Here is a 71,553-nt window from a genome sequence, read left to right on the forward strand (position 1 = left end):
TTAGATTGTCTGCAATTTTGAGCACTTTGAAAAACACTTAAACCCAGGATTTTTCAGCTATTTGCGTGAAACTGTATCATCTGTTTGATCTCTTTTTTCACATGACTTGTGTGTTGGTCCAATGGCTTCTCCCTTAAGCGAGTGCCTCACGACCGTAAGGTTGCCGGTTCAAGCCTCACTTCATGTAGACTCATTTAAGTTGAATTGCAAAAAACATGACTGTATCAATGAATACATGTGCAAACGGTAAAGATAACATGAAAAGCTTATTTGAGAGGTTATGTTTTTGCAATGTATGACATACTTCATTCTGAAAATAGCCGATCTACAATCTCACAACTTTTCAGATAGCAATGTTTTGTGAGCTTGTAGATCGGCTGCTTTCACTGGTTTCGGTTTCGAGGAGACATACAATTTCTCTATTGGTAAATGGTTTGTGAACGAGTGATCTTAGTGTTAGTGTTAGTGTGAAATCTTTTTTCACTGATTCTGGTCTGTTGGTCCAATGGCGTCTCGCTTCAGCATCAGCCTCTGGATAGCAGCGTCGCCGGTTCAAGCCTCACCTCTTGCTGGCTACTTTTCAATTGTATCGCACAAAACATGACTGTATCAATTAATGCATGTGCAACTGTTAAAGGTAACATGAAATGCTTCTTGGAGAGAGTATGTTTTTGCAATGTATGACAAACTTCATTGTGAAAATAGCCGATCTACAATCTCACAACTTTTCAGATAGCAACGTTTTGTGAGCTTGTAGATCGGCTACTTTCACTAGTTTTCGTTCCGAGGAGACACAAAAATGCCTTTATTGGTAAATGGTTTGTGAACCAGTGATCTGAGTAGTTCGGGACACAGAGGCTTGGTTCATAATGGACGGAAATAAATATCAACAGATACTACCAGGGAGGCCATATATCTAGCTCAATGAGATGAGATGCAACCTCGGAGTCCGTAGATCGCTGGTTCGATCCCTGTCCGCGACAATGTATTGAGGTGATCATGATTTGGCATTCTTGGGTTTACACATAGTGTTTCTTGAGGATAGGCTTAGGCGTTGTTTTACTGAGGTTAGGGTTAGTGAGGGTTTAAAATGCTCATTTGTTAATTACATGGTCTTCTTTCTCTCAAGTTCATTCTTCTATGTTTCTATGGCTTATTGTGCATATTACTTATCATTGCTTCTTTCTTTTTTCTTTCTGCATTCCCTGGCCCCGCTTATCGCTGCTTGCAGCTATATTTATTATTATTATTATTATATAATCATTATTATTATATTACTATTGAATCATGTAAAGTCTGTCCAAATACAGTTCGAACACAAACCAATGTCCGCGCAAGCAATTAGAGAAGAAGTAGCGATCTTCATTTGCACAATAATCTCCCATGCAACAATCTCACATCACAGTGCTTTTGGTATTCAAAGACTTTTTACATGGGGAGTGAGAAAACAAAACAGGGGGGGGGGGGGGTAAAGGAAGCAATCCATATACTTGAACGGAAAATGTATATTTGTGTCCTGTGCTTCACAATAAAAATATTTGAAACAAAAAAAAACTGGCAAAATCAATAAACAACACAACAACAGAAACACTTCAACCAGGTATCCTATACTATACCTGAGGCCAGAACAGTAGGCTCATCAAACTCAAACTAGCCTATAAAAAAAACTGTCATTCAACTGTTGGCCTTTACATCATCATTATCTTGCGGGAGGAATTGGAAATCAGTCGCCCAGAGGTGCACAGCAGTTAAAGTTACAAAGTTACAGGTAAAGGGTAAGAAAAATAAAAAGTAGCCTACTGTTGTGTACAGCAATATAAGGCAAAAAAACCAAAAAAAACCAAGAAGCATATATATATAACAATACAGAGCAACGGTAAACGGAGGTAAAAACAAACTAGAAAAAGTGCTCCTCGGAGCACAGGTCTCCGCCAGGTCAGGTAGGTTATTGTGGCCTCCTGGTGGCGCTATAATAAGGCAATGTGAAAATGGTGCCATTTCTTCTTAGGCCTTGCATGGCAATCGGACACTGCATTCATGATTTGAGGAATTTTGTTCCAAAAATGTGTTTAGCTAAATCAGACCTGCTGGTGGCGCTATAACAGGCCAATGTGAAAAGGGTGGCATTTCTTCCTCGGCCTAGTGGGAATGTGTGTGCAAAATTTCACAGAAATCGCACGTTGCGTTCATGATTTGAGGCATTTTGTTCAAACGGACCTATCCAGCAAACTTTGGAAGCCAATGTTGGCCAATTAGGATGGAATATGAAATATCGGACACTTCCATCTTGATCACATGACTATAGAGATACTGACTACTGATACAATAGTTTTCCAAAAGTCAGCCTCCTGGTGGCGCTCTAAAAGGCAGATGTGAAAAATGCATGGCAAAGGATTTTCCTTTACCTCTAGGGAGAATGCTTGCAAAGTTTCACGCAGATCCGTGCAGTTATAGTTAAAAGTGCAAATCGGCCTGTTATAGCGCCACCATGAGGCTGAGTTGAAATTTTTCAAGTGGCATTTCTTCCTCGGCCTAGTGGGAATGTGCGTGTGCAATTTTATGGAAATGGCAAGCTGCGTTCATGATTTGAGGCAGTTTGTTCAAAATGGACCAATCCTGCAAACTTTGGAAGCCAACCTTAGCCAATGAGGATGGAATATGGGAAATCGGACAGATCCGGGTTGATCACATGACTATAGAGATACTGTGTACCGATTTGCATGACGTTTGGTTAAGCTGTAGGAGTAATGGGAAAAAATGGGTTTTGCACAAATCGGCCTCCTGGTGGCGCTATGACAGGCCCATGTGAGAAACGTGGGGCAGAGGTTCTGAATTGGCATCCAGGGAGTGGGTGTGCACAGTTTCGTAGCGACTGGGCCAACGGTGCCGGAAATTAGCTGCTAACCGATGGACAGGACGGACACACGGACGGACGGACAGGGGGTAAAACATACTCTCTCGCCATGCCTTTCGGCCTGGCGGAGACAATAAAGTGTCCTCAGTGCTTCTTAAGTGTCTCACCGCATCTCGTCATAAAACAAATAAAATAATTATCAGTGCAATGCCAATCAAAAAAGTGTCCATTTGGTCAGTGGAAAAATGTGAAAATGTTCACAGCGAAAAACAGCACAAGTTACCCACCCTAGGAAAAAAATATTGTCATTCAACTGTTGGCCTACAAATAAATGTCTTTTACACAAAATTGTGCACCGAATGCCTTATCGCATCCCAATACTCTGTGAGTGTGCGGTCTCCGTGATTGTACTCCCGCTTCAGACGTGAGATTTTGATTTCCAGACGTCTCCATTTCCTCTTTGATGGTGGACGAGGCTCTCCCCGTTCTGCTGCAGCTGTTCTGACCTCCACCAGCCGCTGCTCATCTTTAAGGCATCGCAGAAAGATCCAGAGTGATGGATGGCGCCTCTGCAGAGCTGAGTTCCATCTTCCGTGGAATCCTGAAACAATAAAAAAATATATATAAATAACAAAACCCTTTTTACACACACACACACACACACACACACACACACACACACACACACACACACACACACACACACACACACACACACACACACACACTAAAGTTGAAAACTTTAGTTACTAGTTACTTTTTAAATGTTGATAATTATTATAAAACATACCACTTCAGCCCTACATATATTTCGGCCATTGGAAAATAGCCGATCTACAAGCTCACAATGCGTGGTGGTGATGCAACTTATTGTGGGCTTGTAGATCGGCTATTTTCAAAAGATTTTTATACAGTTGAATACATTCTGCATAATGAGTATTTTTACTTTTGGAACTTTAAGTACATTTTAATACCAATACTTTTACTCAAGTACATTTTTTATTCCTGACTATCACTTGTAACAGAGTATTTCTAACTTCTTACCTTCAACAAAGTTGTTACTCCTATTGTCCGACGTTCTGTCAAAGACATTCCATAACGGTGTAGGAAACTGCGCGCCCTCTCTGATGTAGTTGCGCTCCATGTACTGGATGAACTCGGCCGCAGCGGGGAAGCGCCGTGTCAGCCGTACTGTAGCTCTGTCAGTTGCCAGGATCCTGAAGTTTTGCCTCACCAAAGCCAATGGCAGGTATCCAATGGCCATGAATTTCTGTATTAATTTCTTTAAGCTCCTAGAGCGCCTGTATGCACCTGCTAGCCCCAGGTCCTGAATTCGCCTCCATAGGCTTTGGCAAAAATGAAAGTAGCAGCCTGATGACTGACTCAATTCTGTCTGTATTGCCAGGAGCAGAGAACTTTCAAAGTCTGTCACTACGCGCTGCGGTCTCCAGCGGTGTCCAGTTACGCGCCTGACTTTTCTTTTGACGTGCATCATGACCTCCCTGTACTGGCCAACCATTTTACCGGTCATCAAGCACATGACAAGTGGCACCACCCTACCGTGGTACTTGCCATGGATGGTTACGAATTGCTCGTAGGGCCTCGGGCAGCTTTTGAAAGTTCCATCCATGTACACATCTGCGCACCTTTGCAGCTTGGCAAAATTTCTGTCTGTGCCAAAAACCAGAATTCCCCAGACATTGTCTTGGTGAGACAGAAACTCAGTTCCATCCCATGTTCTAGCCCACTCATCTTCAACGCGAACCTCATCAACACTGTGTGGAATTGAAGGCAAAAGCGATGCACGCTTCCTGTTCAATTTGGAACGCACACTGTTAAATTCTGGGATGTTCTCGTCATCTGTTGCATCTCTGACGACCTCGTCGTATATCCTCTTAACAGGCTTGGTTGGGTCATTTTCAATCGCCTGAATCATCCTCTGTACAATGACAGTGCTTGAAACAACATCACCATAATCCCGGTGGTTGTGGTCTGGAACGGTTAAAATGATGATATTTGGATCGTCTTCATCCATGTTGAACACGGCGGTTTGGCTGAATACATTGCAGGTCTTCCTCCAACAGCGCCAGTATATTTTGGCACCTTATTTTTCTGGTAGCGGTATCCCTCATGTACCAGAATCTTGCCACCTCGTTTGCCTGGCTGTAGCCTTGCCATTACGCAGCAGGGTCACTTTATGCACGGCCCGGGAGTTCTGCAACTTGTAGGAACTGTCCAAAGTGCTGATCAGTTTTATACCCTCCTAAATGCAATTAGTATTATTGAACCAAGCCGGTTCAGAACCTTCCTTAGCAATCAGCACCCTTCCCGTTAATTGAAAACAACCTCGAAATCAGAACCTTAATATAAAGAGCTGATAAAATAAACTGAATGCAGGTGGTAATTGATCAGCACCTGAGCTGTTCAATAATACTAATTGCTAATTGCTAACTAATTTAGGAGGGTATAAATCACATTGAATGCTGGTGGCAGTTGATCAGCACTTTGGACAGTTCCAAAAATTTGCAGAACTCCCGTGCGTAAAGTGACGTTATCCACTCAGCTTAATGGCAAGTCTACAGCAGGGGAAACGAGGTGACAAGCTTCTGGTACATGAGGGATACCGCTACCAAAAAATTTGTGCAAAAATATACTGGCGCTGTTGGAGGAAGACCTGCAATGTATTCATGCAAACCGCCTTGTTCAACATGGATGAAGACGATCCAAATATCATAATTTTAACCGTACCAGACCACAATCACCAGGATGATGGTGATGTTATTTCAACCACTGCCATTGTACAGAGGATGATTCAGGCGATTGAAAATGACCCAACAAGAGGTGTGAAGAGGATATACGACGAGGTCGTCAGAGATGCTACAGAGGAGGAGCAGCACATCCCCGAATTCAACAGTGTGCGTTCCAAACTGCAAAGGAAGCGTGCTTCACTTTTGCCTCAAATCACACACAGTGTTGATAAACTTTGCATTGAACATGAGTGGGCTGAAACATGGTATGGGTGACTTTCTGTCTCACCAAGCAACATGAAAGACATTTATTTATATGTAGGCCAACAGTTGAATGACAATATTTTTTTCCTAGGGTGGGGTAACTTGTGCTGTTTTTCGCTGTGAACATTTTCACATTTTTCCACTGACCAAATGGACACTTTTTTTGATTGGCATTGCACTGATAATTATTTTATTTGTTTTATGACGAGATGCGGTGAGACACTTAAGAAGCACTGAGGACACTTTATTTGTTTTTACCTCCGTTTACCGTTGCTCTGTATTGTTATATATACTGTATGCTTCTTGGGTTTTTTAGTTTTTTTTGCCTTATTGCTGTACACAACAGTAGGCTACTTTTTCTTTTTCTTACCCTTTACCTGTAACTTTCTAACCTTAACTGCTGTGCCACCTCTGGGCGACTGATTTCCAATTCCTCCCGCAAGATAATGATGATGTAGGCCAACAGTTGAATGACAGTTTTTTTTATAGGCTAGTTTGAGTTTGATGAGCCTACTGTTCTGGCCTCAGTATAGCATACCTGGTTGATAGTAGAGGACCTGGCTAAGATATGTATGCACTTAATTTAGGAGAGAATATCTCAACTGTTCTTGGCTAATATGACCCCAGGGAACAACTTAGGAACTGTAATTCTCTATCCGGGACGAAATACCCGAAAATAACCACGCCCTTTTTAAAATGACCATAACCGGTGCACTACGTCCAACATGGCTCTATCTGCTAAACCGTTGGAGCTACAGATTTACTGACGTGCTCAAAATGTTCAGAATACTTATGTTTAGGGAAACATAGTAAAGTGTAATATTTCTAATTTGATATTTTCTGACAGAACAGCTACGCAAAAGAAACTGCCAACATATTACAGTCCAGGGCTATAGGAATAATTTTGTGTGAATCAGTCTAGATTAGAAGAAGCACCTAAAATGATGTAACCCAGGACATGCTCTAATGATTTAGCAAGGGTACCTGAGCCAGCAATGCTCTGGGTCATCATTGTGGCCAAATCCAATATGGCCAGCACCTGAAAAAGGTTTTGGCTAAAGCTTTTGAACCAGATGAGCTATATAATTGAGCAAACTTGATGTCTAAATCATGTTTTTTGACAATTAGAAACATGTTGGAATGCTTATCTTTATGACTGGGTGTGACTGGACCTCTATTTTGCCTATTTCAAAGAAATATTAGTTTTGCAAATTTGTTTCACTTACCTTAATCTTTGTCATTTTTGGCAAACTTGGTGTCTACTTTATGCTTTTTGAGCATTAGAAACACATGGGAATGCTCATATTTATGATTGAATCCATCTAGAGCACTCTGACTTGCTTATTACAAATATGGCCACTATACCATGTAGGAATGAGTTAAGATCAAACTGGAGAAAACAATGTAATTTTATCGAAACAACATAATATGACTATAGAATCCAAAGGATACAGCAACAGCCAGTACGCACATCAATGCTCAGCATAAAGTGAATTATCATAATAGTCAAATGTGTATGGAATTTGAACAATATGTTCAAATTAGAATCAGAAAAGTGAATTGCTAAACAACAAATCGTTGCTAGGAATGTGTCTTGGTGTTACTACAACAACAGAACAGCTCTGCAATAACTGATACATACTGCACACACACATACGCACGCACGCACGCACATACGTACACGTACATTTTATGCTGAGCATTGTTGAACATACTGTATTAGCTGTAGCTGTAGGCCTATCGTCATAGGAATTAGTTCTACTGTTAAATCATTCTTGTTTCAATAAAATTACATCGTAAGATACATTGGTTGTTTCATAACATAGTGGCCATATTTGTGATAATCAAATTAGTGTCCTCTAGATAGATTAAATCATAAATATAAGCATTAAAACATGTTTCTAATTGTCAAAAAACATGATTTAGACACCAAGTTTGCATTCATAGCTCAAAATATGGTTCAAATGTTATAGCCAAAAACGTTGTCAGGTGGCGGCCATATTGGATTTGGCCACTATGATGACCCTGAAGGTCGCTGGCTCGGGCGCCCTTGCTAAATCATTAGAGCATGCCCTGGGTTACATCTGGGACAAATGTGGTGCTCTTAGATTGATTTGTGCAAAAATATCCCTATGGCCCTGAACTGTAATACGTTTCTTTTAGCTGTTCTGTCAAATATCAAATTAGACATTTTACACTTAACTATGTTTCCCTAAACATAAGTATTCTGAACATTTGGAGCACCTCAGTAAATCTGTAGCTCCAACGGTTTAGCAGATAGAGCCATGTTGGAAGTAGTGCACCGGTTAAGGTCATTTTCGGGTATTTCGTCCCGGATAAAGAATTAGTCACAGTTCCTAAGTTGTTCGGGGTCATATTAGCCAAGAACAGTTGAGATATTCTCTCCTAAATTAAGTGCATACATATCTTAGCCAGGTCCTAGACTATGAAGTGTTTCTGTTGTTGTGTTGTTTATTGATTTTGCCAGTTTTTTTTGTTTCAAATATTTTTATTGTGAAGCACAGGATACAAATATACATTTTCCGTTCAAGTATATGGATTGCTTCCCCCCCCCCCCCCCCTGTTTTGTTTTCTCACTCCCCATGTAAAAAGTCTTTGAATACCAAAAGCACTGTGATGTGAGATTGTTGCATGGGAGATTATTGTGCAAATGAAGATCGCTACTTCTTTTCTAATTGCTTGCGTGGACATTGGTTTGTGTTCGAACTGTATTTGGACAGACTTTACATGATTCAATAGTAATATAATAATAATGATTATATAATAATATTAATAATAATAATAATAATGATAATAATAATAATAATAATAATAATAAGATATTATAATAATTAATAATAATAATAGCAATAATAACAATATCAACAATAATAAAATAATACAAAGTAAAAGCACCGAACATTTCAAATACTATAAAGTAAAAAATACCTCAGAATTGTACTTGTACTAGTATAGGCTACAGTACAGTACTTGAGTAAATGTACTTAGTTACTTTACACCACTGCACGTTCATCTATTGAGAGAACAGGCAATTTCTAGTGAAAATTACGTCACTGTCAAACTATGATGGAGCAATGTTGTCAGCTTGTAGATCGGCTCTTTTCGTTGCGCGACCCTGTCGTATGACAAAGTATAAATACTTCCAAGTGTTCAAAGTATTTTTGAGGCACACACGGACCCCAGACCTGCATAGCATACGTCATAACTTTGCGCGGTGGCGCATGCTTAAAAAGAAGAGATCTACAAGCTAATATCCTGTACACAGTGTTGATAGCTTGTAAATCTGTTCTTTTTGCGCATGACACAGACACCGCTCATAGACCGAAACAGGGAGAAGAGAGAGAGAGAAAAAAAAGGTTGGTTTGTGTTAATACATAATAATACAAATAATAATAATAATGATAATAATAATAATAATAAGAAGAAGAATTATAATAACTATTAATAATTATAATAATATCAATGATAACAATATCAACAATAATAAAATAATACAAATATATGCTAATAATAATAAAATAATATTAACAACAATAATACTTTATGGAGTATCTGCTGTAGGCTATTTGTTTCAATGAAGTTGACAGGCCTAGACTTGGCCTATAGATGTTTGGCTACCTTAAATACAGGTCATGATGTTTAAGCTTTATGATAATAATTGGAGAGAGTGCGTCCGCTGCCGTGCACCACTGGTGCTGCCGTGCGCGCGAGGCGCTCCATGTTCGGAATATTAGGATGTCGTAATTATGGGTTTTAAATGGCACGGTCGAAACATTAGGATGTCGGGATTATGGGTTTAATATAGTCGGGAAAATGGCATCTCGGACCTATGGGATGTCGGTAATATGGGTATTTTTCGAAATTATGGGAGGTCGAACTATGGAGAGGTCGGGATAATGACATGGCACCGTGCAGATGGCGTGGTGGTAACCCAAAATGTGAGAGTAGTGTGAATGGGGGGGGGTGGACGGTGCTGGGCAATGCTAAATGTTGTATGGCTGGTATATAGTAATTTTGTGTGGTCTGGTTGAAAAGTAAATTGTTGGTAGGTTCTGTGTTGTTTGTCTTCTCCATTAGGCGGGTGTGTAGCCTGGAGGGGTTGTGGAATCAAGGTGACCTGTTGAGTCTGAGCAACAGTTGGTGTGCATGAGGTGTGATTCCACTGACCAGAAGCAACAGAGCAGAGGCCCCTCCAGAGAGCAGGACCATCCTGTAGCCTTTTATTGTTTTTGTGAGCCATGAGGACATGGCTGTGTAAAAGTTGGGGTGGATGTAACCGGGTGTCATGTATTCCTACTGGTGTCTATGTGTGGGTGTGTCATTGACACCAACTGCTTGTGTCATTGATTGCAGGTGTTAAAAGCAGTGTGTTTTGGCACAAATGCCAGATTGAACATGGAGCGAGCAGAGTGGGATCCAATGTGACCTGCAAGAGATGGTTTTATGGTATGGGGTTATTTGTAAATTATGTAATGCTTTTATAGTTAAAATGTAGGTTTAATTGAGGCAGTATTCTGCAAAGGGGCGCTGCACTCTGCTCGCCCTGTGGTAAGTGATTTTAGGTATATTACGTGCACTTAATGTTAGCTTGCTGTTGAAAATATGTATTTATTTAATCTGGTAATGTTTTAAACCCACTGATTTATTAGAATATTGCTCCCTCCTTATATATGCCATATCTTGAGATTGCAGTAAACCCTCTTTGTAGTGCTGTCTGCTTTTGTTTGCTGTGTAATTTATGTGTTGAGTCAAAAATGGAAATGGTAACTTATTGAGGAAGGCCATAACTCATTTATTAATGTGGCCTAAATTGTTACTTGCTGTTTTAATGTAATGTGAATAAAATGTCAACTTAAACTTGGTGTCTTTCCTGAGCCTCCCTACCCAGTTCTTTAAAGCTCTGTTACGAACCTCTTCTAAAGTTAAAGCCTTAACTGGTGGTTGGTGCAATTCCAACTGCGTAGTCAGTAGTGTTGGGTGTATAGCAATCTGGGAACCCATCGTCAAATAAAAAGGAAAAACGGAGCCCTCTGCTGTTTTTTCACTTGTTCATTTCGATGGATCTGTTCTTGAGAGATTAGGTGTATAGTAACCTCAATTGTCCATTTGGTTACAAGTGTATGCTTCGATTCTTAATTCCAGGCTTATGAACTACCTAGAAGAAAATAACAGTTCAGTAGAACAGAATGGTTTTAGAAGACTAGAGCCTGTAATGATCATGTATTTTCCATTACTACAGTAGTTAACAACAGAATAATGCAAAACAAGTCATCCTTTGCCTGTTATTTTGACTGCCAAAAGGCTTTTGACTTTGTCAATCGCAATCTACTAGCTTATTCTGGAAGAGGGTATATATGGCAAGTTTTGGCATGTGTTACTGCTCAGGGTGGCTCAGGGTGGTTCCCAACGCCATCTGGTGTCAAACAAAGGGATGGTCTCTCCCCTACACTCTTTGCAATATTTAACAATCTGGCTAAGGAAATCAAACAACTTGGCTTGGGTTTACACTATGATGGCAGTAATAAATTAGATATCTTGATGTATGCAGATGACATAATTGTGGTAGCTGAAAATGATTTACAGAAAATGTTGATGTACAGAATTGGTGTAAAAAGTGGAAACTGATTTTAGAACCTAGGCAAAGCTATTGAGGGGGGGGGGGCCTGTGCGCGTGCGCCGATTTCTTTGGGGTTAGTTTTTTTTTGGGGGGATCTTTTGAGAACCTTTACAGTTATAGTAGCAAGTTCACACCATACATTTAGTACGTTATGCTAATGAAGCAAGGTGTTCCATAATGACTTGGCCCATGTTGCTGCAGTAACTGAATGCTCAATACTCTCTTCAGATTACTAGGCTACTTGTTGCCAACTGGATACCTTAGTCTAACACCAATGTTACCTGCTCTCTGACTACAGACGTGACATGACATCAAATCACTTTAACATCTTAGTTGTCATCTACTTTGGATCGATTGACTGACAGTCAGACAGCAGGGAATAGATTTAGAGCAGCAATGAAGCAGAGGTCGCACTAGGATTGTAAACTGCCTCCCAATATCCAGAATTATTACAGGACATCTGATAAAAATAACGATCCTTTTAATGCATTAATGACAAGGTGTGTGTTACGGTCTCCAAACGATACAAAACCAGTGGCTCAAATTGGAGACCCCAACATAAAGTTGGACCACAAACATTGGCAATCGTTTTTATTAACTTCCCACAACAAAAAGATACATATTGGGGAGCAAACATAATGAAAAATACTTTACCAAATAATGAATCAGGAAACCAAAAGGAGGCCTGGAGATGCCTGTCAAACTCAATAGAATGGAGGGGGGACCAGGCCGGTAGTTCTCTTTTCGTTTAGTTTTTAGTTCAGTATAACTTGATTTTGTTATGGAGGGGGGGAGCAGCTTCGGCGTCCCTATAGGGCCTATAGGGACGCCGAAGCTGCTCCCCCCTCCATGACTAACAAAATCAAGTTCTACTGAACTAAAAACTAAACGAAAAGAGAACTACCGGCCATCTCCAGGCCAAACTAAAGTAAACTAAATAACTCAAAGAAAAGGCTTTTTAGCCTTAATAAACAATTGTGTGGGTTCTGAGCTGTTGCTGGGTCTGTGTCCGAAGAGGAATTTAATCTGGCTGGCTTTTATAGTGGTTTGTCTGCCACAGAAAGCAATTGCAAAATTAAAAAGAATACAGAATGCTGCTGTACGTGTCCTCACCAGGACTAAGCACAGAAGTGGTAGAAACATCACTTCAGTTCTTTCTCACAGATACAGCGGAAGTGTTCGTCACATCCTACATCAATCCAGTATCCTTGCTTGTGACAGTACTTTACACAGTTATGCTTGTGCTGCGCTGCCGCTGTGTCACTGGCCCAGTACCTGCAAAGTAAACATCATAATATAATTAACCACATCCATTCAGTCTCTCACATACAGTGACGTTGATAGAATTACTAGAATAAAAAGACTAAATATAGCTGCAAGCAGCGATAATACGGGGCCAGTGATTGCAGAAAGAAAAAAGAAAGAAGCAATGATAAGTAATATGCACAATAAGCCGTAGAAACATAGAAGACCGAACTTGAGAGAAAGAAAACCATGCAATTAACATGAGCATTTTAAACCCTCACTAACCCTAACCTCAGTAAAACTATGCCTACCCCTAACCTCAACAAATACGCGTAAGCCTAAGAATGCCAAATTGTGATCACCTCAACACATCGTCGGGGACAGGGATTGAACCGGTGACCTCCGGACTCATAGGCTGCCTTTTTTCTCATTGAGCTAGAGATATGATAGCCCTGGTAATGTCTGTTGATATATATAAGTCTTTCCGTCCCTGATGGACCAAGCCTCTGTTTTGCTAACTACTCTAGATCACTGGTTCCCCAACCATCTACCGTGAAAGTAGTCGATCTACAAGCTAAAAAAAACGTTGCTATCTGAAAAGTTGTGAGATTGTCGATCGGCTATTTTCACAATGAAGTATGTCATACATTGAAAAAACATACTCTCAAATAAGCATTTCAGGTTATCTTTAACAATTGCACATGCATTCATTGACACAATCATGTTGTGTGAAATGCAACTGAAATGAAGTCTGCATCAAGCGAGGCTTGAACTGGCGACCCAGAGGTTGTAAGGCACACGCTCAAGCGAGAAGCCATTGGACCAACAGACCAACGGTGAAAAAGGAGGTCAGACAGACGATATTGTTTCACGCAAAGAGCTAAAAAATCCTGGGTTTAAGTGTTCTTCAAACTGCTCAAAATTGTGGAAAATCTAAGGGCGGAGCTTACTGGTCAAAGTGATACATGTGTTCCTCATGTGTCAAGGCACAAGTGTAAGCAAGTTTCATGGCTGTCGGCCAAACGAGGCATGACTTATGCCTGTTTAAAATTATCATTTAAAAAAATTTGCTATAGCGCCCCCCTTTGGCCAATTGGAGTAAGATTGGTTTAAGTGATATTTGGAATGACCCTCTACATTACTGCAGAATTTCAAACAAATGTGAGTCTGCATGTGTGTGTTAGGGGCAGATGAATAATTGTCATAAAACTGCAATAGTTAAAATCCATCTCCTCCTGGGATAATCTGCACGAAACTCTTTACACATGAACTTTGGACCTCTGCCGACAAAACGATTTTCCATAAGTGAAAGAATGAAGCTTTTAAGAGCCAATGACTGTTTTTCATATAATTCAAAATGATGGGAGATCTAAAGGTCAGAGGTCAAAAGTCAGAGTTGTTCAGCATGAGGAGACGCATATGTGTATCGAAGTTTCATGGCTGTAGGTCAAACAGGGCATGAGTTGTACCTGTTCAAAGTTGGCATTTTCAATTGAGTGCTATAGCGCCACCTTTTGACGAAAGATTGTGAGAATTATTTCTTGATAGTTTTTCATGACCATCTACCATATGGCCGAGTTTCGTAAAAAGCAACAGCACGGTTCAGCCAGAACTGCGAAAAGTCGCAGAAGACTCGGAAGAATAATGCCAACATTAAAACGGAGCCCAGCTCAGTGCCTGAGCTCTGGCCCCGTAAAAATAGAAAGACTTGTAAAATGTCTCACCCTGTTGTCAGTGGAGTTCCATCCACCCATGTCCATTCGCCCTCAGTGTTGTTCAGACCAATCCAAGATGCTCCATTTCCACTGGTCGACAGTGTTTTGATGAACTCCTGATGATTTGTTCATGATTAGAAGCATCATACATTTTCTCTAATACATTCAGGTTTTCATTATAATTACTGAATTACATCACATTCATAATTATATGGATGGACACACGCGCGCACGAGCACACACACACACACACACACACACACACACACACACACACACACACACACACACACACACACACACACACACACACACACACACACACACACACTAACCTGTTTTTCTTTACTGTTAATAATCACCAGATCTGCTCCTTCCTTCAGACAGTATTCTCTACTTTCCTCCCTAGCTGTCTCTTTAGTAGATCTCTGATAACAGCCGGATCCAAACCTCTGCCACCCACATTGACACGTGACACACGTCTTGACTAAACATCAAAAAGGAGGATTATTAGTGGATTTTCAATGCACTGATAATCAAATCTAACACATACTGTTATGATAATAGTAGTCAAATACAACACCGTAACTGACCTGAATAATATTGATATAATATTGTGGAGTAAGAAACAGGAGACGTAGGCAAGTCGAGGTAGTTTACTTAACTTCACCGTGAGCAGTACATACATTCATTCATTCACTGCGGTCAGCAATAATAACAACCATCTTAACTTGGAACCGGAAGGCTCTATATCCCTTAATCCCCGCTCTTAAAGGGACAAGCCCTCTTTGGTGAATGTCTCTCAATGTCTTTCGATGTTGGTCACCACAATATAATAATATAATAATGTCTATAGCCAAGAAGTCGGCTGTGCACTGCTACGCTTACATCCCAAAATATATTTGAATGTGAGGCAAAACCCTAGAGAATAAAGACTTCACCCCTATAACAGTTGATTTATTTCCTTTTACATAATGTTTCTATTACCAAAGACTTTTTACTACATATTATTAGTAGAGTCATCGAGTGATGTAATGGTGGGGCATTTTATTCATGTCTAGAGTTTCCTTTAAGAAAACTTAAGACAATTTAGGAAATTTTAAAAACTAAAAGAAACCATTTATTATGATTTCATTACAGTGGAGATACCACTATATCCCTAACAATTATTGGTTTTCTAACTGCTTATCTGCAAAGGACAAAAGTGGAGATGATAAACACAGTTGTAGCTACTGTTCATGATGAGGTCACATACTGTATCTGTGTGGGAAATGAGCTTTGTGAAGATGTTGTCATTATTATTTTCTTTTTTACATGCATCATTTGTTAACAACCCTTTCTCCATCATACATAGACAAGTCATAATACACCCCAAAACACTCTGCCGAGATTTGTGACATGGAATACTCACTGCCCAGAGCCAGGCCCAGACCTATGATTACGACCCCAGCAACACTCAACAGGATCAACAGGATCCACGGGAGAGCAGGACTTTTGAAACACCTTCTCACTGTTCCTGCAACAGAAAATACAGCTTCTATAGGTGCACAGCAACTGAGAGAGATACAACTCTGGCTACAGGGCTGAACACACAAGAACAATATCTATAATCATAACTAAGTCGCACACCCTAGGGGTGCAATGCTCACAGGACGGCCTTGCACGCCGTGCATGAACCTATTTGACCAGGAGCACGCGCAGGCACACGCATAGATTTAAAACTACTTTAAATTCACACCTCAACAAAGTTTTCAAAGGCTCCCGACTCACACCTGGCGAATTAACATAGGAATAAGCCCAGATGCATATCAATTGTCCATTGTGTGACCTGTAGTATAGGTGTTAAGCGACGTGCGCGTCACGTCATTAAAATACAGTACAACCACGTTCCAATTCAGCATTGCAACACTGATTAACAGTGATATTTAGAGGTAATAATTATGGTAACGGGTGTGATATGTTACAACGCTGGGGCTCTGACTATTCCCTGGAACGGCCTGGTTTATTATGTGAATGAACGCTCACACACAATATTTACATGAAGCCAGATGTTTTGCATAATGTCTCGCAATAGCAGCAGTCAATCGCTTTAGGTGGAAATGTCGGCTTAAGAGTTGCGTTGAGGATGGAGGCAATATTATGGCATCTTCTTTTGACACAAACGGTTCAAAACCAGTGCATTGCAGTCTCAGAATAGCGTTGTTTAGAGCAGAGGTGTGTATTCTGTGTAAACAATCAAGTCAAAGCAGCCGTCCATCTTTTAGGCTTTGTCAGGATGACAGGGTTTCTAGCTAAACATCACCGGTCCTCTGGTTGCTGGACCCTGGTTCTGTTAGTCCTCCCAGCCATGATCCATTCCATGGCATGTGCAATCTTATCCGTTTGTTGTAGTGTGTGATGTCAGCTATTTGATCTAAGCAGCACTGAACATTGTGAATGGTGATCTTATGCATACATACAGGTACTGTAGGTAACAGGATAGGTTGGCACCAAGGAAGAGTGGGCACCTCGGCGTTAAATTGGCTATTTTTTCCAAAATGTTAAACAAATAAAATATTTGGGAAAAAAGTATACATGATTAGAACATGCTTAAACATTTGACAATTAAGGTCTAATATTTCTACAATTGCTACAAAACCTGCATATCCAGTCATTTTGGGGCATAAACAAGAAGTTGAAGGATAAAATGAAGTCTGATAATGATGTACTGTGCATGTTCACATCATGTATACTTTACGTTTACCATTACATTTTTTAACATTTTGGACAAAATAGCCAATTTTACATCGAGGTCCCTAGTGCCCACCTATTCTGTGTCAAATGCATACATACACTGTACATACCTAACATACATACATATATGCATGCATGCAGACTACATGGTCTTTAAGATTTCACTCTAACGTTATAATAAACTCTCAGATGTATCATTCTTTGTTTTATGTTTGGGTGACAAAAACAGGATATCATTAATATGAGTGATGATAAACCATTCCTTTGTACTGCTCCTGGGTGTGGTCACTAAAGAATTGTGAGGAAGTTGGACTCTTCAATGAGCTTGCAAGTCCATTAATTGAGCATGACTTCAAAAAAGTTACTGAAGATGACATTAAAAAGGTTTGTGTTCGTTAGACTTACATGAGTATGATGATATGATAAGCACTTTACATTTTGTTTGTGCCAAGTATGGAAAGTATGCCTGAATCTACTACAAGTGATGACAAGAAGTGATCATCTACCTTGTGTAACCTGCCAAATGACAAAGACGTCACAGAACTTGTCTCGTTGTGAATAAATAGCAGCCCACTGCTTTGATAGCCAATCTACTAATTTTGCACGTTATAATGCTTATGCATATTGTTAAATGAATATGCATATGATTTAAAAAAGAAGCAGGTTTTTATTTTCATGTGTAGATGTGGAGATTTTCATTTGGCCACAAAACAATGTATAATGGTATAATTGTGCTGATAGATTTGCTGTGTTCAGATTTGGAAACTATTTAAGGTCACAGTAGTCACTCCCTCACCTGCCCCAAAAAACTAAAAGAAAACCCCACAATACTATACTGCATAATTTGTTATCATTATTCTTTAGAATAATGTAATATGTGTAATGTATGTAAAATGTGGTGGTGAAAAAGTGTCTGTTCTGTCTTATCCTAAAGATAGTGAGATAATAAATATATTATCCTATATTCATGGCTGTCCTACAGTATCTTATCTTAGACCTCCAATCTAATAAGAAATCCTTAATATTTTTGTTTAATTGTTTGTTTTTAAATCTGAATCAACTGTCTGTATTTATGGTTAGAATAGACACAAAATGCTTTTTCATTGTTAGATTTTTATTTTGATCACAGGTCTCCACCAGGTCAGGTAGGTTATTGTGGCCTCCTGGTGGCGCTATAATAGGCCATTGTGAAAAGGGTACATTTCTTCTGAGGCCTTTCACGGCAATCAGACACTGCATTCATGATTTGAGGCATTTTGTTCCAAAAAAGTTTTTGCTAAATTAGACCTGCTGGTGGCGCTATAACAGGCCAATGTGAAAAGGGTGGCATTGGGGGCACGGTGGCGCAGTCGGTAGCGCTGTCGCTTCACAGCTAGAATGTCCTGGGTTCGATTCCCGCCGGGGACGCTGTGGGCGCTGGGGGCGTGTCTTCTCCTCCGCGTCATCAGCGCCCATACCTAGTAGGTGGGGTTGGTGAAAGGGCCTACTCTGTGTGGAGTTTGCATGTTCTCCCCGTGTCTCCTAGGGTGACTCACCCTGCCCTCCTAATACGCGAGAGGGCCGTGTTTGTTCGATACATTTTTTTATTAAAAAAAAAAAAAAAGTATTGTATTTAATTTTTAAATTTTTCAAAAATATATATTAAAAATAAATGAAATAAGTTATCAAAAACACAGCCCCCTCGCGTATTAGGAGGGCAGGGTGAGTCACCAGAACCAAGGACGGGTGTTTTTGATTAATCTAACATGCTAAAAATGGAGTTTGAAGTTATAATGGGTTTGTATAGGAAGGGGGCGTGTCTGATAAAATGAATATCACATTTCTAAATAATGAATCAAGCAACTTAAAAACGTTCTGGGGGGCTCACAAAAAGCCTGAGTAGACGATAAAATGACCAAAAGTTTTTTTTAAAGTGAAATATCCCTTTAATACCCTCACAAAAACATGTAGTAATCCTGGTCGCTATACCGCCTCCCCCATGACAGCCTGATGGAGGGGAAGGGAACTGGTTGGAATAACGTGCCATTCGAATCGGGTGCCGATCGGATCCTGCCTTTGTGACACGTGCCGTTTTGATTTGAGGAAATAGGCCCCTCCCACGAATGTAACGGGCCAATCGTATTGTCACGTCACTCCTGATATCGCTTTTATTTCATTTTGAGAGCATTGACCCCCCCAAAAATCATGTTTTTGCATCAGTTACGTTTTGTGCATTTGTGGCGCCCCCTATGGATCAAAGTATAAATACTTTTGGGGATTCGTTGAGTAAACCATCCTCGACATGTGATTGAAATTTGGGATTGACCGGACGTTTCGTTCGTGATTTCTGGCATTTTTGGTAAAACGGGCCCCTCCCACTAACTTTGGAAGCCATTTACGGACGAACGGTAAGGACTATCAAAATGCCGTTTGGATATGTTTATCGCATGGGCCCAGAGATCATGTGTACCGATTTTTGACGTAGGAAATTTGGACAAAATATGTGGGAGGAGGAGCTAAAAGTGTGTTTTGGAGAAAATTCATTTTTATTTTACGACCTACGGTTCAAGAGTTATAGGCCAAAACGTAAAGTGGGCTGTTATAGCGCCACCATGAGGCCGACTGGTGTAATTCTTTTTTGGGCAGTGAAACCGCCCCTATATGTGAGGTTTGGATATTTGCACACCAAATCCTGCGCTGTGATTGGCCACAAATGTACCCCCCTAACCCTGCACCGTGATTGGCCAATCACAGTCTATTCAGGACTGTGATTGGCTAGGGAAACATGACACATGTGCATAGCCCTATAAATAGGACCATAACTTAAAAAAAACCATAAATTTGTTTTTTTAAAGTTATGGTTTCTTCCATCACTTCTTCCATCACTTCTTCCATCATGTGATGACCACTGTGACCACACCGCCCACTTCACACTGGGTGTGATTTTTTAATAATTTTGGACTAAATCATGAACCACCCCTCCAAGTCTTGAAACTCTAGCCCATACGGTTTCTGAGAAATAAATACTTGAATGGGAGTTTTTTCATTTTCCCATTAAAGTGGATGGGGAAATTTAATGCACTAATAAATCAATATCAATTAAACTATGTAACCAATCTCTTAGCAAAGTACAAGCAGTCTGGTCCCAGTGAAGCCGGTCAATTTGACATATGGCACGAAATTGGGAAAAATAAACTGTGGGAGAAATAGCGCGCAAGAAAAAAACGTTTTTCAGTTTATCTATAACAATAGTCTGGTTGCCCTGTTAGGGCAACCACACTAACTAGAAAAGTTTTGGGAATTTTATGTATTGCAGCACTATAGCACAACTAGAATATTCGCAATTCTGGGAAATTGCAAAGTGTGGTTGCGCCGACGCCAGTCGCGGGTCACAGCCGCCGGGACGTGAGGAATACGCCGGGAGGAATACAGTCGGAGGCCGCGCGACGTGCGATTCGATGGTGCCGATCGGATCCTGCGTTCGTGATACGTGCCGTTTTGATTTTAGGATATAAGCACCTTCCACTAAAGAAATAGGCCCCTCCCATAAATGTAACGGGACAATTATAATGTCACGTCACTCCTGAGATCTCTTGCATTTCATTTTGAGAGGATTGAGCATGAAACGGTTACATTTTGCGCATTTGTGGCGCCCCCTATAGATCAAAGTGGAAATACTTTTGGGGATTTGTTGAGTAAACCACTCTTGACATGTGATTCAAATTTGGGATTGACCGGACATTTCGTTCATGATTTATGGCACTTTTTGTAAAACAGGCCCCTCCCACTAACTTTGGAAGCCAATTACGGACGAACGGTAAGGACTATCAAATTGCAGCTTGGATATGTTTATCGCATGGGTTCAGAGATCATGTGTACCGATTTGTGGGAGGAGGAGCTAAAAGTGTGTTTTGAAGAAAATTCAAAATGGCGGAAATCTATCCAGACGCAAATGGACGTGGCCTATATGGGGAGTTGTGTCATGACCCAAGGAATCCATAGCCTGGTAAACCCCCCCTCCCTCCGGAAATCTCATTTGCATTTGGTTTCAGGAAGGAGGGTCTGGGATTCCTCACAGAGTAAAGCTGCCCGAACCGCTGCGCATACGAACCAATCAGCGGCTGCTAGGGGCGGGATCATCCAATCACCTGCCTAGTAGCTTGAAAAAATGAAACTCCGTCTGTCATCGATTCTCCGCCCGGAGTCTCAGATGCAAGTACGCTGTGAAACAAAATGTGTGTCGCAAGCTTCTTCCATTTGACGGAGTGAGGTTAAGGAATCCAGGGAATTTGTTTTAAATATTTTTATTCCACGACCTACGGTTCAAGAGTTATTGGCCAAAAGGTAAAGTGGGCTGTTATAGTGCCACCATGAGGCCGACTGGTGCAATTATTTTTGTAATACTTTCGCACTAAATTATGAACCTCCACTCCAAGTCTTGTAACTCTAGCCCTTACGGTTTCTGAGAAAAAAATACTTGAATAGGAGTTTTTTCATTTTCCCATTAAAATCGATGGGAAAATGTAATGCACTAATAAATCATTATCAATTAAACCATGCAACCAATCTCTTAGCAAAATGATAGCACGCGATTCCCGGTGAGACCGGTCAATTTGACATATGGCACGAGTGTGGGAAAAAAAACTGTGGGAGGAGTAGCGCACCAAAATAAAGTTTATCTAAAAAGAAATTTGAACCACACTAATAAAGTCGGAAGAGTACTATAGTCTGGTTGCCCTCCACACTAATTAAAGCTGCAAGCAGCGATGAACGGGCCCTCGCAGCTCTGTCCACGATACAAGTCTGTATGGCAAACAGCTGAAAAGTTAGGCTACATAGCTTAAGCAATTACAGCCTGTCCCTATTGGCTGTCTAAGTGTGCCTAGGAAGTTTTGTAGGTTTTTGATGCTGGGTACTGGAGTTATGGCTGTGTCATTTCAAAGAATAATCTTTGCAATTTCAATAGGGCTTCGCACTGATGCAGGTCTCTCTCAAGAGAGAGAGAGAGAGAGAGCAAACACAACGGAAATAGATGAATAGATGAGATAAAGCTGTAAATCTAAAACAAATATTAATTCATGCTCAGACACAGTACATCTAAACAAACAGGCACTCATACCTCCAGGCTAATTTCATAACACCTCAATGAGTCAAAAAAATGTTTTAAACAAGTGATCAATTACACTCATTTATCTGTCATAATTTCTCCCCACAGAGTTGATTATTGTTCCCCCATGGAACTGAGTATGTTCAAACCCCTCCGCCCCCCCTCGTGCATCCCTGGGTTGCCAAGACCGTTAGTATTCCCTGTGATGGAGTGACCGTGAGGGAGCCAAACAGGACAACTTCCAGCTTGCCTTCATTGTTGCATTGTTGCAGCTGTACAAAGGTGTGTGCCATGCAACACTTGATGTCCTCAAGGCAGGTCATGAGCCTGACTGCAGAGACAGGACTGGTTGTTGGTTTCAGGGAAGATAAAGCTGTAAATCTTACCATATCGTCTCAGGTATTTGTTTTGATTGTATTGGCATTGCGTGAGAGCATACACAACCTTCAACTACATGAATTCATGCTCAGACACAGTACTATTATTTTTGTAATAATTTCGCACTAAATTATGAACCACCCCTCCAAGTCTTGAAACTCTAGCCCTTACGGTTTCTGAGAAATAAATACTTGAATGGGAGTTTTTTCATTTTCCCATTAAAGTGGATGGGGAAATTTAATTCACTAATAAATCAGTATCAATTAAACTATGTAACCAATCTCTTAGCAAAGTACAAGCAGTCTGGTCCCGGTGAAGCCGGTCAATTTGACATATGGCACAAAATTGGGAAAAATAAACTGTGGGAGAAATAGCGTGTGAGAAAAAAGTTTATCTAGAAAGAATAAAGTCGGTAGAGTACTATAGTCTGGTTGCCCATTCGGGCAACCACACTAATTAGCCAGGGTAACGTGTTTCCCCTGTTTCTCCCTTTGCAAAAAATGCAAGGCTGCTGTTGCAGCTCCATGTGTCTGAGTTTGCTATACAGCAGAGGTGGGGACTTGGACTCGAGACTCGAGACTCGACTTGACTTGAAGTCCCGATTTTGATGACTTTAGACTTGCTTGACCAAATCAAAAATAGACTTGGACTTGCTTGGGACTTGAATGCCAAAGACTTGAGACTTGACTTGACTTGAACACTAAAGACTTGAGACTTGACTTGACTTGAGCCCTCTTGACTTGAAAATTCAAGTCTTTTCAAGTCACTTTCAAGTCACTTAAGCAAGCCAAAAATGTTTAAAAAGTGTGCATCAACTATAATGTTATTAGTCAGAAATCCCGGCCGTCAGTGACACCTAGTGTAGTGTTGCCAAAGCTGCTTATTTACCCTAACTTTTGGACAAACTTTGGCTTGTTTTTGGCTTGTTTTTGGAAGTCGGTTTGCTTGTTTCTCTCCCGATACTTCGCAACACTGGCCCACATGTTGCACGTTACCAAACAAACAACACACCGGCTTCACTCCTGCCGTCGCTGCTGGAACTGAAGCCAGGTGGAATAAAATGTCAACTCCAGCAGTTATAGCTTTCGGTTTTAAAGATTACAAGGTGGAAGACAAGACGAGAAAAGCAGTATGCAAGGCAAGACCTATACTTCACATTAACATTACGGCGTGCTAAGAGCAAACTACAGTATAACCAGTGGTGGAAAGTAACTAAGGACATTTACTCAAGTACTTTACTTAAGTACAATTTTGACTTATTTTTTACTTTACTGAAGTATTTGCAATTTTCAGTACTTTACTTCTACATTACAGTCATTTAGCAGACGCTTTTATCCAAAGCGACTTACAGTAAGTGCATTCAACATAGGTAGGGAACAAAACTACTAATCACCAGAAGTCCTAAGTGCATTTTCTGCAAAAACAAGCAACCAAGAGTATACCTAGCGCTAAGGTAAAAGTGCAATATATCAGCTACCTACTTCTACTCAACTACATACATATCAGAGGCAGATATTAGCCTACTTTTACTCCACTACAATTATTTGAAAACTTTAGGTACCAGTTACTTTGTAGATTTTGGTTATTAATACAAAACATACATTGACCACTTCAGCGCTATATACATTTCCTCTTCTACCCCGGATTTGAACGCGGTTTCCAGTGCAAGTGCTGAAATTTCACCATTGTGATAATAGAGCCTGCCTGCTTGATCAGAGGATACACTGAATTTGTGTCAGATCCTGTGTCTAGGTGAGACATGGCCTTTGACATTATCTAAATGTCTCAATAGAAGAGCAGGGAGACAAAATACAACCACCCTGATTGTATAAGTTATATTGTAGTAACATACTCTATCATACAGATTGTACAAAATTACATTATATTCATTAAAAAGGGCCCTTTTAAACCCTGTCCTCAAGGAGGAAATTAAAAGTACAGTATCTGCGTTCTGTTGGCCTGTTTTAAAACAAATGCAAATTGTGAAAAATGCTCATGATTTATGTAAATCTTTACATATCTTGAATTAACATTTTGACTTGTTTGGGACTTGAAACAAAAGGTTAGGACTTGTGTGGGACTTGAAACAAAAGGTTAGGACTTGTTTGGGACTTGAAACAAAAGGTTAGGACTTGTGTGGGACTCGAACCAAAATGCTAAGGACTTGTGTGGGACTCGAAACAAAAAGCTGAGAACTTGGACTTGACTTGGGACTTGGCTGTGTTGACTTGGACTTGACTCGGGACTTGAGAGCAAAGACTTGAGACTCGACTTGGACTTGCAACATAGGGACTTTGTCCCACCTCTGCTATACAGTAGCAGAAGTAGTTTAACTTCAGGGAGACAACTTCAGTCACGCTGCTAGACACTTGATACGCTCTTCTCACTGCAACACATATTCAACTCCTCTGTAATAAGGCAGTATATTTAAGCTGTGAAATAGGGCTGCAACTATTCATTATGTTCTTAGTGATTATTCTACCAATTACGTTTTCGATTAATCAAATTATTAATTATTGGGACTGTATTATATGTTGTTTGGGATTATGTTTTTCAGGTTTATGTTTTAACAACTTAACACAAAACATTTGTGATATTTTTCATAATCAACTAAATGTATTAGTCTGATTAACCATTTAACCCCTACTTTATACTTTGATGTTCAATGGTGCTGTGCAGAAATAGATAAGAATAGCTGATGTACATGTTGCAAACCATTGTTAACTATTTTGGCCACTTTTTTATCGATTATTTGATTTAAAATTGATATATATATATTTTTTAATTGATTAACTGTTGCACCCCTATTGAGAAATGCACTTTCTGACTCTCTCACCATGCTATTATGCTGGTGCTCAGTTGCTGAGATTACAACCTTCTCACCATTCTTGCATCCCCCACCCAGCGCCCACCTGTAGGCTCAGATTCTAGATTTCTCATGGGGATGTTAACGATCATCACTCCCTGCACTTTCATTGGCTATCATTAAGGTGTATGCTTGCAGAGAGTGTTAAAAGGGTATTTCACTTCTACTGCAGACTTGTGTGTGCACAAGACAGTTTTGAAGTTGCTAGAGTCAATATTTTGCCATTTGATCAGACACGCCCTCCTATATTAGCCCATTCAAGTAAAATATATTCATCGTTTACTAACTACTACTAACTAATCATATTCCATCAAGGGCTTTTGGAGGTGAATGAGACTGCATTCACTTTAGAGCACTGCAGAGGGGAAGTGTGTGTGTGTGTGTGTGTGTGTGTGTGTGTGTGTGTGTGTGTGTGTGTGTGTGTGTGTGTGTGTGTGTGTGTGTGTGTGTGTGTGTGTGTGTGTGTGTGTGTGTGTGTGTCTGTGTTCAGCTGATGCTCGTTGACGCTTGTTAATGTCAAGACAATTATGTTTCTGTCAAATAGGTCTATCTATTCTAAGATAGCATCAAAGCCAAACTTTTTTTTACTAGGCTACACTTGGTTGGTAAAGTCCAGATGATAACGATATGACTATGGCATTAGTGGCATTCATCTTTATGGATCAGTATTTATATTATATTTGTTATTAGCCTCTATATGTCCTCTGAAACAATGTGTGGATGGCAGTCCACACCACAACAATTCAGACAACTAAACTCCAACTACACAACTAAACTGAACTCCTACAAGTAAAACTCACCGCAAGGCTGGCTTCCTCCGGTGATGTCCATCATTTCCTCCTGCAAAAACATTTCACACATTCATGTCAGTTCATAACTTCTCGTTCCTCTCTTGATGTTCTGCCTTGGCTTGTCTTATCCAGAGAGTTGCAATAAGCAAGGTAATCACATACAAAAGTAAGACGCATGAACGCGGGAAGCAAACGCAGCCCTATTTATTTTTTTGTCTTTTTAAAATTGTTATGTTGTGTATTTACGGACTTGTAATCCGTGTTATTTCACCGTGATGGGGAGAGCGTAGAGAGAAAGTCACGTGACTGCCTCCGCCTCGTATTGAAGTTAATGGGGGGGATATGGTTCTCCTATGCACGGAGTTTCGGAGTTCCTAGTCATCTATGCACGGAATTGCCGTTTGTCAATCCGTGCTATTTCACCGTGTTTGGGGGGCGATCGGGTTGGTTTCATAGTAAGCTCCACTCTGAGATCTGTATAAGGATAAGGATAATTCCTTTTAACAGGTTGTTCATGAAAGTCCTTGCGGTCTTGTTTCCAATGAGAACCTGTGAGCAATTAGGGTCTTGCTCAGGGACAAATTTCATTTCATCGACACATATGCTGACCTGGCCTGGAATCGAACCTGGGGCAACCAGGGCCTCTGGCTCCCTAGGCGGGATCACTAACCACAATCGCAATGTAACCTCACTGTGGGGCGGTAGGCAGTTTGTCACAACTTCACTTTTCTAATGGAATCTCTGTACGTGAGGTTAGGATGAGAAAAGATGGAGAGAGAGAGAGAGAGAGAGGGGTGTTTAAAATATGGATAACAAGCCGCTTAACCCGTTAAAGCCGGTTAAAGCATCTGTGTCATTTTTGCTTTTAGCTATACTATACCTAAAAGCTATATAGCTAAAAAAGTTTTTTTTCTGAAAACTCTTAGGATTTAGAACAGTGGTTTAGAACAGTGGCTCTCAAAAATAGCAGATATGCTTTTACATTTTTGAGAAATCTTGAAAATAATTAACACAAATCTTCTCTTCTGGGGTCGGGGAAGGGGGGGGGGTGGGTGCCTGGCACAAAACATTTTCATGCGAGGGGTTCGTGGCCAAATAAATATATGTCATTATGGAGGTCCTTCGCACGAAAACGTTTGAGAACTACTTGTAGAATCCGCCTCAGGTCTTAATAGGTGATACTTTTCATGCATGATTGAGTCAGTTTTGCATTCTATTTGAATATTATTCCCAAGTGTACCCACTGTTAGCCATTTCCTCCCAAAAGTTGATAACTTTGTTGTATTTTGTTTTGTTTTAAGAGGGGAGGTGTTGTGATATAGGATATAAGGCTGGGGGCACGCAGGTAGTTCTAAATAAAGATGGTAGACTGATAACACACAGACCCGGTCTCTCTCATAATATTGCACTTACCTAAACAAAAAAATGGGAAGAAATGAAAATATAAATAAACGCATAGCTTGTAGATCTGCTATTTTTGATACTTTTGGTTATAGGTTACTGGACGTAACCCCGGTTTTATGATAATATGAGCGAGATGGCTCGCTATGGGAGAGCGCTCTCTGGCGTGATCACAGAAGCATTACCTTATAAACTCCAGACAATTATTTGGCTGGATTCTGACCGCCCTCTGACTGGAGGGCCCGCCCTCCATCCTATATAAGTCAGAGGCGAGTCATTTCCCGTAATTCAAGATAACATTTTCTTCTCGTTCGTAAACAAGAAGGGTGTCTTTCGAGACATCTCGCTCATATTATCATAAAACCGGGGTTACGTCCAGTAACCTATAGTTTTATTTCAAATATTCACTCGATGTCTCGCTATGGGAGATATAGTAAACTCCCTGATTGTTATCTCGAAGTCCAGAGTAACCAGCCTAGGGGCCTGATCCCCGTCTGGAGGCTACACTAAGGACCGTATGCGCCACAGGGGCTGCAGTTACGTCCAAACTGTAGAACCTGGCAAATGTCAAGGCCTAAGCCCAACATGCCACACTGCAGACATCCCAAATGGAGACCCCCCCGAAGAGGGCCCATGATGTCGCTATTTCCCTTGTAGAATGTGCCCTCAGTCCCACTGGGGCAGCATCCCACCACTGGAATAGGCTAACTGAATAGCCTCCACAATCCAGTGGGAAAGTGTCTGTTACGCAATGGGCTTGCCCACCATCCGTGGAGCCCATGACACAAATAGCTGATCTGACTTTCTCAAAGCCCTAGATCTGCCAATGCACATTTCCAAAGTCTGAACCGGACAAAGGCAATGTAACCTTTCATCCTCCTATGAGGCGAAAAGAGGCGGGTGAAACGCATCCAAGGTCACAAGGACACTTGGTACCAAGGGGTTCTTTGGCACACACCCAGGTCTGGGTCTGACAACCACCCTTGTAGCCCCTTCCTTGAACTGTGTACACTCCTCGTGTACTAACAGTGCATGAAGATTACTGAGCCCTACAGTAGTAACTGAAGCCACCAGTAACGCAGTCTTGATTGACAGTTGTTCTGTCAATTTGACTCAGAGGCTCGAAAAGTGACCGAGATAAGGAGTCCAACACCAAGCTCAAATCCCAGGATGACACCGGGGACTTTGACTCGGGAAGAGACGTCCGGTCCCTTCCATGAACCGACAAATCAGGCGGTGCTGACCCACCGTCTCGGCCTCAAGCAAATACGGCAGGCTGAGATAGCCACCAAGTAGACTTTTATCGTGGAAAAAGGCTCTGCCCTTATCCATCAAGTCCTGTAGAAAAGGACTTAATGGACATGGGCTTGGAACGGCACAGTGCGAGACTTCTCGCACCTTATCTCAAACCGTTCTGGGGTAACCCCTCAGTACTCAGATTCATCCCCTCATGGGCTGAGCCCAGAGAGACAGATGTTCTGGCCAGGGACAAAATATCTCGCCCCCTGCTAGCGTCAGCATGTTTCTGCGTAACGGAAGCAGCCACAAGCGGTCGTACAGGAGAGGTTCGACTGACACCCAGTGACCCCATTCTGGGGCCACCAGTATCACCATCAGCCCCTGGTCCCTCACTCTCACGAGTGTGGGATCTTACAGGGACAGCGGAGGAAAGCATAAAAAGAGTTCTGAGCCAGTCGTGCACTAGTGCATCTCGACCCAGAGGCACCGCACCCTCCACTGAGAAGAACAACGGACATTCTGTGTCTTCCAGTGAGGCAAAAAGATCCACCTGGGGGCGATCAAACGATCCCAAATCTGTCCTGGTATCTCCGGGTGCAGAGACCATTCGTCTGAGAGGAATCACAGATTCCTCCAGCGACACAGCGCTGTTACACATTCCTCTGTGACCAACACACGACAACAACTGCCTAATCGTATTAGCGATACGGCTGAGGCCATCAGACCTGACATTCTCATGCACATTTTGAAGGAGACCCTCCGGCCCGTGCAAAAATGTGCTAGGCAGGACAGAAAGGACTGATCCTTTTAGGTGGCGGGCTGGCTCTGAACGATAGCGAGTTCAGAGTCCTGCCTATGAAATTGGCTGTTTGTGCAGGCACCAACACGCAGTTGACCCTGAAAACCCGATTTCAGTAGGTGAGACACCACTCTCTGAGTATGCTGCCTTGCCGCCGATTCTTGAGTCGGCTTGTAGCAGCCCATCGTCTATGTAAGACGCTATGCGAGTGCCTTCTCTTCTCAGAGGGCCAATCGCAACCTGCGTGAATTCGACGAATACTCTGGGGCTGAGGACATCACGAACGGTAGCACCGTGTATTCGTAAATTCAACCTCAGAACCCGAACCGCAGAAATGTCTGTGTGGTGGGTAAAAAGAGCATGAAAATAGGCGTCTTTTAGGTCTATCGATGTGAACCAGTCTCTCTGACGCACCATGCGGAGGAGAGACGGATTTGATAACATCCTGAATTTGAACACCTTTAGATACTGATTGAGGGCTCTTAGGTCCAGTATCGGACGCAGCCCCCCCCCCTTCTTTTTTAACAGGAAATAGCGCGAATAGAGCCCGCTGTTCGCTTGGTCTCTGGGTATTTCTTGTACAGTTCGTTCTACTAACAGGAAGAATTGTCTTCCTGTAGAATGTCGCCCGCCTGTCCCCTGCTTATGAGAAGATTGCTTTCACTAGCATGGGGAGGTCTCGAGGCGAACTGTAGTATATATCCCCTGGATATAGAGTGCAGCACCCACTGTGGTGTGTCGCACCTTATCCATTCCAATATCATACAGTGGGGTTCCTACAACACTGGTTAAGCTCGGTCGTGGTGCCGTGGCGCTGTATAGTGGTTGAACAGAGTCGGCCGTGAGCCGTTCCCTTGGGGACAGGGCGTAATCGTCCTCTCCCCATGGCGAGTATTCGCCCGCTACCTTGAAGTGTCCGTGAGACCCCTGTGGTAGCGAGCTTGTGTCCCTTATGTTCTGGTTTTGTCCTGTTTCATTTCTTTTTGCCGTGCCCCTGAAAATCAGGTTGTAACGGTTTGAAATTTTATTGGAGAAAAAGGTAGAGAGGGTTCAATTTCTAATAACCACTCCGATGTCTTGCCAAAGGAGACATCTTGGTCATAGTATCAGCGAACCGGGGTTACAGTCGTAACCCATTGTTTACATTCACAACAACATTATCCACATAATGTATAGTGTGTAAAGTCATTCTCCTTTCCATCGGGCAGTGGAGCGTGTTCACCCCGCTCCGCCCGGTCACCAGAACTCTAGGACCACCAGAGAGAGAGGGGGAGGCGGTGTCCACCGTCTCCTCCTGACATAGTCCCAGCCATGTCCCTCTCCTTTCTTTATTTAGCTCTTGTAGAGTAGTTGCCCGAGGCCTGCCTCTGGCTGGCTAGGGTGCCCCTCCTGGCCTGTAAATTGCAAGCAGGAGCGCCTGCCGTTTAGGCGACGCGTGCTTCGCAATGGAGTTGGGCTCTCGTGTTAGAGCCGTGGCTTCTGACGTGAGGAGGTGTGTGGCAACCCCTTCTTCCACGGGTAGCGGGAAGAGTCTTCCACGGGTAGCGGGAAGAGTAGGGCTCAGCCCAGGACACGTCAACTGTTGTCCCAGTGCTGGTTGCCAACGGGAGTAGGCATTAAGCTGTTCTCCCATACTGGCTGCGGCTGTGGCCATAGGCTACGTCGCTGGTAACTCGAGGTCGAGTATGAGTCGTGGGGAGAGGCTCGTTTTACTGGCCAATCGCCTGCTCAATGACCTGGTTATAGGGGACATATTCTGTACCCTGGAGTCGTTGGGCCTCGTCCGTGCCCTCTTCCTAACTTGGTGTAGAAGGGACGCCTCGCGAGGTCTGGGGGGGTTCGTCCCCCTCCGCCCGGTGGACGTGGACTCCTCTATGGCCGGGTCAAACATTTTGGAAATGTATGGCCGTTTTCTGACGAACCTAGGTTCAGTCAGTCCGCATGCTATGCGGAACGGACCTTCCTCACACGGCCCTCGGGCTGCGTGGGTCGGTCCCAGGCAAATAACACATGAGTTGTGTCCGTCGTGACCCGACATTCTATTCCCGCAGACCCCGCACTCTTTCGAGGGACAGGGGTCCCTTCGTTGCTGGGCTGCAGCGGTCATTGTTCACAACACGCGTGGAGCCGTTTGTGGCAAGGTCTGTAAAACAGGGGAGTCGTGTAGAAAAACTTGCAAAGTTTTTTTATTGTCCCAGAGAAACAACACGATGTCGGTGTTAGCGTGTAGCTAACTGTAACCTGCCCAGCTGGTAGTTTATGATGCTAGCTGGTGGCTTGCAGAGCTGTCCCAAAGAAAAACACTAAGAGCGGAAGACGCTGGTGTGTTTGCTCGGTTTTAGCTTGTGGCTAAGAGGCCACATTAGAGAGAAAAACACGATGTGGGGCAGTGATGCTGTCGTGTTTTACTCGGTGATAGCACGCAGTGTGCAAAACGTGTTGCTAGTGGGAGCTCTAAGCTTACCGATGGCAACGTGCTAAGCAAGCTGGTAGCATATCATGCTAGTTGGTGGCGTGCAGGGCTGTCTCTGAAAGAACACAGTAGGAGTGGACGACGCTGGTGTGTTTGCCCGGTGTTTAGCTTGTGGCTAAAAACCACCTCGGAGAGAAAACACGATGTGAAGCAGGTTATGCTGTCGTGTTTACTCTGTGTCAGCACGCAGTGTGTAACGTGTTGCTAGTGGGAGCTTGTTAAGCTCACCGATGGCAACGCACTAAGCTAGCTGGTATCGTATTATGCTAGTTGGTGGCGTGCAGGGCTGTCCCAGAGAAAAAACACACTAAGAGTGTAAAACGCTGGTGTGTTTGTTCAGTGTTTTAGCTCTTGGCTAAGAATCACCTCGGAGAAAACCACGATGTAAAGCAGAGATGCTGTCGTGTTTGCTGTAGCCTGCCAAACGTGTTGTTAGTGGGAGTTTATTAAACTCACCGGTGACAACATGCTAAAAACTAGCTGGTATCCTATGATGCTAGTTGGTGGCGTGCAGAGCTGACCCGGAGAAAGCACACTAAGAGCGGACGACGCTGGTGTGTTTACTCTGTGTTAGCTCGTGGGTAAGAAGTCACCCTGGAGAAAAACACGATGTTAAGATGTCGTGTTTACTCTGTGTTAGCATGATAGACTGCAAGAAGTGTCGCTAGTGGGAGCTTGTTAAGCTCCCGGTGACGACGCGCTACGCTAGCTGGTAGTATATGATGCTAGTCGGTGGCGTCTCGCACTCTTTCTGCGGGACCGGGGCTCTGTTGGACCCGGCCCGGCTCCTCAGAGCTGCGGAGGCCATGTTCACGTTAAGCGTTTTAAGTTTGAAGAACGGAACAGGGAGGAGGGAAAACAAAACACAGGGGCCGAGCAGACTGTGCTGGCGTGTTTGTTTTTCTCCTAGCTAGCTCGGGGCTAACTGTGGCTAGCAGCCCGTGGGGCTGAGGAGAGCTTATTAGGCTCATCCCCTGGCTCACGGCTACTAGGCTGAGAAGTAGCAGACTATACTACACGTTAGCAATTTAATATAGAAAACTAGGGAACATGTTAAGTTCCTCTAGGAAGAACCGTGCGATATTGTCACAGGTTTTGTAAAGAAAGTCAACACCTACCGTCAGCAGCGTCTCGCGGTCCAAGATATCATCCTGTCCTGATGAGACTTTCGCCGTGCCAACTCCATAAGGTGGACTGAGAAGGTGCTTCCTCGATCGAACGAGAAGAAAAACTGAATTACGGGAAATGACTCTCCTCTGACTTATATAGGATGGAGGGCGGGCCATCCAGTCAGAGGGTGGTCAGAATTGTCTGGAGTTTATAAGGTAATGATTCTGTGATCACGCCAGAGGGCGCTCTCCCATAGCGAGACATCGAGTGAATATTTGAAATAAAACACAACAAAATAGGCCTGTGACAAACAGCCAAAAAGGGCTTTAGTTTTCGAGATACCCCTCCCGAAAGTAGGACCAAACACAACATAGTTTTTCCTCATCTCTAAGGCCTCCCATACATGAAATGGATTGTTGTATACAAATATTTTACTGCAAAAGTGGTGAAATTGATATATAAAGTTATACACCCCAAACTAAAAATAAAGCCTAGCCGTCTGGGGGTTGAGGCATTTAAACTCATGTAGATTCACAATGGAAGCTCTGATAGGTTTAAAACTTGGCATACTTGAAGCCAGGACTACATTCTAGAAAAGACCAAATGTCAATATCTGAATGTAAATAGGAGATACAGTCATTTGAACACATACTTACAATAGGCGGAAATGTAAATCTAAAGAAATGTTTTCTTTACTTTGTAGTGACTCTGACATAGCAGGACATATGATGTCTTGTTGGAAAGGTGTGGTTCTACTGAATCCAGCAATACCAATTGTGTAAAAGTAGTTTTAATACTCATGGAGCTATGCTACTAAACGTATATGGTGTCCCAAATGGGGAGAACATCAAACAGTCCTGATGAAATCTACAGTATCACACCGACGATATATTTTCAATTCACTTATCAAGGGTGGAAAAAACACATTCACTTAGTGAAGAAGTCCCTAAAATGTATGGAATGTCCCAAACTTGAGAAAATGTGAAATTGTTAAAATATTTATAAAATATATGCAACTTCAACAATGCAGAGAAAAATGCAGGCCTACAGTAGAACTATTAACAATTATTTAGCAAACCTGGCTGAGGGAAGCCAAGCTCCAACCAATTGATGCTCAAAGTTATCCTCATAATAGCAAGTAATTCAATTCTGTAGAGTTTATATCATTTAACATATTTGGTTACAGTCCAGTTATACTACTGTACTACTGCTCTATCTGTATCTTACTTTTCTTTTTACTTTTTCAAAGTAAAGAGGCAAGATCCATAATGTCAAAAAGCCCACAGCAGAAGACCTGAAGACGATGATGTTCATAAAAGCCTGTCTTTATATACAGATTAAAATAAAGGTAGTATATCTTATCATGTATTATGTAGATCAAACAATACCTGCACCATCTCATCAAGAAGACTGAGTAGGGTTCTTACAACATTGTTTAACATACAGTATGGAAAGATTGTTTCATGTGTGGGAAGGCCAGAACAAGACCAGAACATCTGACAGCCATTATGACTGGTACAGGTAAGAGTACCAGAGACAAGGTCCGTCATGCAGCATCATAAAGGTTGATGAAGTTGTATATCATCGGTTGCTCTCATACCCGGATCTCTTTGTGTATGATGCCAAATATCATAAAGCTGCCTTAAAACACATCTTTAAACGAATTATAGCAGCTGCCAGACGAAAAGAAAGTAAAATGATCAGAACACCAGACCAGTATCTTTGACAAAGTTTTTATTAAGCTCACTGAAGTCATTGACAAAACTGTTTTCTCTGAAGAAATGAAAGTGATGACACTAAACTTCTTGACTGAGAGTTATGATGACGTACTGAAGACACTGGTCCATTATTTTTCTCAATATACTGTATCTGCAGCTCTTGTAGTGTTTGCCTCTCAAAGAGATCTTGACATGGCTGTTGTGTTTCACAGTCTTCTAGTCTCTTCTATTTGTCATGGAGATGTGCAGCTTCTCTCATTGCATACTGCACCATGGGCACACCTTCAGAGCATACCACATAAGACTTTCCAGCTCGTTCTACAAATTGTAATGCTGTATGAGCTTTTCCTTCAGTTGCCAGGATCTTCATTTTGTGTGTTGGCACATCTCACCTTCTTCCTCAGACCTCAGTGTCTTCTGTATGTCATCATAACTAGTGTCATCACTTTAATTTCTTTAGAGAAAACATTTTTGTCAATGACTTCAGTGAGCTTAATAAAGGCTTTGTTATAGATCTGGTCTGCTGTTCTTTTTCTTTTATCATCTGGAAACTGCTATATTTCGTTTAGAGATGTAGTGTTTAAGGCAGGTTTTATGATATTTGGCATCATACTCAAAGAGATCTGCATACGAGAGCACCCGATGATGTACAACTTCATCAATCATTCTGATGCTACATGATGGAACTTGTCTCTGGTACTCTTACCTGTACCAGTCATAATTGTTGTCAGTTCTTGTCTTGTACTGGCCTTTCCACAAATGAAACAATCTTTTTGTATGTCAAACAATGTTGCATCAACCCTACTCAGTCTTCTTGATGAGACTGGTGCAGGTATGCTCTCACTATCAACATTTGCAACTGCTCATTATTGTTGGTCTTACTGGAGTAGTTTGCTCTATCATGATACATGATAAGATATACTACCTTTATTTTGAAGGAAAGTTTATCATCTGTATATGGAGACAGGGTTGTATGAACATCATCATCTCTCTGTTGAGCAACATTATTGAAGGCCTTCTGCTGTGGGCTTTTTTACATATGGATCTTGTTTCTTTCCTTTTTATAAATGTTTACCACAGATGATACAAAGATTGGATCCAATGTTTGTACATCACACTCCATTCCGGTAAAATTAAAAAAGATACACTTCAGAATTTGCACAGTATCTATGTTGTACGTACGCTACTGTCTATAGGCTCTATGTACAGTAACCATATTGTTGCCAGTGATACTAATTAAGGCTCTATTACATTCTTGTGAAACAGAGTCAGGGTGCTGCTATTGTCAATGTTCATGTGTCAATTACATGCTCTGTAACACTAAATGAAACTTTAAGCTAGGTCACTCTTCAGCTAGCTGATTAACTACTTGATTTGGCAAGGTCCTTCTCATCTTTTCACATTCCAAAATATTTGCAATGATTTACCTGTCAGTTTATGAAGAAGCCCATGTAGGCAAGATAGAGCAGGTGGAGCCCAATGCTTCCCCGCACCCGCTCCCCCCCCCCCCGCACCCCCCTCCCCCTTCCAACCCCCCAGGGCTCTTTTTTTTCACTCCCCCCAATGCCTTACAAGGAGGCAGGGCATCGTGCTTTTTGCAGTGCTTTTTGCCCATCCCATCCCATCTCCCCCCCCCCCAACTCACCTTCCCCTTTTTTCTTTTATGTATTCCACTGTTTGTCTGTCTATAATGTTCCCAATGTAATGATGTATTCAACTGTTTGTCTGTCTGTTTCCCAATGTAATGTTATGTAGTTGTATTCCACTGTATTCCTCTGTCTGATTTATTTTATGTTTCTTTGTGAGGACTGCGGATGAATACTAGCATCTTTGCTAATTCCGGTGTATTTACGTCTTGACGTTCATTAATATGCATTGTCCTGTCCAAATAAACAAATGAATGAATGAATGAATGTAGTATAACTTTACTGTAACCAAATATGTTAAATTGTATAAACTCTACTTAACTGAATGACTTGCTGTTATGGAGATACCTTTGAGCATCAAATAAATAAAACCAATTATGAGTCTACAGTGTGATACTGTAGATTATAGATCAGTTTCATATTTTCCCCATTTGGGACACCATATACGTTTAATGGCATAGCTCCATGAGTATTAAAGCTACTTTTACACAATTGGTATTGCTGAATTCGGTAGAACCACACCTTTCGAGCAATGGAGTACAGCTTGTAAACTGGCTCAATCCCAGACTGGGAATACACGCCTAAAACTCCTTCAATATAACTGGCTCATGAGAGTGTACATCACACCTGTGAAGCTTAATAAGTTTAATAACAATATCCCGGACCTATGCACCAGATGCGGTGAAGATAGAGGCACATTGTTCCACTGTTTATGGTCATGCCCAAGATTGATGGACTTTTGGAGGGAGATTGGGCAGGAAATACAAACGATACTTTCAATTAACATTGTACCAGAACCTAAGTTCTTTCTGCTAGGCCTCTACCCAGTTGGACAAACAATAAGGCGTAGTGATAGAATATTCATAGACATTTGTCTCTTACAAGCTAAAAGAGTAATTGCATTGACCTGGAAGAGGCCGGACAGACCAAGCATTGCACAGTGGTTCAGGGAATTGTCTTTATGCCTACCTCTAGAAAGAATCACATACATACTTAAGGACAAACAAGAGATGTTTCAGGAGGTGTGGGGTTGCTTTATTCAATACATGGAAAACAATAATCTGCCACATTTAATGGAAGAATCTGGAGAGGAATAGTGTTGATGCCTATGTATGTTTTTCTTTTGTCTTTGTTTTTTTTTGTTTTTTGTCATTTCAATAATTGTCTTGTATGATTTAATGTAAATGTCCATTTTTGTTTTCTGTTTTCTTTTTATTGTATTATAATGTTGTTGTATTGCGTGTAAAAGAAAAATAAATAAACATATTGTTGGAAAAAAAAAGAACCACACCTTTCCAATAAGACATATATCTTGCTATGACAATCCATGTCAGAGTCAAAGTAAAGAAAACATTTCTTTAGATTTACATTTCCGCCTATTGTAAGTATGTGTTCAAATGACTGTATCTCCTATTTACATTCAGATATACCCCTCCGGGAGGGGTATCCCAATTTTTTGGAGCCATTGTCACTAGCCTAAAATGTAACATGGAGAGAAGAGATTCTGGGAATTTGCCGCGTACGCGTAGACGAGACTAGAGTTATGTTGCCGGCATGTGAGATCGCCGGGCGGTGCGCGCGGTTATTGAGTGCGTATTGAACAGTCAAAACAAGTTTTATCATTAGCTTTCAAATGAGAGAGCACTTGTGAGTAAAGTTGGCATGTTGTTCAACCACGACTTAACAACAATGCACACGCATTTGAAGATGAAACATCAAACAAACACGGATGCTTCACCAAAGCTATCCACACTGGAGTGTCGCATCCAAATGAAACACGACGTTAATCATGAAGGTGGACACGTTAAAACGAATACCACTTAAATGGAATATCTCAATGAGGAGAATACAAGATTTCCACAAATGCCCAAAGCTGCCGTAACTAGACGCATCCCTAGACTGCGTCCCAACGGAGCTATCCCCTGCATATTACAGTGAGTAGCCTATATATATCCTGTGAGGGTCACCAGAGATTTCGACCCAGGACAACTCGCCCAACCGCGAATTCGAGTCAGTTCGACCCAAATTTACCGGGTCGAATTATCTTTATTATTATCGAATTATTAACCCCTAGAGGGTAGTAGAGTACAAGGTGACGGTGGTGAGGTCCTGGAGGTACAAGGTGCGTGCATTCAGACCCAGTTCTTCATCTCATAAGCTAGCTGTCCTGACTTAAATCTTACTCTGCATGTACTTCATCACTTTAACTGACACAACAAACTTTATATACAGGGGGCTGGCGGGCTATGTTAGTGCAGTGAGTGGCAGTTGGGGCAAACCATAGCGGGGCAAACGCAGTCCCCACAACATCATTTACGATTCTGTGCCTATCGGTACATAACTCGGACGGCACTTAGTCGACTAGGAGACCATCGGCCGGTCGTCGCGGGCACTCGCGCCTGGAGGCGCTCGGGCGCGACTCCTTGGCCTCAAGGTCTCCTGAGTCGGCGTGCCTCCGTCATGGTCCAAAACTATACTTTATCGGCGAAAAAAAATTGTTGTTTGAAAAAGTAATGTCCCGAGCGGGAGTCAAACCCAGACTCCCAGTGATAGTGGATGGGGACAAATAATAATTGTTTGGTAAATCAATGTACATATTATTATTATTATGTCTCTGTCTCTGTCTCTCTCTCTCTCTCTCTCTCTCTCTCTCTCTCTCTCTCTCTCTCTCTCTCTCTGTCTCTCTCTCTCGCGGTCCGGGTCGAAATGTCAGGTCCAAGCGGGTCGAGAGCGGGTCGAATGGTCCGGGTCGAATCGTCCTGGGTCGAAATCTCTGGTGACCCCTGTGAGTAACCTATAATGTATTGCCTTAACGGCTCAGCTGAGCTATGTTATGAATAATTAATCTAAGTACCCATTTCTGTACAGTAGGCTACCCTTTGATTGTTTGTTATTCTGAAGGAAATGTGTTCAAACGCAACGGAATAGGCTAGACAAACCATTACGCACACGCTGCATGGCGCATTAATGCTTAAACACATGATGATGATGATGACAGCGACCCCTGATCGATCAACCTAGCATCTGTATACTACATCATCTAAATTACATTTTTAACATTTAATACAAACAAATAATACAAAGCATACTTACAAAAGAGATTTGTCAACGACGTGCCCCAACGAGTGTGACAGTTCTGTGGAGAAAATAGTCCTGTCCTGTTTTTTTTGCCAAAGCAAATGGAGAGTTGCATACGGCTCTAGAGCCAGGTTGCCTACCCATGGTCTAAACAATGTAGCCTACTATCAAAATAATAATCTGTACATTTAAACTATATGACACAAGATAAACAATTGACCCAGCATCTGTATACTACATCTAAATTACATTTTTAACATTTGATACAATTAAATATACAAAGTATAGCGTACTTACAAAAGAGATTCGTCAACGTAACCCAACGAGTGTGACAGTTAGAAAATGCACCACAGATAGAAGACAGGATTCAGGAAGTCTTGTGTGTGTAAAGTGCTCTGTCTCTGTCATAATAGTCTAGTAGATGGAAAGAGGAGTCTACCCGCATAAATGGGTGGATCTTATTTGCCACCGTTCTTCCTAATCCTTGAAGTGTGTATTTATAAGTTTCTGCCAGGTACCAGGCTGCGTTATGTATGGCCATACTCTAATGAAGTCAGTCCATACTGTGTGAGCTTATATGCTTAAGAAAAGGGTATTGGTGAGGCCCTATGGTCAGTGCATGGCCTGGGAGAAGACGATGGATAGGGGGGGGGGGGTCTGGACAGTTGGACCCATCCTCCCTCCTTCTCTTGTGGAGGTACTGGCCCAGACATTCATGAGGGGGCTGACCAGTTGAGCGTGGGGGCCCCCACGCTATCAGCACCTATGCAGACACACACACACACACACACACACACACACACACACACACACACACACACACACACACACACACACACACACACACACACACACGCACAACTTGTGCGTGTGTGTGTGTGTGTGTGTGTGTGTGTGTGTGTGTGTGTGTGTGTGCACAAGTGTAAATATTTAAAGAATTTATTGAAAATGCGCCAATATAAACACACATAGTGTACAGTAGTATACTACTGTGAGTTAACGTACGTAGAACATACATTTTTGTAAACAGAAAATATTCTTCTGTTCTGGATTTTAAGTTAACCAATAGAGCTGCAGTAGCCTACATGGGAATGTAAGCAACGTGGGTGGGACGGGTGTATAAAAGTACCACAAGAGGGCGCAGTCCCACTTCAATAACCCCTAAAAAAGTAGGTAAGATATGATTTGATTGATTCAATACTTTGTTAGCAGTTTTTTTTTAAGCACAGGAAAGTGCAGTTCAATACAAGGTCTGCTAAAAGGATTACACCCAAGAAGTGCTATGGCTTGTTTCCATCGGGGTACTTAATACTCAATTGTATCGAAGACAGTTCATATGACAGTTATAACAGACTCAGAGTTGATACCAGGATATTTTATGCTTTGATTGATTGATTGATTGATGTAGTTTATTTAGTAAGACATGAGAATAGTACATGACAGTACATAACAGTACATGGAAGTACAAATTCACAATACAAGGTCTACTAAACTGGAACTCTCATTAAGCACTAAGCTTGTTTAAGATGAGAACCCCATGCACACAAATCATGATGAAATATAAGAGGCAGGCAGATATACACCAGGGGTTGACACTAAGGTCTCAGAGGCACTTGCCCGTCGGGCAAGTACATGTCATTTTCTACTTGCCCACTAGGTCTTGCCCACTTGCCCGAAAAGTAAATCGTCCTATATAAAAGAATAGGTTAAATGTAATTACCGTTCAATTAAACACTTATTATTTACTTTCTACTTGCGAATTATGGGTCTGCTGCACGATAAAAAATGTCATACCTCAATATTTATGCCAAATATCTAAATGAATGAATATGACTATGTCTATGAATATGACTATGGGTTAAAGGTAGGGTAAGTGATATTTTTTTGGTAAAAACAAAGGTTTTTGTTATGGGTTAAAGCTCTATATTCTGATAGTACTCATTGCTATAGAGTGTTTGTTCAGTAACAGGGGTCACTCTGTCTCTCCAGCTCTTTGATAGACAGAAAATACATTTCCAGGTAGGTGACACCATTTCAGCCAATCAGGAGAGTACCCATTTATCAGCTTAATTTTTTATAGTGTTCCAGTTCCAAATTTACATGCTCATTTCTTTGTGTCATCACTTCCAATTTCACTTGTTTAATCTGTATCCTGTCTAAGTTATCTGTCCTGATTCGATAAAATTGGTATCCTGACCTGAAAAGGCATTTTCTGTTTAATAAAGAGCTGGAGAGACATGGAGACTCATGTTACTGAACAAACACTCTGTAGCAATGAGTACTATCAGAATATAAAGCTATTTAACACTTATTTTAACAAAAGAAAATCACTTACCCTACCTTAACACTTGTTATTTTATATTTTTAAGTGTAGCAACAGTGAAAACAGCACAATATGCTCTTATTTTACATTCCACAGACAGGAAGACACTTACTTTCCCATAACTTCACAAAGCACTCTTATTTTGAAGTCCACCGACCAGAAGTCAAGGGTTTACGTTTGTCTGACTTGACACGTGTTAATTTTTGACCGTTCAATAAACCAACGGAGGTACTGGGCTGATGCTGCTGTTTTGAACTGATACTGACATAAGGAAGGCTTTACAAGTTGCTTCTGGTATCTTCACACGTCGGTTAGGGACAAGTAGGGAACTGCAGCACATGTGAAAAAAGTCAGCAGGTGTTTTTGGTTTTATATCGCGGGGTGGGATGCAAGCAGCCATGCTCGTCATCAACTCCACTTTCTCACAAACAAATCTCTTCACACTAGATTCCCAACGTGATTTTGCAACCCGGTGATTTATATATATAACTAGTTGCGTGCCCGTGTCTTCAGTATTATGTGAGCTTGTAGATTAGCCGTTTTCGCCGCGTCGCAGGTTCAGGGTGTGTGTGTGTGTGTGGGAGAGAGGGAGAGGGGGAGACGGAGCGCTCCGGCCATGTTCAAGCGTCTAAAGACGGATATCTCGTGTTGTGTTTTATAGCGAACAAAAAACAGTCGCATCCCCACTCAAAATGCGCACCATGCCCGTTGGGCAACCAGATAGCAAACTTCACCTGCCCTACCGTTTGATTTACCTGCCCCGGGCAGGCGGGCAGGCGTTAGTGTCAACCCCTGTACACACTACTATACAGAATGTCATACAATCAGCTTTCAGGTTACTGGTATGAAGAGAGAAAAATATATATATAAATACACAAAAGAGGAAAATGAAGGAGAGGGGGGGTAGGTTAAGACTTAGACAGGGGCCATTTTCGAATTGCAGCCTCCTGAAGGTGTATCTTTAGGGCAGTTTTGAAAGTGAGTAGGGTTTTACACTCCTTTACTCTAACCTTTGCATTAACGTTTCTATTTTCAAATGCATCGCCAACTAATCTTTCGGTTGAAATTTGGTCAAATTACAAATACTCCTTTTTGGACCATAGTTACGGTAATATCAAAGGGGACTTCTTGGTGACGGTCGGTAACATAAATCATTTATGTTACCGACCGTCACCAAGAAAGTCCCCTTTTATGATAAATGTACATACTTAATTATTACAATATAAAAAGAAACAGTAATATTCCACCTCTGAAACCTTATATGTATTAATGTGTCCCATATAAATTATATTACATCTTTTACCATTACTAAAACTCTCCTGCTGCTGCGTGAAACTGCGTGACCTTGTTGGGTATGTGACGCACAGTCCAACTTGACCGGAATGGGTCAATTCACTGTGCAATATCCATATCCGGTTTAGAACAGACACGGGAACAGGCATGTGAGCGTCCCCTGTAGTTGGAAAATAATGGATACAGTAGGCGGGCTATAAACCGGATGTGAGCACTGAACAGTAATTGGAAACCAGTGGAAACTGAAGCCTAGTGACGCGAGATTAGAAGCGCCAGCGTCAGTGTTGCCATGTCCGCTTATTATAAGCGGCCTTTTGGAAAAAGTGGTAGTTGCGGGTTGCGTTTTTTTCGGGCTTGTTTCTAAAGTGTACTTGCTTATTTAGGCTTGCCTTGCTTCCAAAAAACAACAACATTATTATTTAAACCAGTGGTTCTCAAATATTTTCAGGAAAATGTTTTGTGCCAGGCCAGGGAGCCCCGTACCAGATTTCTGTTGTTAGAAATAGAATGTTTTAAAAAAAGAAATTCAAAATATTCCACATTTTATTGCAATATTAATTAATATAAATAGCAGATCTACAAGCTGCGACGCGTTGTGAGCTTGTAGATTGGCTATTTTCAAATAGCCGATGCAATACCGATGCTTTCCAGATGAGTGAGGCTGGGAACGAGGCTAGATGCATAGGTTTAAAGTGTGGCCTAGTTGCTTCTTTTGGGCTTCTTTTCCTAGACCTGGTTGCTTATTTCTCTCACAAAATCTGGCAACAGTGATTAGAAGCACCGGCGTGTGTTTGTTTGTGTGCTAGCCACTAGTTCAAAGTCGTATCTGTATCATATTCTCCAAAATGTTGACATTAAGATCACTAACGTTCAGATCAGCACTGCATCTGGTGAAAACACACGGATTTCACACAGGGGCTGGCGGGGTGTGCGGGGCTAAAGTGGCGGTTGTAAGTATGTTGAGTGTCGTGTTGATAACAGGGCTTAACGCACCAGTCTGCAAGAAGCAACCTCAGTCACCACTAGTGAATAGTTAGTTAGTTATATTACTACCACTTTCACTGTTGTGCTCTTAACAGGTGCTGTCAGGTTGTGGAGTGTTTGACGGCACGGAGCTCCATGAAGCCTCGGCGTGAGTTATGTGTTCCTTTTACTCCGTTGTGTTGATTGATTGATTGATGTACTTTATTTAGTAAGACATGAGAACATCAGTACACGGAAGTACAAATTCACAATACAAGGTCTACTAAACTGGGAGTCTCATTAAGCACTAAGCTTGTTTAAGATGAGATCCCCATGCACACAAATCATGATGACATAAGAGACAGACAGATACACACACACACTACTATCACACTACTATCCATATTTTACAGTTCTCACCCTACTTAATATTCACTGATCAGAGCCTTCACTGTTATATCATTTAGCTTGAGCCTAATGCTAAATAAGAGACATCTTGTGTGTGTGTGTGTGTGTGTGTGTGTGTGTGTGTGTGTGTGTGTGTGTGTGTGTTTTAAAGGGTTAACATTATGCATTCCACTTCACATTCACTTAGAGTTGGGCGTTACTCAGTGTTACGACAAATAATCCTGGATCTGTTCGTGTGTTCATTCATCAGGGTTCTGGTGCACCTGAGTCGAGGAGGAGCTGAAGTTCAGATGTTTGCCCCTGACGTGTCTCAGATGCATGTAATTGACCACAGTAAAGGTCAGCCTGCTGAGGAGTCCAGGTCAGATTCTGTTCTCAGCTAAGCGTACATGATCTGGATCAATATGAGACACTGTAACAAACCTCACCTGTAATACAATGCATCTACAAGAGAGGTTAGTCTTGGAAAGATAGGCTCATTAGGCTGACTAGCAACGCAAGTATTCTTGATTTCTTATTCCAGTTAGAGCTGATGACAGATGGATTTATATTATATTCGATTTTTTTTTTGTTAAAATTCTATAGACCTGTGTAATTCCCCAAAATATGTAGTTATCTTAGAACAAAAGTCAGTGTTTGAATATTCCCTCCGATTAATTAACCAATTTTGTTTCATCTTAAATTGGAGAGTTAGCATTGATTGATTCAAGGTTTATGGAGGGTACTCCAACTACTCTTTAAATTATCCATATCAGCAAACCTATGATGGGAGATTAAAACCAGAATACAAAAGTCATTGTACAAACTGCTCTTATGTCTTAAACCAACAGCCTCAAGTAAATCATTTACTTGAAAAAATTTAAAGTAGTAGAAAATGTACTTCATTACATTAGATGATTGAATGATTACGAAACATTGACTTCTGCAGAATGGTGCCTTCCGTTTTGTCATTTTACCATGGTACGAGGATTCTCCAAGTTGTACTGTAGTCAATGACGGCGAGTCGGCGACTTTATCAACCCAGTAAAATGAGTGAATGTGTTTTGGCAGGAATGTGTTGGTAGAGTCAGCCCGTATTGCCCGTGGAAACATCACAGACTTGGCCAAACTAAGTGTCACCAACCATGATGCCATCATCTTCCCAGGGGGATTTGGAGCAGCTAAAAACCTGTAGGTGGCACTGCTTATAATTTGATTTAGTTTCTGTCTCTGGTATGTAAAACACACCGGTGTTGTTCTGCAGTATTGTTACAGCATCTTTAGACTATTTCAGAGCCAATAAAAAGTAGAGCCCGACCGATGACATTTTAGGTCCGATGTCAATCCCGATTTTGTCCCATACCACACTGACTACAGATCTTTTTTAACGAATATTTCGTCCAAATTTAAAAAAAATGTTCTAATCAATGTGAAAAACAAAAATGTGATTGAATGTTCTATTTTAGAACACTTATTTTACAACTCATACGCAAACAAGCTTAGTGAACTTGTAGATCGGCTATTTCTTTTGTTTAGAAAAATCTTCAGCTATAATGTCCAAAATAGGGACACGACACCGATATGTCGGCCATTATTTGACTTTTTCTGGTGTGGCTCTATTTGAGAGCTTGACTTAACTCTCTCAGTGCCAATGAAATAAAAAAAAATATGTTCTCTAAACTGCCAGCAAATTTTTTTTTTCAAAGTATAAAAAAAATTGTGAGGAAGCGAGATACAGCCTTTTTCAGTTATAAGTTAAACAAAGAGTGGATGGAGCTGCAAATCTTCAGATAATAATATCTTGGGTTCTGAACATTAACTCTCTCAGTGCCAATGAAAAAAAAAAAAAATTGCAAACTGTGCCAACTTTTTTTTTTCTTTTTTCAAAGTAAAAAAAAAGTGCTTAGGAAGCCGGATACAGCCTTTTTCAGTTATAGGTTAAACAAAGAGTGGATGGAGCTGCAAATCTTCAGATAATGATATCTTGGGTTCTGAACACTTTTTAAAAAACTTTTTTTTTTAAACTCGGGATTTCTCGTTCTGGCACTGAGGGTATAACCCTAAAACTCGGGATAACTCGGGGTCTGGCACTGAGAGAGTTAAAAAAAAAAAAAACTCGGGATAACTCGGGGCTTGGCACTGAGAGAGTTAATATACCATTTACACTGCATTGTGTTTATTGCTTAATAATAGGTCCACGTTTGCAGTGGATGGACCAGGCTGTAAGGTGAACACCGATGTAGAGCGTGTTTTAAAAGACTTTCATCAAGCTGGCAAACCCATCGGGTAAGTGGAACAGGAGAATGAAGTGGTCATTTTCTGCACCTTGCAGAATTAAAATTGTTCATTCATTTGTTGTATCAGCATCAGCTTGTAATGCTGTGCTGTGATTAGAGATGTACCGATACCATTTTTTTCCTTCCCCATAACTTGTGTATTGGTCGATACAGAGTACCGATCCGATATCAGCGTGTAATACAATACAATAAAATCTTACCACAGTGGTTCTCAAAGTGAGGTCCAAGGATCCTCTGGGTTCCTTGACAGGGTTCCAAATGGACCAGGTTACAGGCCTGTAACCCTGAGAGTTATGGGGGTTCTTGAAATTCAAAAGTTTGAGAGCCACTGATCTAGGAATAAATAACATTTCCATTATTAATTATTAAAGTGCAGCTACAAGTTAGTAAAATAATAATGTAAATAGTAGAGTAAGAGTATAAAACAGAAGTGCAACATCAACTGAAGCATTCAAAATACATGATAATTGTAAATGACATATCATGTGATAAATTACGTGGTATCGGAATGGCATGTATACCAATACCAGCTTTTAGGCAGTATCGGCAGCTTCTCTGATACTGATTTCGGTATCGGAACAACTCTAGCTGTGATGTCATCAGGTTGTGATGTCATCATGTAGTGATGTTTTGCTATCAGGTTGTGATGTCATGGCATGTCATGTGATGTCATCAGGTTGTGCTGCATCTCTCCTGTCCTGGCGGCCAAGGTTCTTCCAGGCGTTGAGGTGACGGTGGGCCATGAGGAGGAGGAAGGAGGCAAGTGGCCGTATGCCGGCACTGCTCAGGCCATCAAAGCTCTGGGGGCCAAGCACTGTGTCAAGGAGGTCACCATATCCTTTCATTTAACTCACTATTTACATTTTCTTTAATTGGATCACACGTTTGAATGTAATAAAGTTTTATAATTGTTCTTTAACACATTCCACACCAGAGTTTAATATCATAATGTACTCACCAGTGCCAGCGATTTATTGTTGTTTTTTGTTTTTTTCACGTCGCCACAGACCTCGCTAAATACCTTAAGATTGCGCGTTAAACTGTTTGTAGACACACAGGGTAGCTGTGTGAGTGGCCCAGAGAAGACCGTTTCGATCGTGACATTCCATTTTGCAGTAGTCGCGGTTTATGTTAAACGGCGATCAGCGAGGACAAAAACAACAATAATGGCGGATTAGGGGAAGATTTAGAGCGATGGCGGGTGGGAATGAAAATCTCCGGATACGGATATTTCCATATCCGGTTGTGCAACAATGAAATGTGTCACTGCGAGGGAGGCCTACAATGAAATGTGAACCTGCGGGAAAAAAAAAGACCACTTCGCGCAGAACTACGCGACTGGCACGCTGCGCAATTATTTAGGTTCGCTTAGAACTACGCGATTGGCACGCAATGTGTTAAAGAGCAAACTATACCCGGTGCTCGCGGCTTGAGATGGTAAACTTCGGCCGAGTTGAGTGCAAGGTGCTCACAAAATCAGTATGTAGATCCTAGAGCCACACATGGGTTGGAACCTGTCAGTGTTCTTCTATATGGCTTTTTATTTTAAATTGAGAAATTATGCAGTTTAGGGCATAATTTCACAATTTAAAATATGTATTGTTTAGGGCCTAAACAATAAAGGAATTTTATCCTCGGTTTGATGTGAGTGTGCCCGAAGAAAGCCCACAGGCATCAGTTTTTCTCTGTAATTGTTATTTATTGGCACAAAAAAATTGGTTATGAGTTTACTTAATATAGTTATTTTCTGTGAAAATTCTTTCAAAAACACAAACTTTGATGTTGATTTCTTTTACATTGTTGTGCTCCAAATGGCCCTTTTTAATGACATTAACTGACATGCATAACTCCATGAGTTGGGTTTGAAAAAAACAAACAATTTGAACGCTGATATATTTATGATTTTTTAAACAAAAATACCTTTGACACATGGCCCTTAACGGTTGAGCATCACGAGGCCCATGTTGACCAGAAGAACAAGGTTGTGACGTCTCCTGCGTTCATGTGTGAAACCAAGGTGCACCTGATCTTCGACGGCATCGGAGCCATGGTCACCAATGTCCTGAAGCTCAGTGGCAAGTGACACACTAATCCTGTCCACCCATAATAGTACGGGTTCAGTGGGAGGAAAATGAATAAAACATAATGACTTTTCATCTGCATCACCAATAGAGCCTAACGTGACGCATTTTGAGCTTGTAGATCTTCTATTTCCAGCGTGCGGCTCAACCATAGGACAAAGTATAAATTAAGCATGGCTCTGGACTGGTGCTGTTCTGTCTGTGGTGCTGGTGCTGTTCTGCTGTTCACTTTAGGGAGAATTTGATGTTGATTTTCAGCTTTTGTTAAAAGTCCTATAAATTGCATTCAGGGCTATATCATATTTCAGTAAGTATGATGAATATTTGCATTCTTTGGCCGGTTGTGTTATTTGTTCAAGAGACATAAGAATTACTATGTTGCAGTGGAATCAGCTGATGTCGTACTCTAGCCGTATGTAAGAAATTGATGTCATTTTGAGTTTTTGACCACATTTTGTCCCAAGCAGAAACAGACAGAGAGCAGTACCGTCATGTCCTACAGTGTACAGTAGAGGGCGCCCAAAGACTTGGAATCTATATATTCCCTTGCACCTTTCTGTAATGTTGTAATTATTTTCATCATGTAATGAACCAGCTAAATAGTGTCTATGCAGATGGTGTAACTGGTTCATGCACATACATCTATTCATGTGCATGAAACATCCGTGAAGGAGAAATATTTTTCTATTTGGTCTCATTCTCACAGAGGAGAATGTTGCTGCTTCAGCACTGGACAGTGTCTGGTTAATAAAGTGGAGAAAAACATGGTGTAAATGCGGTGTTTGTGTGACCTTTTCTTTATGAGGGAGCACTCTGGTGTATGGTAGAGACCACTAAGTGGTCGGATGGGTGGGGCTGCATGCATTTTCAGAGCATGTTTACTTTAGTGATCAATCGATTGTGTTCCAGCTTGGATAAATGGAAAGAAAGAAAATTCATTTTTACATTAATTTGTTAATCATGTTATATTATCAATAAAATGAAAATCTTAGTGTTTTGGGGGCCAACTTGCAATATCCTCACGGCCCACCAGGTTGGGAATTGCAGGTGTATGGGATGAAAATATTCCCCCAAATCTTCACTGAGATCTGGGAAGACATCTGGGAGTGTGTGTGTGTGTGTGTGTGTGTGTGTCTGTTTGTGTGTCCCACATTCCCACATGCTAAGTCTGCATCCTAACCCAATTCTCACCAGTGCAAGGAGTGTCACTGTTTGTTTAGTCTGATGGCTCATTGTTTTGATAATCTGGGAAATGCGATATGAATAACTGAACATTAGCCGCTTTAACCCTGGCGTCCCTATTTTGGTAATTATTGGCAATGTTTTCAGAATTTGGCAGACATTTTCAAAAATAGATCGCAATCTGACACATTGTGAGCATTTAGATTTTTAAAATAGGGCTCAAGTTGTTAAGCAAGCAACGTTGTGTCTCTGTGGATATGTTAGTACTCCTTTTAATCAAACGAGGTCTTGCGAAGACCTATGTTATTCATGGTTTAAAAAGGATAAATGATCACAGAATTTGTATTGTGTATAAATCTCAAAGGTTTAAATTATTGCATTTTGAACCTTAGTGTGTAGACCTTTTGTAAATTGTAACAATGTAAGATTTCCCTAGTGACTGTATTAAATAGTGGCAGAGGGAAAGTGATAAGCAATGACTTGTGATGTGCCAGTATCAATCACTTTCAACAGTGTCGTCACACTGAAGGTTTAGTACTAGTATGGGGTGTTGTATGATCTGTATACCCATATGCAGAGACTCGGTTGATAATTTGGTTATGATCATTCCATCAGCGTCATCATGGTACGTGATAGGGCGCTCTCTGCTTTGGCATTGTACGCCAAAAGGCACGTGACCTAAATATGGCGCCTTGAGGTGAGAATGCGTTGAGTCCCTCTAATGGGCCATCTACTCTTGATTGTAGGGTCGAGGAAAAAATAATTTGTGTACTGTATCTAACTGGATATATGTGTAAGCACCCTTCTAAAATACATATCACTGGTAATGTGAGATCATGCCATCTAAGTAGAGTGAACAAACACTAGAGCTTGCAACACTGAGGTCAGAGAGAGAGAGATTTATTGATCCAACAGGGCAAATTCAGTTATCATGGCAGTACAGCAGCATGAACTACAGGACAGATACAGAAAAATTGCAAGAGATGCAGCTTGGAGTAAAAAATAATACTTGTAATGAAAAAAAAAGAAAATAAGTTATGCACAGGGGTTAGGAAAAAGAGTACCAGAAACCAAGTATTCTAATACTATTAGTGTTGAGGGCCAAATCTTGCTGGGCCCTCAGCACTTGGACGGTCTGTGGTCCGTTCAGAGTCCGACACTCCTCGCTACTCCTACCCGCCTATGAGCACTCGTCCTGGGAATAGAAGTGGAATGGTGGAATAACGTCCTTAAAGTAATACTAGGTAACGTTTTCAACAAAACTAAAGTTAAATTGTATATCTTTTGCGAGTGGCAAAAGTTTCACAACACCCACTCCGTGAATTTCACCCCCGGAAGCCTTTTATTTATATATTTTCTATTGAACGTGTACGGGGGGGACTTTCCCGGGAAAATGACGTTCCTGGCCAACGTCATGACGTCGTGGCCGACGTCCTCAGGAACTACCGCAACGGTTTCCTGTTTGGCCAGGAACTACCGCGCTATTAACAAAAAGGAACCTCACGCTGATTTTAAGATAATGTAGGATTGGAAGATCGAAAAAGAACAGAAAAAGAAAGCACAGCTCATGGTAACTAATGCTCCACTGGCTAAGAGAAACGATCCGTAGATAGTATAAAACAATTAAAAGATCGCTTTTTGAAACGCTTCCGGCTTCCGGTGAAAACGAATGGAATTCTGGGTAATCGAGGACTAGGGAAATTGTATGCAGTGACGGTAGTGACCAGCAGAGGTTGCTAAAAATCGTTATTTGTGATTCTGCATTGTACAACTTTAACTAATGATAGATTACACTTGGTTAAGTTCACCATTAGTTAATGGTGAGGATCGTGAATTAATGATAAGTTCATAATAAATGTGTTATTAATTAAGCGTTAATTACATGTGAATTTGCCTGCTCAAGTAAAGTGCGACCAACCATTCTCACCATTTCATCTAATGTAAAGGTAGTTTGCTGCATTTACTTTGAGTCCTGTACTGGCAAAAATTGTAAATGATACTTAGTGAGATAAGATATTTTCAATCATGTGTTATGTTGGTAGAATCTTACGTTGATCCTGATTTTAGAGGCCGGCCGATGAATATTGTTTTGGCCAATATGTATATATATAAGCCATTATTTTAGGCTTATTTGACAGTATCGGCAATTAGGAAGCAGACGTGTTGCGATTTTCAACCACTTTAAACCCGCCTGGCATCCCTATTGTCATTATAGGCGAAGATTTTCAAAAGTGCTCAATTTATTTCAAAAGTAGCCAACAATTTCTATTGTTTTATAAATGTATTTAAAATGCTGTGAGAATGATATCCCCTATGGTTAGTAATGGCCAATATGACAATACTAAAATGTATTATATTTCATTCTAGGTTAAGCCTTATTCCAGCTGTAATATACTGTTGGATAGCCCTCTGTGAGGACAGGGGTCGGTCTGTTTTCTGTCTGTCCCATTAACAGCTCTGTCCTATAGAGCGTCGCAGTTCCCGCCCACTTCCTGTTTTTTTTTGGTGCCGGAAGAAAAAACTCAATGCATTTTTCCATTGACATTTCCAAAAGTATTTATATCTATTAATCTAAGCCTCGAATCAAGCCATCATGAGATGACATGAATCATGACCATAAAACGTTTTTTTCTGTGATTTTTTTTTTTTTAATATTTAATTATATGATATACTATATTTAATAAATACCCTTTGTTTTGCCGTTTTCAAAAAAAAAAAAATCACAGAATCAAACGTTTTATGGTCATGATTCATGTCATGTCATGATGGCTTGATTCGAGGCTTAAATTAATAGATATAAATATGTTTGGAAATGTCAATGGAAAAATGCATTGAGTTTTTTCTTCCGGCACCAAAAAAAACAGGAAGTGGGCGGGAACTGCGACGCTCTATACAGGGAATGTTCCATGACACCTTGGCATCCTGATTTGTGTTGGTGTCTATTAAAAGCAGAATAGATATACGTGTATGGAACAAGCTCCCTCCTCGGGAGTGATGGTTAATAGGAACCCTGCAGCAGTGGTTCTCCAACTTTTTCATGTCAAGGATCCCCAAATTATTTTTCATTTTCCCATAGACCCCCTTCTGAAAATATTTTGTGCCAGGGAGCCCCATAGAAGATTTGTGTAGTTAAAATGTCCAAAAAAATATTCGAAAATGTTAGCATTTTTTTCTTTTGAAATAGCAGATCTACAAGGTCACAACGTGTTGCATCGCAACGTGTTGTGAGCTTGTAGATCGGGTGTTTTCAAATAGCCGATGTACAGTAGATGGTTAAAGTGGTTAATTTTGATGCTCTATTAACACATTTTGCTGGGGACCCCCTGGAACCGCGTCAAGGATCCCTGGGGGGGTCCCCGGACCCCACTTTAAGAACCCCTGCCCTACAAACCTCCATGGAGGGGTGTGTGTAGCGCTTCGCTTCCAACAGGATTAGTCACAGAGCCAGACCACAGGCCTGATGCCTGTATGGCAGCACGCTACACCAGTCACTGCTCAAAGGGTCATTTCCTCAGGGTCCATCCTGTCCTTTTAAACACGTAAGACAAACGAATGTAGAACACACACTTGGTCCTCAACATGTGGCGTTCCTCTTAATTACTCTCACCAGGACACTTGGCCTCTATTGGATTCTAGCACAGCCATGCCCCCTGGTTAGGCATGCGTGCAGCCAGTCTCCATACCTTGCCTGTCCACAGGGTATCGGGGCGCTGATCAAGAGGGAATAGCACCGTTTGAAGCCATTCAGTCAGAAACCGTGATTGTCGTCAATTTTGTGCAAATAACATTATGGTGCTTTGCAATTAAAGGTTGTGTAAATTATATTTTTTGGTTAAAATATGGTTTGGTTAGTGTTTATTTGCTCTATATTCCGATAGCTAAGCAAAGCAAAGCAAAGCAAAGCAAAGTTTGTTATTTACCCAGGGTGTTGGACTAAGTGCGAAACTTATTTACAGCCAGACCCTGCATGGAAGCCTTGCTCAAGGGCTATTCAGCGGTGATTCATGATTGATGTGATGAATTGGTATCATTGCTGTGTAGAGTGTTTATACAGTAAAAGGTCTCTCAACTCTAGCTCTTTAGTAAACAGAAAATAAATACATGTTCAGGTCAGGATAGCAATTATATCCAATGAGGAGAGAGAACTCATACAGGATACAGGGAAAAACAAGTGAAATTGGAAGTGATGAAACGTGAAAATGAGCAGACAAAATTGGAACCATAACATTACATAACAAATTGAAGCTGAAGCTGGAGTTTGAGAGATGTCCTGCTACCAAACACTAGCAATCATTACTATCAGAATATAGAGCTATGGAAAAAAAACACTTAACAGCCAATTAACAGCAGCCATTAATTATAAAACAATTCACACAGTGGCCCTCCCTAGAAATAGACCTAAAACAACTCGGGTTTATTACTAAAATGCTCTGGGACAAATATCACAGACCATCAAACTTACTTGTAAATATTTCTAATTATTTCTGGTGGGTAGATGCTCCAATAAGTGACCGGAGTACACAGTACGGAGTGTTAATTTAACTCTTTCAGAGTGTACGAATTGACCCTCTCTGGATTTCACCATGTATGAACTCATACATTTTAATATGACACAATGCATCTTAAGAGGTCTTGGGAGGTCTTTTTTTTCCACTGGGATATCAATTTATTTTGTTCCCATGAGCTGTGCTCTTTGGAGGTGGACATTCCCTGCTGCCCCCAAGTCCTCTTCAGCAGGCCAGCAGAGCTATAGGCAAACAAGACCCGGGGTCCAGTCAATTTGTCTGGACAAAATGTGGGGATTTGGGGGCCACCACAACCTACGCAAGGATGAGTGTCCTTGCATATTGTTTGTGTGCCAAGCAACTCCCTACCCCCCCAAGCCCCAAATCCTCTGGTCTGGTGCCCCAAAGTCACTTTATTCACCCTGCCCTTTGTCTGGCTAGTAACTTGAACCTGACACATGCAGACCATGGAAACGGTGTGAACAGTACTGTAATTCCAGGTGTTTCCTTCCTTTGTGTCATTGATTTCTTCGTCCCACTACTCTGTCCTTATTCCCTCCACGTTTTGAAAGAGCCAGTCCATTGTCCAACATGTGAAATGTGACCCCCCCCCCCCCCCACCCCAACAATTGGTTCTATTCAATTGGGTTATTCCCCCCACCCCACCTTTTCTATATTATTTTTCCTCCTGGCTCAGCTCAGTGGGTGAGTGGGTTACCGTATAGGTAGATGGATGGAGTGGAGGTACCCCCCCTTCAATATGCTTCTATACCCTCTGGTCGACAATGAAGCAAGGGCCCCCCGGATGCATTAACACAAGTGGCCGAGACATTCTGATAATGTGACATGGGGGCCATGGCGTTGCTTCTGGGCCCTGTTCGTCATCGGCCTGGCCAGGCGTCCCCCGTCCTCCCCCGTTCTCCCTGTCGTCCCCCGTCCTCCCCTGGCATACTGATCAGAGGATTAGGACCCCGCAGCCAGAATGCAGTCAAGAGCGAGCTGGAGAAAAGGAAAGGCATGCAGGGGAAGATGAGGTAACTGCCGCTCCCACACGCTCATACACACGCACGCGCACGCACGCGCTTTACAAACTTTTAGGGACATTGCATTGACTTCCATTCATTCCTTATCTCCTTCTACCTCAACCATATCTGATCTATAACCATTAATCATAAGAGATTCATGCCCAGATCAGATCAACCTTTATTGTCCCAGAGGGATATTCATTTTCTCAGTCTGTTGAACAACAAATAAATACATAAGAACAATAATACAACACAACATGAAGACAATACATAAAATCCCCAGAGTACACAAACAACATATCAGCGAGGCAGTTTGTTTAATGTTGCGATGGCTGAGTGGACAAAACTCCTACTAAAGTGAACGTTTTCCCATCTCAAAGTTCTATATCTCCGTCCAAATGGCATAATTGTAAAGTGACGGTTGAGGGGTTGAAAAGTGTCATCACAAGTGTCATTTTCTATTGTGAGTGCAAAGTGTGTGTGATAACTTCAGAAAGAAGGCCAATAATCTTGGGGGCAGTAGGTGTAATGCTCGAAAGTTTGTTTTTGTTAGACATGGAGAACAGTACAGAGTAGGTCGAATAATGCTTTTGTAGAGTAACAGCAAGAGGTGGGGGGCAACAGACAGTGCTCTGAGCTTACGGATAACATGGAGTCTTTGCTGGGATTATGTATGGATAGAAATGTGTTGATCAAAATTATTGTCCAAGATATGTAAAGTATATCAACCTGTTCTACTGTCTTTCCATGAATGGAGAGTGGGTTCAATCCACTGTGGGTTGTGCCTAACCTTAACCCCTACCCTAACCCTGCCATAACATCACAATGGGGGCATGCTGTCCACTTTCAATTGGTTTAATGTTCAACAAACATCAATATGTCAGTAACACACACCTCCAAGGGCCTCCACCAACCATGCAAGGTCTTGTTACCACATTATGTAAGACTAGGTCAAATAATGAAGGAAATAAATTAAGACACAAGCTCTGATTGTGTTGAAATAAAACTGTTAAAGTTTAGTTTGTGGGTGTGTTCAGGAGAGCTGGGTTCAATGGCCCTATTAAGAACACAGCACAAGTTTAGTTGTATAGGTTTGAAGCCGTTGCACGATCGTTTGCCATAAAGACACGCAGGCACATAAGCACACACATACACAGAAAAATGTAAAAATGTACCCGTCGGATTTAAATTAACGCTCAGGGTTTTACTGTGAGTGCACACACACACACACACACACACACACACACACACACACACACACACACACTTCCCTAAATTCTCAGCAGGGCTATTAGAAATGCACCCTCCTCCCTCAATTTGCGGCCCACTCGAGCTGCCTGTTTCTATATGGTTGGTTCCGCCCTCAGATCAGGGGCAGGTGGTCAGTAGGATGGCTTCAGTAATTACTGGCGGGGTTGGAAGGGTGGGGGGGGGGGGGTTAGGGACTGAGGCCAAGAAAGCGTGGCCTCTTCCTCAATGTACCCCTCCATTGACCCTTCCTGTGCTTCCTCTACACACCCACACACACACACACACACACACACACACACATACACGCACACACTTGTAGGGCACCTTGTTAAACTCAGCATGTGGTTGCTGCCTCTTCTAGTGTTGGTCGTGGGGGGCCTTCTATGTGAGCAAAAGAGGGGAGGCGGCAGGACATTAGCAGATAAAATGGAGCCTGTATAAAAGTCTGCATCTACATACCCATGACAACACAGTCCCAAGAGCAATACTGTGGGCAAGGTGGTCCCGTGTGTGTGTGTGTGTGTGTGTGTGTGTGTGTGTGTGTGTGTGTGTGTGTGTGTGTGTGTGTGTGTGTGTGTGTGTGTGTGTGTGTGTGTGTGTGTGTGTGTGTGTGTGTGTGTGTGTGTGTGTGTGTGTGTGTGTGTGTGTGTGTGTGTGTGTGTGTGTGTGTGTGTGTGTGTGTGTGTGTGTGTGTGTGTGTGTGTGTGTGTGTGTGTGCGCGCGCACGCACGCACGTGCATGCATGCGTTTCCACATCCAAGAGCTTGTGTGTCTGTTTTAGAGGTTGCAGGGCGGGCAGGCGGGCAACAATATGGGCTTTAATTCAAACCAGAAACTCTCTATTAAAAAAAGGAGGGTGCAGCGCAATTAGGCGTGGGGAGGAGAGAGAGATTGAAAGACACAGAGGAAGGAATTGTGAATTTGACACATTAAATGGTGGCCATCATTAGCATATGGTTGTGTGGAGTCGGGGTGTATTCATTGGATGTTTGAATGCATATTGCTTCACTACCGTGGCTATACCGCCCTCCCTCCTCCTTCCTTCCTCCTCTGTCCATCATCCCCATGGCCACCTTTCAGCCGTAATCACCCTTTTTTTTGCCTCCCATTTTCCTGTACTTTCTAAGGCTTTTCTGTTGCCCTCCTCTTTTTATGCCACCTTGTGTGAATGCCATAGATGGAGAGTCTACCCCATGCAGCAGTCACCTAAATCACAACAAATTAAGCTCAATTATTTGATGCGGCACAGCGGCGAAATAAACAAAATGTCAGTCACAAACCGTTGTGCTCCACAGCATCAGAACTCCGCTTAACTGCAGCAATATCCAATGACACCGACCACCGAATCAGAAATGCAATTAAAGTGCATGGGATGGATGACTAGTGACCAGATAACATGATTTAGTTTAAGTTTTCATTTCTGTCCTCTTTCTTTTATGTTGGGATATGCAGTGTCCCAAAATCACAGAGACATACAATATAAACTATTGTATACACATATACTATTGAACTAATACTCAGTGCTGCACATTTTATTTACACTTAATCGTACTTAACCGCATTGCTCAAAGAAAATAAAAGATATAAATGAGCCATTATGAATGCATGCGTGTGGTGACTAAAACACATCAATCTTAGCTCGATGGGTAGACACGAGCCTAGGCTGAAATCAATGACTTGAACTCGGCTTGTTGTCTCTGCTATATCAGCCTGGAAAAGAGCAAAATAGCAGGCCCAGTGTGGTGCCTTTTCCTCCATTGTGCTACAGGCTCCTCATACCAGCTTTCCCCTGTCACATTAGCACACATCAACCAGCAACCCACACACAGCAGCTAGCGCACAGCATCCCACCACACAGGCACAGCCATCGCTTTCTCTACCACTGGCTTCACTGCCCTATAGGCTCTCAAGCCAGACTATTTCTTCCACACTCTTCTAATGCTACAGAGAGTCTGCAATTCTGGCCAGTAATATTAGGAAGTTGTCAGTTGTCATCTGCTCTTCAGACCAGAAGGGTAAAAGATGATTTAATAAATATATCTTTAACATAAATGTTTGAATTGATATATCTTCTAAGCAGCTAGCTATAGTTAAACTAAGCTTTGACTAATTTGGTTTCCAGTTGGACTTATTTATGTGACTGCACAGCTGAAACGGAATTAAATTAATTGGGTTGACAATGACATCCACTTTTCAATTGTACTAATTTCAGAGATTTCTAAGTACAAATTATTTTTATAATTGTGTTTTTCTTGAGAGTCTACTCTGCACCAGTTTAGTTTTCTACCATGCAGGGCCAGCTGATGTGCAAAAGAGAGAAACTGTATTGTATCTTTTTTATGTGCAATAAAGTAGTAGTACTGTAGTTACCGGATATTCTTTCATGAAACTTGCATTGAATGACTATGCATGCTGTAGCAAATGAACGATGAATAGCTTGCGGATAAACTGGTGCGGCCATAGCTGAATAGCTAGATAAGTTACCTACTGGTTCTGGGGTGACACAATAATCATGGTTAGGGCGCATACCACATGGCCGGAGAATGCTTTCTTCAGTGTGTCCCAGGTTCGACTTCCGGCCGGCCTGACTTTTCCCTGCTCTCTGTTTGCCTTTGAAAGTCACTGGTTCAATCCTCGGCTTGCCCACCCGCGTGTCAAAGTGTCCTTGAGCAAAACACCTAACCTCATACCAAACAGCTCCCAACCAAGCGCTCATCTGAGCTAGCCATCTGCTGGTCGAATGCAGAAAAGTAATCTTCCCTCCCCTGGGGACTATACGACACTCCTCTTTCCAGTACATCGTAAAATCCTTAATTTAACAATGAGCGTAAAAATTGATTCAAAAGGACTAATCAGGTACCTGTGATGTTTTACACACACACACACACGCACATGCACGCAGACGCACACACAGCAAAGCCACAACCAATCAGGGACCTGTAATGGTCTATTTGGGACACGCACGCACACACGCACATACACACACACACACACACACACACACACACACACACACACACACACACACACACACACACACACACACACACACACACACACATATTCCGAGTCCTGAGCTGTGTATGAGTTGGTAGGTCTGTGTTTCTCCTATGGGTCAATGTTGGTGGTCATGATGGCCATGCTGTCATGTGTCCATCTGGCTGGTAATGAAGGTCAGGGTCATGGCTGGAATTGAGCATGTAGGAAAGTCCACCACGGTATGTCTGCCCTCTGTCTGCCCCTTATGATGACTTCTGGCCCCTGAAGTCAGCCTTTCTGGGACTAATGCTTTCAGCAGAGATGAAAGGTCAAAAGTCTTATTTCAAATCAGGATTCTGATTATTATTCCTCAGATTATCAGAGGTTTATGGCGTGAGTCCTTTTATTCCAGAATTAATGTAGTGGAAAAGGAAATCACTTAAAAGTATGTGTTGCTGTGCAAAAATAGCCATTCTACAAGCTGACAACACGTCTCACTGTGATTGTGCGTGTAGATCTGCTATTTTAAAACATGTTTTAAATGTGTTTTAAATGTTTGCATGTAAAGACATGCCAAAATAGGAATGCCAAGTTGGAAGTGGTTACGTTTAGTCAGGAACGTGTCACCTTTAATTTTCTCTTGAGACAGATGTATGGCATGTGTACCACAAACAACTAGAGTACTGAAGTTGGGTACAGATGGACATGGATGGATTAACCTAAAAACCTGTATAGTAGTCACATTCTAGTCTCTAACCAGAAATCTATTTCTATTATCTAATATAATACTGTATATCTAATATATAATGTGACAATATAATATATATTTTCCTACCATGTTTGCACATGGTAGGGAAGTCGTATTGGTTTGTATGGTTGAGGACTTAAGACTGGAGGTTTATTGTGGTTAAAGTTGGGTTTCTCTCAGACCCAGCAGGTATGTAATATTGATAAGACGCTGAGGAAGGCCTGTGGGCCGAAACGTCCATCATATGAACTGTTGCTGGGGGTGAATGACTAAAATAAACAAGAAATCCTAAATGAATCAAAGTGAGTGATGCTGGTATTCCTTTCCAAGAGACTATTTCTGCCAGAACCGTGCACCCGATACACACGTACTGTGCACTTCTCGTCTGATGAGTGCTTGCTTCTCTCTTGTTCATGTAATATTAATAAACCATAACTTAAATTTCTTCTCCCAGTTATGCTTCAATTAAATTGTTAACTGTACATTTTTCTATAAAAGTGAAATTGTTACTGAGAATTAAACTACTTGGCATTTTTTTTAGGAACCTGTGTCCCAGTATCTTTTCAAGAATTCAATTCGGTATGATTTTACATACTGCGTTTTCACAGGAGATCTCTCAGCTGGCCCATGTACATTTTCTCACATTTGTAAAAATATATATATATATATTCTTGACAAAATATTTGTATAATTTATACGTACAAAACACCTCAATATGCATTAATTAGCCAAAGAAAACTAGTAATATGTTGAGTTTGTTTCTGCATTTAATGATTAATGTAATTAACAATAGATAAACGTATAAGCGAAATATGAAAATATGAATGAGTATAGTACTGAGTGCAACACGAGCCAGAATGTCACTGACTTTGTTGACATGATTAGAAAGGCACTAGTCCACAGGCCTTGGTCTTATAATCACCCATGTAATTATTTACACGGCCCACATGGAAACAGGCTGAAGCCAGCTACTAGTTTCCTGCCAGCTGACTTGTATTACTGAGACTTATACTCAATGGCCTAATCACCCACAATAAAACCTGTCATTTATACAAAACCTTCTGCAGGGCAAGCAAAGGATTAATGTTCTTCTACTTTGTTCGCATGTGAATGTGTGTGTGTGTGTGTGTGTGTGTGTGTGTGTGTGTGTGTGTGTGTGTGTGTGTGTGTGTGTGTGTGTGCGCGCGCGCGTGCGTGCGTGCGTGCGTGCGTGTGTGTGAGAGAGTGTTGATGAGAACATTCTCCTGTGTGTTTTGACCTGCATGTAGCATGACAGCTTCTGCAGCTGACCAGATGTCTGTTCCAATAGGAGCACTTCAGCCGTGCTCTGCCACACCATGCACCTGTACAGGATTTACCTCTAGTATGTAAAAGTGTGTGCACTTAAATCAGACCCGGCCTTAAGGGTCCGTTTGGTTACATTTGTACACTCTCCGAGTTAAATTGTGGCACAAGTTACTGTACACTTTACATGTGGAAGAAGCAAACTAAATGCATGTTTATCAAACTTTTTACAAAAAAAACATCTGATAAATAAATTAAGAAAATATCTAAAGACTTCTTTAGACTTGTTTTAAAATGTAGAACTAAGTCATAACTAGGAAGAAAATGTGTTTTGTGTGCTCATTTCTACTTTGTTGGTAATAGTTGCAAACAGACAGCAACATTGTTTAAGTGCAGATACAGTGTTTTAACAAAATTCACCATTTATTCTATATTCACTCCTGCTTCCAGTGCCTTGGCATCAGACAGGCCTAATATAAGACCTCCCCTCTCCTCTCCTCTCCTCTCCTCTCCTCTGCTCTCCTCCATCTCTCCTCTCCTCCATCTCTCCTCTCTCCCCTGTTTAGGCCAGTCCAGGCTGTCAGAGTAGCACAATGTCAGTCCATTAGTATGGTAATGAGGCTGTGGGCCGACAGGTGGCCTGCTAGACAGCTCAATTAAACTGCTCATTAAAGAGGAAAGCTAACGAAGCAGCCAGCCCTGCGCCACACAATGTGATGTCACAGGCAACAAATTGCTGGGGAGTGGGAGTGTGTCCGTCAACACAACGCTTGTGTGTGTGTGTGTGTGTGTGTGTGTGTGTGTGTGTGTGTGTGTGTGTGTGTGTGTGTGTGTGTGTGTGTGTGTGTGTGTGTGTGTGTGTGTGTGCGTGTGTGTGTGTGTGCGTGTGCGTGTGTGTGCGTGTGTGTGCGGGCGTATGCGTGCGTGCATGAGCGTGTGTGTGTGTGTGTGTAGTGTATTTGCGTGCCACACGTACCCAGTATCACGTGTGCATGCCTTATGCAAGTACACCCATGTGTGTTTGCATTTATATGATGTACACACTGTACATCATATTCATGCTGTACAGTATGAATGCACACTGGAAGTGTGTCTTTTCGTGGGATCAAATGTGTGGTAAATCAGTAAAAAAAAACTCCTTGGGACCCTTATATCTGTTATCTTGGGAAGTCAGGAATTCAGACAGGTACACAAAGCAATGGTTGATCAGATGCATTATTCTGATGTTCTGGTCTGCATTCTCTTTAATTTCCTAATAATCAGGTGCGATAGTTTGGGTGGTGGGGGGTGTTCTTTAGCCACATTTTCACTACAGAGCCAGAATTTTTCTAGAAAAAGGATTAGCAAAACTTGCTGGAATGGCAATGGGAGAGACCGTTTTCACATTCCCCCCTTGGCAGCAAAAGTTCTGGTATTGCCTGATAAGCCACAGTTTTCATTTGTTTATTTTCTAACGGTATAGAACTTTATACTTGAGCGAGAGGTGACTGGAAGCACGCAAGACTAACTTTAATCCATCGAAAGAACAGAGGATAAGCGAACTCATCATGGGGAGTTTTATTCTGAAGTTCCGCCCCCAGCTCCAGGAATCTAGTTAAAGCTATTTGTTGATGCTTGTCATGGCCGTTGATTTGAATGAAAGTGAAAGTGAGGTTTTCTTTTTTTTCTCTCTCACCTGCATTATGTGACTCTCTCTCTCTCTCTCCCTCATCCCATTATGATTTGAGCCAGGCTGGGCATACATTTTCAGTCGGTCTCACTTGACGCTCTCTCTCTCTCTTTGTTAACGAGTGAGTGAGTGAGTGAGTGAGTGAGTGAGTGAGTGAGTGAGTGAGTGAGTGAGTGAGTGAGTGAGTGAGTGAGTGAGTGAGTGAGTGAGCGAGCGAGCGTGCGTGGGTGGGTGGGTGCGTGTGTCCAGGGATAAAAACAATGCTGTGAAGATCAGCACCAAATGTCTTGTGCACGCTGCCAGGAGGCCAAGGAGGTAACTGTAGCCTACTAATCTTTTCATAAGAGGCCTGTTTTTCTTTTTCTTTTAAAACGTTGTATTAATATTAGACTGCCCCAACGCTCCTGATTTCGTGTATAGAGGGGCGGGTGTATAGAGCCGGCGAGAGCTTGCGCCTGATCCCATTGGTTCACCGATCTGTCCGTCAACCCCCGCCCCGTTAACACAACATTACGAGCGACGCCCACTGCACTCTGGTTGGTTGGGAAATGAAACACTTCCTCATACCGAGTACACCGACTCGCTGGGCCAGGCTTTTATTTTTTAGCAAAACTAAACAATAAAAGCCTGGAGATCGAGGCTATATTAATATTAATATATATCCAAATATGGAGTCACTATGGAGTCTCACTCTGCTCCAAATCTTTGTTCTATATCATGTTGGTACAGTACACAGAAATAGACCCCTGCCTCCTGAGCAGTGGTGGAAAAAGTACAAAATGTCTTTACTTAAATGTAGGGTAAGTGATTTTCTTTGGTTAAATAGCTCTATATTCTGATAGTACTCATTGCTATAGAGTGTTTGTTCAGTAAATGGTCTCCTTGTCTCTCCAGCTCTTTATAAAACAGAAAATGCATTTTCGTTTCAGTTTCAGTTTCATTTCCAATTTTATCCAATCAGGATAAAGAACTCAATCAGGATATAGATTAAACAAGTGAAATTGGAAGTGATGACACTAAGAAATGAGTAGGCAAAATTGGAACTGGAACACTATAAAAATGAAGCTTAAAATGGGTACTTTCTCCTGATTGGCTGAGATTTTGACACCTACAGGAAAATGTATTTTCTGTTTATTAAAGAGCTGGAGAGACGGGGAGACTCCTGTTACTGAACAAACACTCTATAGCAATGATTACTATCAGAATATAGTGCTTTAACCTTTTAACAAATTACTTTTTGTTTTAACCAAAAAATATCACTTACCCTACCTTTAAGTAAAAGTATCAATACTGCAATGTAGAAACACTCTACTACAAGTAAAAGTCCGGTAATCAAATTTTACTTGAGTAAAAGTACAAAAGTATTGGCATTATGCAGCTCATTATGCAGAATGGCCCGTTTCACAAGGTATCATGTATAAAATGTATTAAAATCTTTAGAAAATAGCAGATCTGCAAGCTAAACTTTTCAAATAATTGTAGTGGAGTAAAAAGTACCATATTTGTCTCTGAGATGAAGTAGAGTAGAAGTAAAAGTATTGAAAATTGGAAATACTGTACAAGTATAAGTACAGTACTTGAATACATGTACAGTCTTGAACAGTTACTTTACACCACTGTTCAAGACTCCTGCCTCCTGAGACACTCCTGCTCTGGAATCAATTCTTGTCAGAAGCGTCTATCCTCAGACTCCCTCACTTTGTGTCCTTGTCTCTGTCGGTGGGGAGCGAACTGTTACAGGTCCATTTTAACGTCTACTCAAGCTTTTGTGAACACCCCGGACAGTTTTTAAGTTGCTTGATTCAGTATTTAGATATTTGATGTACATTTTATCAGACATGCCCCCTTCCTATTACAAACCCATTGTAACTTCAAACTACAATTTAATCATGTTAATCAGGAAGCAATGGGTTTGTATAGGAAGGGGACATGTCTGATAAAATGAATATCAAATATCTAAATACTGAATCAATCAACCTTAAAAACTGTCTGGAGAGCTAACAAAAGCCTGAGTAGACGTTCAAAACCCAAACATGTTTGAAAGTGAAATATCAGGATTTTACTGTGCACAGTCCTCTATGTAAATCTTTGCAGGGTTTGTGCATCTTGATTAACTTTAATATACTATGAGATACCGTGCACTCTCATAGGAGCTCTGTATTGTTGACAGTTTTCTTCATGGTACTGTATGACGAGTCTGGTGGGTGGGGGGGTGGGGTGCATGGAGAGCAACATGTTAATAGCAGCTCATTGTTTATTATGCACGAGAATAAAGATGTATCACAACATGATAATCAGGTTGTAACCCCGGACCAATGTAGCCTGTAATCCGGAGGGCGTGCTCTTTGGAGCGTGAAAATGAAGCCCCTATGTCTCATTTTTTTCTCTCTCCCACTCTCTCTCTCTCTTTCTCTCTGCATCTGTGACATGGACTGATCACAAGAGCTAATGGGGTGCGAGTCCGGCCGACAAACGGGGTTACGTATGGGCAAAAATAAAAACACAGTGAGAAAACAGACCCACTGGATTTGCTCAAAGCTGCCTGAAAGCTGTGCACCCTCATGAATATGCTAATACGGTTTATCACCAACAACAAAAAAGCTCATTAATTAATCAGCAACAATGGTCTCCATTAATGACACAGTAGCCGCCGTTGAAGACATAGACATTCGTGTGCGTGTGTTTGTGTGTGTGTGTGTGTGTGTGTGTGGGGGGGGGGGGGGGGGGGTTAAAACTTCACGTGTGACATTTTGAAGTGTTCAATCTCAGAAAAAAAGGATCCTGGACACAATTGGACATGTCAACAGTTGTCACTGTGACGGACAGTGAGACTGACTGACGAACAGACAGGAGGACAGACAGACAGACAGACAGACGTGCAGACAGACATATGGGTTCTGACAAAACATGGTCTGTTCTATCTGAATAAGCTGCTCCAGTGCTTTATGTATTAACCTACATAACAAGCACCTCCTCATCCAGGGCAGTCTCTAGAAGTGTAAGTCTAGAAGTAAAATCTGGACTGCTTTTTAAACACTCAAGCCCTTTTTTTTAATGTCAAAGCAGCAGAGCTTGTAGATCTGCTGTTCTCTAAACATTTTCAGAGGTCTTCTTCGCCTAATGACTTGCCCAATATAGGTATGCCGGGGTTAAAGTCTCTCTCTCTCTCTCTCTCTCTCTCTCTCTCTCTCTCTCTCTCTCTCTCAATTCAATTCAATTCAATTCAATTCAATTCAATTCAATTCAATTCAATTCAATTCAATTCAATTCAATTCAATTCAATTCAATTCAATTCAATTCAATGCAATTCAATTCAATTCAATTCAGAGGGGCTTCATTGGCATGAGAAAACATACGTTTACATTGCCAAAGCAAAAGCCGAACAAAACTGTCAAAACGGGAGAATGCATGCGCAATTAAAAGGGAATAAGAAAATGTGTAGACAGAGCTGTGTTACTTACAAAACTATCAAAATTCTTTTATACGTGTAGGTAAGGTTAGCTCGGGATAAACTTTTGTAACAAATGGCAGCAATATTTCAATGTTTTGCCTGGGAAACCCGTGGGACAATTAGCAGCACATTTTTCGTGCATTACATTACATTATCGTATTAAAAATTGCGCAAAAGTAGCAGTAGTTTTTCAAATGTGTTTAAAGGTAGCTGCTCTGTTTATGTACAGTAGTTCTGTGTGATGAGATCGCTCAGTGCAGGCAGTGTTCTCTCTTTTCTCATTATAGGCACAGGCCTTGCACCTGTTAATCCCTCTCTCTCGTTCCCTCCATGTCCCTCCTCATATCAGTTGTGCTGTTCTGCCTACAGCAGCCATGGATCATTACAGCACAGGCAGTCAGCAGGGCTCTGCCCGCTGCTCTATTATGCCACTAATTGGTGGCGTGAGGGGAGATGGAAGCAATATCTAAAGACAGGAAGCGGAGGTTGTGGGGGAACTGGAAGGATGGAGGGAACAAGCGAGAGAAAGCAGACAGAAAGACAAACAGACAAGGAGAGAGAGAGAGAGAGAGAGAGAGAGAGAAGAGGGTGATTGTTCTCATTAGAGGAGGGCGTGTCTATCTCCAATGTCAGGGGCAGATTAGGTTGATAGAGAGGTGACAAGTTTTGTGTGTATGTGCTTGTGCATGAGAAAAAGTGACAGACATGAGAAAGTGGCTGAAAGTGCGTGTGCGTGTGCGTGTGCGTGTGTGTGTGCGTGTGCGTGTGTGTGAGTGTGGCGTGTGGCGTGTGGCGTGCCAGGGCAGGGGGTTCTGGTAAGCACTCGTGGTCTGTATGATGGACACAGGAACCACACAGTAAATTCCTAAGTGTTACCTTAAGTCTGTGAGTTCTCTAATGGATACATTTTAACATTGAAAAACAATATGTTATTGTGAAGAACAAGAGACTGGGATCGGTTTGCTTTGCAGTTTGCAGATCCGGTCTACAATGGATACAGAAACGGTCTGTGTGCGTGCGTGTGCCGGAAATTAAGGTATAGGCGGGTTACTAGATATGAGCACTGAACAGTAAATAGAAACCAAGCTTTCCACAGGTAGGTAGTACTGCAGGAAGCCAGGTGATGCGAGGTTACTCAGGTTAGACTAAGAGGAGGCCGGTCACCAATCTGCTGGTTGAACGTTGTCCAAATCAAATGCTGGTTGAACGTTGTCCAGATTTATTGAGGACAGCCAACAGGACAGCCAACACATTTATTGCCTTTAAGTCACAGCAAAACAGTTACAAAATAGTCACTCTTTGTGCTATGGGAAACACAACACTAATACCTAATGTCTAACACCCTCAACCCCCCCCCCCCCCCCGCCCCCACCCTTTCTCTCTCTCCGTGGCCCTGAGGGCATTTTCGCCTGGCTCGTGTATCCTAATCGCCCCCCCCCCCCCTCCCCTTTCTCCAACATCTCCTCTCCTGTGGCTGTGACCCCCCCCCCCCCCCCCCGCTCGTCGTGGAGGGAGAGAGCCACATTACATCCTAATCTCTCCGGCTTGATGGAGAATGGTGGCCCCTGAAAGGCGGCATTTTCTGGTTACATGAACCCATTGGGGGTGGATCAACCATATGCCGATTGACATGGCTGAGGCTGAATGACCAACGCGGGTAGTAACAGTCCCCCCCCCTCAGACAAAAAGCCCCCCCATGAGGGTCCCACACCTCCGCCAGGAGGGAACAGACGTCCGTGCTGCTGCTGACACAAGGCCAGAACCCCCCTCACGCCGGACCCCCACCAGGCTCACATGTGCCACCTCACACATAATATGATCTCCGTACCCCCATCCCCCCTCTGATGCTGATATGTCGATATGGTGGTTGGCGGTGGAGAGTATATGCTTCCAAAGTTTGGCAATATTAGCCACATAACCTTCACGCCAATAAAGTGCACTATATTGAATTGTTTCACTCAGGAATGACGAACAAACCCATGTGAAATACTTGCACATGCCATATGTCAATCCAGCGTTGAGCTTGGAATGGTGGTCTGTCAGCTGGGATCACAGTATCTTTGCACAAGTCTAAAAAATACCACGGTATTCCTCACCAGTGGCAAATGGAAATCAAAAGCAAGGTATCCGCGTAAAACGCGTAACTGCTTTGTAACCGTAACTTGGCCTGCATGTCAGAGGATACCGAAGATCCTTATAAGACCGATCCATCCCTGTGACCAACTAACAAAACAAGCTCCTTCTTTTCTACACCAGTGATCCTACATAAGAGCGTGAGGCCACAAGCTTAGTTAAAATGGGCCCTGATTGGAGAGCCAAGCTGTCCCCGCCACTCCATGGACTGTACCGCTGGAGAGGCCAGTGCGTTAACCATATGGGACAAGGATGGACAATAGGATTATGTCCTGCACCTCTCCTTCTCCCTCTTCTCGCTACCACACATAATCAACCAGGGAATGAAGACTCAGCCCCACTAAGCCTCCCTTAAAGTAGCCCCGATCCCTTGCCCCCTACTTGGGGAGGGAGAGTGGGACAGTGGGGGTCTCGTGGACGGAGAGAGAGGTGGCAAGGGGACCACCGGTGGGGATTTACATATTCAACAGAATCAGAGATCAAGTCTTTATGGTGAGTGAGGAGAGAGGGAGGCCTGTTCGCTCTTCTTTTCACAAATACAGAGGGAGAGACTCAATGACAGACAAATGAGTTTAAGCTGGATTCATTTTCGTTGGCGTGAGAAAAGAATCGATGTGCCATAAGGATTTTATATTGTCTTGTATTGTCAGATCGGTGAAGTGCATTGAGCTACATTTGGTTCCATGCAAAAGTTCAATAGTATTATTATCATTATTATTATCGATAGTTCATACGCATGCAAGCGCCTCTGTACACATTCAAGAAAATTCAACAGCAGGCAAGCTCATTGGACGTGCATCCAACCCCACATGGACGCATACAATCACAGGGCTGTGTGTGATCTACTGGCCCCGGCCCAGCGTGGGCACCAGATTAGAGGCCACGGACAATGCTGTTCTCATGAGACGTGAATGGCCAGTGAGACAGTAGACCAACAACATTCATCTCCACATCAAAGATGATCCCAGAATGGAGCTAGACCATACAATGCTTTCAAAAGCAAAGAATACTTGAGTGTTGAATTCGGAACGACAATGATATCTTGATGTCTGATTTTGTTTCATCCTTTTGTGGCTTGCAGTGGTCTGACTGGGTGGTTTTGTTGACCTACCAGTATGACTATTTCTCTGAACCAGTATGCCTGAACGGTCTTTCTCCTGTTCATACAATGATAGCAATTCAAATTAATCCCGGCCAGATTACCACAGTCAGACACCTGAAAAGTGCCCAGAGACCAGCTATTTGTGTAGACACGTTGCACAATGACAGATGGAGTGAAAAGAAAAGGACATGTGAGAGGAAGGAAGAGGGGGGGGTCTGTGTCTTGGAATAGGAAGTGTAGAGGGGCTGCCGTAAGGTGAGGGGTTGAACGTTCAAACTTGGGGTAGCAGATAAAGAGCTTTGCAATCAAAGATCTCCATTTGTTGAAGAGTCTCACAGGGACTGAGGTTATTCGTCAAATCTGGCAACCTCACTGATCAAGATCACTGTGTGCCAGGCTGCCGCAAGGAGGTGGACAGAGAAAGAACATGATTGAAATGAGAGGCGAGCGAGAGAACGAGGGTGGCATGTTGATGAAGAGAGAGAGAGTGGAGTAGGACAATACAGTGACGCCAAGAGAAAGAGGGCGAACCTGTTGCTCGGCTGGCGGAATTGTAATTTATGAGGTCACCAGGAGGCCTTCCCGGCTCCCCCAAAACGTAGGGTGTCTTCCAGAGGCCGCATCGAGGTTGGGTAGAGGTCAGAGTGCAATCCGAGGGGAGATGCTTAATGTGAGCAGGTAGGTAGGACTGGAGAAATTGTCAGACTGCACCTCAGCGTTGGAAAAACCATGAAAGTAGGCAGTCTTGTCAGCAGTGTGCAACCTTTATTACACGTGGCAAATTTTAAATAAACCATTCATAGCAAACAGAAAGTAAAATAAAAATAAAACGTATAGTGGTGCAGTTTGTCAATACTAGGTTGTCTGTGTTTTTGTATTCTCACCACAGAAAATTATGGATTTTGGATAGCATGCAATCAATGAAAACACCGGTACAGAAAATCATCAGACGAAACTTTAAAAAATGTTATCTACCGCTCAACCAGGGGAGATATTAGGCTTATGAGCTTCAGGGAGAGCTACTTTGTAACAACAACATTCCAGGAAGGGAAAAGTTATAGTCTCCATTAGCGGCCAAAGCCCTAAGCCCACCTGTGAA

At 42.0% G+C, this 71,553-nt stretch overlaps 2 protein-coding genes across 3 annotated transcripts; one reads left to right on the top strand and one right to left on the bottom strand.

The window, feature by feature from the left end:
• Positions 1-12,473: 12,473 nt before the first annotated feature.
• LOC308105598 (C-type lectin domain family 17, member A) lies at positions 12,474-40,172 on the bottom strand. The gene is made up of 7 exons (XM_080456426.1): positions 40,079-40,172; positions 39,797-39,839; positions 26,327-26,366; positions 15,875-15,979; positions 14,799-14,950; positions 14,473-14,579; positions 12,474-12,778 (listed from the first exon to the last, which is right to left on the bottom strand). Exons 3-7 carry the CDS (start codon positions 26,358-26,360, stop codon positions 12,646-12,648), a joined length of 531 nt encoding a protein of 176 aa, XP_080312552.1. The 5' UTR covers positions 26,361-26,366; positions 39,797-39,839; positions 40,079-40,172; the 3' UTR covers positions 12,474-12,645.
• A 3,993-nt stretch (positions 40,173-44,165) lies between these two features.
• gatd3 (glutamine amidotransferase class 1 domain containing 3) lies at positions 44,166-50,119 on the top strand. Of its 2 annotated transcripts, none has more exons than XM_080412417.1 (7): positions 44,166-44,347; positions 44,477-44,529; positions 45,019-45,129; positions 45,819-45,938; positions 46,941-47,033; positions 47,721-47,876; positions 48,998-50,119. In XM_080412417.1, exons 1-7 carry the CDS (start codon positions 44,243-44,245, stop codon positions 49,125-49,127), a joined length of 768 nt encoding a protein of 255 aa, XP_080268543.1. In that variant the 5' UTR covers positions 44,166-44,242; the 3' UTR covers positions 49,128-50,119. The 2 variants fall into 2 exon arrangements, with proteins under 2 accessions (XP_080268543.1, XP_080268542.1); XM_080412416.1 differs by having other exon boundaries at positions 47,721-47,871; positions 48,993-50,119.
• The last annotated feature ends 21,434 nt before the right edge of the window (positions 50,120-71,553 follow it).

This window comes from Gymnoscopelus braueri (assembly GCF_963280865.1).
Source record: "Gymnoscopelus braueri genome assembly, chromosome: 18".
Lineage (NCBI taxonomy): Eukaryota > Metazoa > Chordata > Actinopteri > Myctophiformes > Myctophidae > Gymnoscopelus > Gymnoscopelus braueri.

Coding starts and splice junctions, on each gene's coding strand:
- gatd3 (XM_080412417.1), top strand. CDS start 44,243: ATGTTGACATTAAGATCACTAACGTTCAGATCAGCACTGCATCTGGTG. Junction 44,530..45,018: donor GAGCTCCATGAAGCCTCGGC/GTGAGTTATGTG, acceptor TTCATTCATCAG/GGTTCTGGTGCACCTGAGTC. Junction 47,877..48,997: donor CACTGTGTCAAGGAGGTCAC/CATATCCTTTCA, acceptor GGTTGAGCATCA/CGAGGCCCATGTTGACCAGA.
- LOC308105598 (XM_080456426.1), bottom strand. CDS start 26,360: ATGATGGACATCACCGGAGGAAGCCAGCCTTGCG. Junction 15,980..26,326: donor CGGAGGAAGCCAGCCTTGCG/GTGAGTTTTACT, acceptor TTTCTGTTGCAG/GAACAGTGAGAAGGTGTTTC. Junction 14,580..14,798: donor TTAACAGTAAAGAAAAACAG/GTTAGTGTGTGT, acceptor ACAAATCATCAG/GAGTTCATCAAAACACTGTC.